The sequence below is a fragment of the Ursus americanus genome, chromosome 33, assembly GCF_024610735.1.
Source record: "Ursus americanus isolate L20-20 chromosome 33, mUrsAme1.1.p, whole genome shotgun sequence".
Taxonomy (NCBI): Eukaryota; Metazoa; Chordata; class Mammalia; order Carnivora; family Ursidae; genus Ursus; species Ursus americanus.
Genome location: NC_142159.1, coordinates 24,296,523 through 24,365,463, shown reverse-complemented (window position 1 = coordinate 24,365,463; position 68,941 = coordinate 24,296,523). Strand labels below are relative to the sequence as shown.

The 68,941-nt window shown below is 53.6% G+C and overlaps 2 protein-coding genes and 2 long non-coding RNA genes across 10 annotated transcripts; 1 reads left to right on the top strand and 3 right to left on the bottom strand.

Moving 5' to 3' along the window:
* Window positions 1–10,916: 10,916 nt before the first annotated feature.
* On the bottom strand, window positions 10,917–29,791 carry LOC123796180 (solute carrier family 2, facilitated glucose transporter member 5). The gene is made up of 12 exons (XM_045803594.2): window positions 29,658–29,791; window positions 23,190–23,288; window positions 22,449–22,609; window positions 20,226–20,350; window positions 16,230–16,382; window positions 13,768–13,893; window positions 13,480–13,667; window positions 13,261–13,371; window positions 12,787–12,888; window positions 12,365–12,440; window positions 11,763–11,890; window positions 10,917–11,669 (listed from the first exon to the last, which is right to left on the bottom strand). Exons 1-12 carry the CDS (start codon window positions 29,688–29,690, stop codon window positions 11,466–11,468), a joined length of 1,506 nt encoding a protein of 501 aa, XP_045659550.1. The 5' UTR covers window positions 29,691–29,791; the 3' UTR covers window positions 10,917–11,465.
* Window positions 29,719–36,149, top strand: LOC123796181 (uncharacterized). Of its 2 annotated transcripts, XR_015722792.1 has the most exons (4): window positions 29,721–29,857; window positions 30,544–30,684; window positions 33,870–34,074; window positions 35,296–36,149. It is a non-coding gene; the product is annotated as an uncharacterized LOC123796181 (long non-coding RNA). The 2 variants fall into 2 exon arrangements; XR_006780690.2 differs by lacking the exons at window positions 30,544–30,684; window positions 33,870–34,074 and having other exon boundaries at window positions 29,719–29,857.
* LOC148107245 (uncharacterized) lies at window positions 34,167–38,794 on the bottom strand. Of its 2 annotated transcripts, XR_015722791.1 has the most exons (3): window positions 37,889–38,794; window positions 37,048–37,243; window positions 34,167–35,555 (listed from the first exon to the last, which is right to left on the bottom strand). It is a non-coding gene; the product is annotated as an uncharacterized LOC148107245 (long non-coding RNA). The 2 variants fall into 2 exon arrangements; XR_015722790.1 differs by having other exon boundaries at window positions 37,048–38,794.
* Window positions 38,795–39,418: 624 nt separating this feature from the next.
* GPR157 (G protein-coupled receptor 157) lies at window positions 39,419–64,162 on the bottom strand. 5 transcript variants are annotated; one of them, XR_015722789.1, is made up of 6 exons: window positions 63,609–64,159; window positions 51,695–51,908; window positions 48,486–48,680; window positions 47,752–48,011; window positions 41,538–42,748; window positions 39,419–39,611 (listed from the first exon to the last, which is right to left on the bottom strand). XR_015722789.1 is itself a non-coding variant. In XM_045803596.2 (5 exons), the coding sequence occupies exons 1-4, from the start codon at window positions 63,989–63,991 to the stop codon at window positions 47,799–47,801; spliced, it is 1,005 nt and encodes a 334-aa protein (XP_045659552.1). In that variant the 5' UTR covers window positions 63,992–64,159; the 3' UTR covers window positions 39,447–39,611; window positions 47,752–47,798. The 5 variants fall into 5 exon arrangements, 4 of the variants coding, with proteins under 4 accessions (XP_045659552.1, XP_087714708.1, XP_045659553.1 ...); XM_045803596.2 differs by lacking the exon at window positions 41,538–42,748 and having other exon boundaries at window positions 39,447–39,611; XM_087858582.1 differs by lacking the exon at window positions 39,419–39,611 and having other exon boundaries at window positions 40,914–42,748.
* Between the last annotated feature and the right edge of the window lie 4,779 nt (window positions 64,163–68,941).

Sequence of the window (68,941 nt, the reverse complement as noted above, 5' to 3'; positions counted from 1 at the left end):
AGAACAGCTCAGTCACTCTTGGTGAAGCTGAGAACAGCACAGTCCGAATTACAAAGAAGCCTGGGTTATGGAGTCGTTACAATACGCTGCGTGTTTTCTTCATTCGAGTGAACCACATAGAGCGGATTGTTAATCAAGTACTTAGAAGAAGAGGTTCTATGGTCCTGCTTTAACAGAGAATTAATTTTCAATTGGCAATGCTTTCTTTTATGTGTGAAAATTGAATAACTATGGTTTTTTAAATGTTAGTTTTCTTTAGAGGGCTTTCCACTCCCTCCTACTAATTGCCAACCTTGGTGCATCAAGTCCAGGTGTAATTGTGAACTTCAAAGAGTGGGATCTGGAGGTGCTTGGCTGCCTCCGTCGGTAGAGTCTATGATCTTGATCTTGCGGTTGTGGGTTCGAGCCCCACACTGGGTATAGAGATTACTTAAAAAGAAAATACTGAAAAAGCAAAAACAAAGAGTGGAATCTGGCCAAAGGGAATGCCATGGTGCCTCCCCTGAGATCTGGGCTCACGCCCGTCCTTCCAGGAACCTTGACCGAGGCACCCTTCCCTATCTGCAGAGTCGCGTCCTTGCGGCTCCTGGGCTTAGGCATGGAGATCACCTTGTTAACCAAGCAAAGTACAAACAGCTAATCTCGATTCTCACACGAGGCACGAGACTGGGGCATGTGCGGTGACTCAGCCTGAACCCCAAACCTCACAACAACAATGCCGTGAGGCCGCCCAGGGAGGGGCTGCGGCTGTTACAGCTTGGAGCCCCGGGTCACCTGGCTGGGAATTAAACCCAGTCAACAAGCACTTATTGAGCACCTGCTGGAAGCACTGGCCAGGCACAGGCCACGTGCCGTCAAGCACTCTGCTCTCCAGGGCTGTGCCGCCTGCATGGGGTGGCTGATGGAGGGAATGCTGTTCTGTGCGGTGGACACGGGAAGAAATCCCGAGAAATTCAGGGGCTTGCTTCCAGGACAAGGCGTCTGTGGCCAAGTGGGGACTAGACTTCGGGCCTCTTGATTTCCAAGATCACAGCAACTCCCCACCACAGGCACAATCGTTTAGAGACACGTGGTTTCAGTGAGGGCAGCACGCCTCTTTATCTGCTGCACCTGTCAACCAGCAGGCCCACCGTCAGCGACCCCAGCGAGCCACCCAGAGGAAACATGCGCAGAGTGCAAGACCACGGGAGCAGCGTGAGGTTCTTGTCCACGAATGTTCTGTGTCTCTCCAAGTAGGTTTTATAATGAAACCTCGTAATGACGTTAAGACCTGGAAAGCATTGCTCCAGCTGCAGCCAAGAACCTGGGCATCTCACGAGACATGACGATGTAACGTTCCCAGCTGCCCCTTGCCATTGTCCTGAAGGGTGTTTCTGCCATTACCCCTAGGACACAATGGATTCTCTGCTGTTACATGAGAGTAAAAAAAGCCTACTGTAGTGTGGGGTGAGATAAGGAACCAGACTGCACAAAACATTGCTAAAAAGTCACTGTTGGGGGGGCGCCTGGGTGGCACAGTCGTTAAGCGTCTGCCTTCAGCTCAGGGCGTGATCCCAGCGTTATGGGATCGAGACCCACATCAGGCTCCTCCGCTATGAGCCTGCCTCTTCCTCTCCCACTCCCCCTGCTTGTGTTCCCTCTCTCGCTGGCTGTCTCTATCTCTGTCAAATAAATAAATAAAATTTAAAAAAAAAGTCACTGTTTGGGACGTCTAGGTGGCTCAGTCGGTTGAGTGTCCGACTCTTGTTTTTGGCTCAGGTCGTGATCTCAGGGTTATGAGATTGAGCCCCACATCGGGCTCCACACTCATTGGGAAGTCTGCTTGGGATTCTCGCTCTCCCTCTCCTCCTACCCTCCCCCCCCTTTTAATAAAATCTTAAAAAAAAAAAAAGAAATCATGCTTCAAAAAAAAAAAGAAATATTGTCACTAATTGTGTGATTTGGGGCAAGTGATCCGACCTCTATGAGCCTTAGTTTCCTCATCGGTTATAGAGACAATCTATATTTGATGGAGAATCCGCGAGCGTGCCGTGTGATACGGTGATGGCACCTTCATGACCGAGGAAAGATCGTTGTAGGGCTATTAACACACGTCATGAGCAACTAATGCAGTGCCTGCTATAAAACAGTCGTGAGTACAATACAGCTACAAACGAATGACATCATAAAAATACGGCAGAACTCATAACCCACATGAATGGCGGTAGACCGTGGGTCCTGTCCTAGCTCTCTCTGGGACTTTCCCCTGCAGTTGTCCCCTGTGTGTCCTGCCTCGCTGCTCCCTCCTTTTTATTGCCCCCTCCCTCTCAGCACGCAAACAAGACTGCCGCCCTATAAAACCTGACGTGACTCCCTCGTCCCCCTTCACTGAGCTTCGTCTTTTGCTCCCTCGTGCAATAAAACTCCTGCAAATAGCTGCCTGTCCTTGCTGTCTGTCCTCCAGCCCACCCACTGTCCCTTGAACCCACTCCAGTCAAGCTTTTGCCTCCGGCTCTCACCACAGCTGCTCTCGTCAAGGTCGTGCATGCCCTCCACGAGGTCAAAGCCATGGTCAGTTCTTGGTCCTCATCTTGACTTATCAGCAGGGGCTGTCCCTCCCTCCTGACTCATATGTCTTACTAGGCCTTGGGGACACTCTGCCCTCGGGATCTTCTCCACCCAACAAGGACCCTCTTTCCTTTTCCTTTGCTCCCCCTCACCCCAGTCCCAATCTCTAGATGCTCTCTGGTTCAGGGAGGAGCCTGAAACTCCACGGTCAGTCCTTGACCCCATTCTCTTTGCTGTCTGTAAGTGGCTTTCCCAGGGGAAGGGCAGTGGCATGAAGTCTCAAGGCCACAAGCAGGGAACTCAGGTCTACTTCTCCCCCACCTCACTGTCCCAATATGCCTGGAAAGGATGACGCTCCGGGGAGAAACAACTCTAATCATCCCCTGGTCTCCAGAGGTGGGCATCCAGCGGACCACCAGGGGAGGAAAGATAGCAGCAGCCTCCCACCTGCCCTGTGCCCGCCTTGTTGGGCGTCTTGACCATGGTGATGTTGGAACTATCCTGGAAGGCCAAGCCAAAGGCTGTGCTCAGGGTCACCAGCACCAGCATGGGCTGGAGCCTCTGCAGGAGACAGGGCTACGGTCAGGGACTCTGGGGGGTTGCTCTTGGCCCCTGGAAATGGGGAGCAGGGGAGCCCAGGCTGAGCCCAGCTGGAGGCGGCAGATGGCTGGGGGGTGGGGATAGCTGCCCACACACTCGTTCCCTCCTGGAAGACCTGTCTATGCGTCTCCTGTGTGTCTGGCCCTGGACCAAGTGGGGGCTGCTTCAAGGACAAAGGTCCAGCAGCGTGCTGCCCCCTTGGAGATTCCATTCTAGTAAGGGGACCCCCCAAATTGCACACATATGAGAAATCCAAATAACAATAATGTCATGAGGACAATAAGACCGGGTAATGGGCTGGGAACCAGTGGGGGCTGAGCAGCCAGGTTCGGTAGGGTGGACAGGGACTGTGCCTCTGAGGAGGAGCCTTTGGGCTGAGAGCTGAATGGACGAGATGAAGCAGACTGTGAGCTTCTGGGGAAAGAACGTTCTGGAAGGAGGGAGCGACAAACCAAGGCCCTGAAGGACACACTCGACCTGTCTTTTACTGCAGGATAGGCCTTCAGGAAAACCGAGGCGATCATACTTTCCTGCTGGCCACAACACCCAGGACTGCTCACGGGGGCTGGCCCAGGGCCAGGGTCTTAGGCAGGGGTGGCTGAATTGGGGCAGGGGCTGTGGCTGCCTCCCACTGCTCCAAAAAAGCAGCTGGTCTGGAGCCACAGCCCTTGGACCATCCCCCAGCCCTCTGCTTGCCTAACGGCGCCCCTGAGCCCCCACCGTCCCCATCAGCTATCTTCCTGCCACATCCGGGAGCCAGCCCGGCAGCCAAGGGCAAGATGAGGCGCCTTCAGGGGTCGGGGTGGAGGTGTGGGGGAGAACAGCACCGGGCAGGGGCAGGGGCTGGAGGGAAGGTGGCATCTCTGATGTGCCCCAGCCTCCCACACTTCACTAGCTCTGGACTCAACCCCCCCGTCCTGTGTCTGAGCTGGGACGTGAGGGGAAGCTGCTTCCCCCCACTGCTCTCCCGGGGCTGGCCACCCCCCCCCCCAGGCAATGCAGGAGCAGTGCTGGCCTCTCCTTGCTAGAAGCATTCCAGTGCCTTCCCCTTCCCCCGTGGGTCCCCTCTTCCCATGGGACAGTAACAGTGACAGTAGTCTCAGCACTTACCCCTCCTTGGTGGAGTGGACGGAGAAGTGCCTGTGTCTTTTCTCTCCATCCCCGTTCAGGTGAGAAACAGGTGCGCTCTGCTTCCGAAGCGACAGCTGGGTCCTGCCCGGCGCCGAGAGCTTGTAGGAGCAGCCGTTTCTCCCCTGGGCCCGTGTGGCTTTATTACCCTCTGGCCTCTGGACGCTGCTAGGGGAGCACATTTTCCTTGGACCTGTTGACTGATAAGACTCCTACACAGCATGAATTTTGTCTTGGCCTCTGCCAAGCCCCGAACCAGAAGCTCCCCGGTGCACCAAGGAGGACAAAGGCACCCTGCACCCTTGTCCCTGGAAAGAGGAGTCCTGGAAACCAAGGCGGGCCTGAGTGCCTGGGTGTATTACGCTTCTCCTGCGTTATTTCTCTGTCTGTGCTTCTTCTTACGGATCTGGACTAATTGTCCATTTGGAGGAAAGAACAAAGTAAATATATTCTTTTAAAACACAGCCTATTTATATCTAATGACGCTTAGCAATATTAAATAAGCCATTAAAATATTGAACAAAGGTTCATGTCAGAATTACTCTATTAGCTAAAAAAAGAGCAGGGAGGGTGCCTGGCTGGCTCGGGGGTGGGGGGGGGGTGCCTGGCTGGCTCAGTCGATAGAGTGTGCAAACTCTTGGTCTCCGGATTGTGAATTCCAGCCCCACGTGGGGTGTAGAGATGACTTAAAAACAAAATCTTTAAAAAAAGAAGAAAAAAGGAAGCATGATTGAATAAACCATGACCAATCACCTGACCGGAAGGCCAGGCTGCTGTTTCCAAGGAGAATTGTGAACACGTTGTAGACATTATGCGAAGTGACCCAACAGGACACAGCGGTGTGTGCAGGTCAGGTGCGCTGAGGACGCACCCCGGGGAAGAGGGGGCCTGAGTCCTTATGTCCCCTGATGGTCTGCTCACGACAGTTTGGGTGTTCTCTAAAGGGCTGTGTGTTCTCTGCTACGCCTCTCATTGCTTCTGAGTCCTGGAGTCATTAACTGTTAGGAAAGGCACAATCTTTGGCCCCTGCTAGCTCGGCTGCCTAAGGGTGGGCCCTGAGCCCTGGACACCTCCTTGCCAGGACATCCAGGGGCCTGTGGCCTGTGCCGGCTTACCTCGCTGCAGGGGAATAGCTTTCCGTGTTTCAGGCTCCGCGTGGGCTCCTGTGTTCTGCCGGCAGCGGACGTGGCCCCGGCCCCAGCCTGCAGACGTGCCCAGCTTCCTGTATTTAAGAGCATGGTGGTGGTGGGGGGGGAGGACACATGGCAAGGGCTGCCTCTCGTGGCTCTCCGCCCCCTTTCTTGCTGAAAGGAGCCTCTATACCACTCTGGCCCGGGGGTCTGTTCTCGGTGACCTTGAATCATGCTGGTCTCTCCCTTGGGGGGCACTTACCTGCCTTTTCCCGTTGGCTGCACCGCCTGGCTCCCCAGGGAACAAGGAAATATTCACATTCGGATTTCTACCAACAGCTTGATCAAGGCAGTCTGGGCTTTTTCTGTCATGCTTCTCGGAGGTCTCCCAGCCTCTTCCCATTTCTATATTCTGTATCAGCTTCCTGTGGCTGCCTGAGCAAACCATCGCAGACTTTGGGGCTTAAAATAAGACAGATATATCACCTTACCATTGTGGGGGGTCAGAAGTCCGAGCTGGGTCTCCGCTAACATCAAGGTGTCAGCGGGGCTGCACTCCTTTCTGGACTTGCCTTTCCAGCTTCTAGAAGCCACCCGCATTCCCCTGCTCATGGCCCCTTCTGCCATCTTCAAAGCCAACGAGATGGGACTGAGCTCAGGCTGCCATCTCTCCGGTTCTGCCTCTTCCCAGTGAACACGCCGGGCCTGCTGGGACAGCTGAGGTCTCCCACCTCAGGGGCGTCTGGTTAGCAGTCTTCATTCTGCCTGCTGTTTTAATCCTCCTTTGCCGTATAAAAAACCATAGTGACAATTTCTGGGGATTCGGACGGGGACACAGGTGCGGGGGCATTATTCTGCTAACCACACTTACCTTTCAGTTTGTTCCTGAAGACTCCTGAGTGCAAACCTCCCAGGTTTCACAGCTGTATCAGCTGAATTCTCCTGGCGTGTTTCTGTCTGGCTAGTCACAACGCTCGTGGTCTAATCACATTGGTTCATCTCCGTGAGCCTTCCCTGACGTTCTCTGAGTCAACCACCACCACCACGTCAAGCTGATGACAAAACCAAGCTCTTTCCTGCTGTTCCTTCCGCTTGAAACCTTCCTCCTCCAGATCGTGGGACAGATGTCCCCTCCTGGGGACGTCTTCTCTGGGACCACCCTCTCTACAGTAACCCCCAGCCCTCCCCTGGCACTCTCTGAACACTTTGAGTACCATTTGCAATAACCTTAAGTGTCTGTTTACTTGTATTTTTGACCATTGGATCCGTTCTATCCGATGCCTGACACATAGTAGGTGCTCAACAAATACTTGTTGACTGGGTGTCCTTGATTGACATGTTCACATCGCTCCCTCCTCCCCTGCCCTTCCGAACACCTCGTCCTCCACTCCTGTACTGATCTCACCCATTCTTAAAGGCTCGGCCCACCGTTTACCTTCTCCTCAAAGACTGTTCCTGTTCTCATTCATTCATCCAGCATTTGTGAAGTGCCAGCAAGGGCCGAGCCCCCTGCCAGGCGGTGGAGCTGCTCGGATGATGTTGACCACTCAGAGCAGACTCGGAACGACAATCAGTGGCCTCCCATTCTATCCTCTCGTTGCCCCCCCCCCCCAGGGCAACGTGGTTTTCATCTTCCCGGCTTGACTGTAAATTCCTAGCAGACAAGAGATGCCCTCGGTCGCAGCGCTGAGCTGAATGTGGGGGGTGGGAGTGGCCGTGCACGGGCGCTGTCAGCGGGCTGAGGAGTGGCAGGAGGGGGGACCGAGAGGAAGGGTTCATGGGTGAGAGAGCCGAACCTCACGGGTTCTCACGACACAGCGCCTGCGGATGAGGGCATCAGAACGGCAGCTACCTGTCTCCTCATTCTTCCTCCGGGGACCGGGGAACCAGCCCTGGAGGGGGCAGATTTTGGATGGCAAGACCCTGTCCCACTCCCCTTCCAGAGCGAGACTTCAGACTCCCTCCAGAAGCCCTTTGGTAACAAGAACGGCCAATGTCTCTGCCCTCCCTGTCCCGAAGCCTGTCTCCCAGTGGAGACAAGGCAGTGTAATGATGCTTCCACGAAGAAACCCCCACTCGGTTGAAAGGACTGAAGTTTATTCTGTGAGCATATCTTTCCTATATAGTAAAATTGTGCCCTTTCTTACAAAGGGTCTCTTTCTCATTATCATGGTAGTCCGGAGTTTCTCCTTCTTCTTCTTCTTCTTCTTCTTCTTCCTCTTCCTCTTCCTCTTCCTCTTCCTCTTCCTCTTCCTCTTCCTCTTCCTCTCCTCCTCCTCCTCCTCCTCCTCCTCCTCCTCCTCCTCCTCCTCCTCCTTCTTCTTCTTCTTCATGTCTTTGCTTGCCAGGAAAGGGGGGGCGGTGAGTAGGAGCCCAACGTAGTCCACTGAATTTTGTTTTTAAAGATTTTATTTTATTTTTTTCAGAAGTGTCTATTTTTTTTAAAGATTTTATTTATTTATTCAACAGAGAGAGCACGCACAAGCAGGGGGAGCAGCAGACAGAGGGAGAGGGAGAAGCAGTCTCCCCACTGAGCAGAGAGCCTGACGTGGGGCTCAATCCCAGGACCCTGAGATCTTGACCTGAGCCGAAGGCAGATGCTTAACCGACTGAGCCACCCAGGTGCCCCCAACGATTTTATCATTAAGTAATCTCTACACCCAACGTGGGACTTGAACTCACGACCCCGAGATCAAGAGTCACATGCTCTACCGACTGAGCCGGGCAGGCACCCCTAGCCTGCTAAATTTTCGCCTGTGAAATCCAGAAGCGTGGAACCTGCTGGTAAAAGCCACCTGCCACCTGCCTGATGGGGTCATGAATGCGTTCGTCGCCCAGGGGCTGGCGACCTCTGCTCAGGTATGCTTTTTCCCGCAGCAGCTCCGCCTCACTCTGCTCTGCCTTCACCACCTGAACTCCTCCCAGCGAGACTCAGCCCTGCAGAAAACACTCCGTGAGCGCCCGCTGTGTGCTGGCCCCTGTGCTCGGCACTGTGCACGCAGCCGCAAGCGTGAGCAGGGTCCGGGGCCCTCCTCACCTTCATCTCTCTCACTTGCCAACTGCCCTGACCTTGACTGACCTTGGTCAGCATCCAAAGAACCTCCAACCTCCTGACACTTTCCAATTCTCCCAAAGTGCCCTTTCTTCTCTGTCTTTGCTTCTCTTTGTGGCCAGCTTGGCCCCCCGTGGTCTCCGAACCTTTTCCATAGCCCTGTTTCCTCAGTAAGGACGTTCCAGTGTATGTGTATTCATGGTTTATAAGTTCCGTACATGTACGTGTCACATGATAAAACAGGCACTCAAACAGGCGTTGTGAAGGGAGGAAGCAAGACATACAGTAGTCCCCCCGATCCATGGGGGATCTCCTCCCAGACCCCCATGAAACTGTGGATAGCACCGAACCTGGGTACACTCCGTTTTCTCCTATACATACATACCTGTGATCAAGTTTAATTTAGAAATTAGGCCCAGTAAGAAATCAATAATAAAAGACAACAATTATACCAATACACTATAATAATGATGTGAATGTGGTCTCTCTCTCCCAAGCTCCAGAGCCACGTGACTCGTGTCCTTCTAGACATTTCTTACATATTTCATGAGCCCCTCCATCTCCACATGTCCAAAAATGTTACTGTCTTCTCCCCAAACCTGCTGCTCCACCCCCCACACCCTCCACCCCCCACCCGTCAGAAACCGGGCAGGGTGGCAAGTGCCTCACCTGTGAGGGCCGAGGGGTCCCTAAATCCTACGGGTCTCTGAATTCTCTCATGTCCCAGCCCAACCACTGCTGGCTCTGCAGGGCCCCCCTTATTTCTTACCAACTGGTCCCCCTACCCATGCCCCCCCCCAAGTCCTTATTACTCAGGGATCACCCAATGCCCGGGTTGTGCTGAGCACCCAGTTCAGACTCAGTTTGGCTCACAAGGACCCACACCTTTCCAGCTTCGCCGCAGACCAACCCGCAGTTCCCCTGCACACCTCCGTGTGCCGCTCTCACCTGGAATGTCCATCCTTCCCTTTCCTACTGCTTCTCCCGCATAGCAGAGATCCTGTGGTCTTCCCCGATCCCACACCTTCCTTCCCGTGCAACCAGCGCCAGGCCCATGCCACCCTCTTGTGTTTCCCAACCATGGAAACACGCATGTCTGCAAGTGTTTCTCTTTTTGGGGGAGGAGGGGAGAGAGAGAGACTCTTAAGCAGGCTCCACGACGCGGGACTCGATCTCACAACTCTGAGATCATGACCTGAGCCCAATCAAGAGTCAGATGCTTCACTGCCTGAGCCCCCAGGCGCCCCAGTACTTCTGTAGGTAGCCATCTGTGTTTATATTAAATGGAACGTGAGCTCATGCCCGTATCTCCGGCGCTTATCTAGGACACGCGGATCGTCCTAGGCTCCCCGTCTTGGCTTATCTGCACCGCGGAGATGGCTCCCACCACCTGCCGTCCATTTACTTAATTGCTTAATCCCAGTTATACATGGATAGTGGTCTCTCGCTGCATTTTTACCTGTGGGTTTATTTGTCCTCAAGATCAATGATCATTCTCAAGCTCTTAAAAATAACTGAGTCCGTAATACATGCCAGCCGCTGATCTAAACACAATAAACAGACTCTTTCACCCTCGTAACCATGTGAGACACTTGTTATTAGCTCTGTTTAACAGAAGAGGAAACTAACATACAGGAAAGCCGAGCGAAGAGCTCCTGTCGCACCATCACGAAGCGGCGGGACCAAGGACTTGAGCTCCAGCTTCCTGGATTCTGACATCCTGGCTGGACCGCTCCTCCGCGCTAAGAGCTCACACCATGTGCGGCTGGGTCCGGTGCCCCCTTCCGCACGGCAGGTCCCTGCGGCTGGAGGTCAAGGGTGGTCCAACCCCAGCAGGATCCTATTCACTTCTGGACCCTCACCCCTCTGGTGAGTTATTTCATTCATCACCTGTGGGAGCCCCATTCCGCCCCTACCAAAGCTGCTCCTAATCCCACCTCTGTCCACCCCCAGCCCTGGCCCCTGGCTCTGCCTCCCTCACTCCGGGGAGCAGATCTCGCATCCTGTCTCTCTCTCTCTCTCTCTCTCTCTCTCTCTCTCTCTCTCACACACACACACACACACACACACACACACACACGTCTCTAAGAAAAGCCTCCAGCTCTGCTGTATGTGCCGGGGGTGGGGGGCATTCCTCCTTCTCCCGGCCCCTGGCCCCAGGCTCACTTTCGGGGCCCCCTCAGTGTCCACTGTGCACCTGAAGACATGCAGAGGAGCCCCAATCTTAAATTTTAAAAAATCACAACTCTGTGACCACCTCATCTCTCGCTCCTCCTCTTCTTCCAGCAAATACTGTCTCAGTGCCTCCTTCACGCCAGGCCCTGTTCTAGGCAGGGGGGTTCCCGGATGAGCAAACCTGGCGGAACCTGCACCCTGGAGCGCAGACTGCGTGAAGGAGCAGGGAGCCCCCCTCCCCCACGCCTTCTCCCGGCTCACAGGAAAGAAGCTTGTGTCAGTGGGACGTGATCATACGTGTTTTATTGAGCATACAGAGGTAACGCCATTGTCCTCCAGCAATACAATTCACGATTAATAATCTCTGACTCTGTTAACGTCTCCACAGGGACCTGCCCCAGCCTCTTAGACATCATTACTTGGGACATCACACTTTCCAGGGCCGGTATTTCCGGAGATGGATCTTGCAAGAGGAGAAACGCCTCTGGTCCGGAGCAGACCCGTGGGATTGCAGAAGAGTTCGTTTCTCTGGCCAGATGGGGTTCCTTCCATCCGGCCACCATAGTGATGATATTTGTCGTAAGAGCTGGTGTTACAGGAGCCACCCAACGGCGAACCCGCACGGAGAGGGGCGCCTGCGCACTGCGAGGCAGGGTGGGAGGTGGGTCAGTCTGGAGAGAGACAGCACAGAAGCCCGTGGACAGTCCCAGCGGGGCCTGCGCTCCACCCCGGGCTGGTCCTAGTTGCGGATGTTCCCAGACACCTGTCAGTCAGGAAGAAAGCCCAGGAGGGAAACTCCGCGCAGACCCACTTCGCAGGCTCCCCTTCTCGAGTTACTGCCCCGAAGCAGACAGTGGAAAGTCCTTCAGTTCCTCCTTCTCCGGGTGCACCTCTGACACCTTGTTCATCTTGGTGAAAATCTGATTGATCTCTATGAATGTCTTGGCCTTGGTCTCGGGGACAACCAGGAAGATGTAGATGGTGGTGAGGAGACATATCACAGCAAAAATGATGAAGCTGTACGGTCCGAGGCCCGCCTGTGCGAAGGGATCGGGGTTCACTTTCTCGAAAAGGTTCTCCCCCTATCGCTTGAGGATTTGCGCGTGTGGGGCCCCCCGGGGCGCACTTACTTGGATGAAGGGGAAGATCAAGCCCACGGTGAAGTTGGACAGCCAGTGCACGCTTCCCCCCACCATGAAGGCAGACGGCCGGGAGGATTGCAGGAAGATCTCGGTGATGAGCAGCGCGGGGATGGGACCTGGGGGAGGGGCAGGGTGGGAGAGGAGGAACAGCTGCCCCCTCTGGAAGCGGCTAAGCCCCCGAAGGGTCCCGGAGCCCCTGCCGTATCGGGGGGCCCGAGGCATCAGGCCCAAGGGGCATTGTGTCTCCGGGACTCCAGGGCTGGTGGAGAAGCAGAGCGAGAAGGCCAACAGCAAGAATGGGGCACTACAGGTGACACCCTGTGATGTCCCTACAATGGGTCTGTGACCACCCGCAAGGATCTCTACACCAACCACACGGCCCATTTCAACCCACACAGTCGAGGTTGCCTTACTGCCTTCACTGTAATTACGCTCTGTCCAAACCCCTTAGCGACAGGAAGGTAGGGGAGAAGCTGTTTGGGGGCTGCACCCAGCCCTCCAAGGAGCCGCTCCGGGGAAGAGAGGTTTCTGGGCCTGATGGTGCAGGAGAGGAGACCAGGAAAGGACGGAGTCCGCGCTGGGGTACGTACTGGGCCCAAGGGCGTGTCCTATGACGTAGGCGATGACGCAGGCAATGCTGACGTAAGGCATCCAGGATATTGTGTCCTGTGGGGAGACAACAGGGTGGGACCACTGCCAGCAAAGCAGGGACAACCAGGGATGGGGAACGTCGGGAACCTCGGTCCCGGGACAGCCAGGCGCGCTGACAGGGCTGGGGAAGGAGGGCTCCTGGCTCCTCCAACGGGCAGCACCAACCGGATGCCCCCGGAAAATCAGCCGTTCGCGGGGCAGCGGGCTGCTTCGGGATGGGGGTGACAGGGCGCTGCAGATGGTCCTGGCATCTGAGTCAGCGTGGCTGCTAAAAGATCATTCTGGTCTTCTTGCTTGTAATTTTGCTTGTAATGCCAGCGAGGGCGCCGGGGTGGACGGAACACAAGCCCCCCTTCCTCACCTGCAGGGCCAGCGCGGCCGTCAGCACGCAGCAGGCCGTGAAGCAGACGGAGAAACCCAGGAGCAGCAGGACCCTCCGGCCCAAGAGCTCCACCACGAACACCTGTGGGGGGCAAAGGTCGAGCAGGGAGGGTCAGGAGCCCCGCCAGACAGGAGGCCGTACCCATGCCTAAAGCTGCCTTCACAGGAAGCCCCCATGGCCCCCAGCTCCCCCCACCCTGCCCAGGCCAGGGGTCCCATGTGCTCCTGGCACAGGTAGCAACCCCAATGTCACACGCTGGGGAAGAGCCACTTCACACAGTGGAAGCTTCCAGAGTCAGGGGCAGGGGTCCCCATCTGGGGGGGGTTGCATAGGCTGCCCCTCGTGAGAGACAGGCTGTCTGTCATCCAACAAAAGCCAGAGGCTGGAGATGGGACCCCCCCCACCTCCCCGCCTTAAGATGCCCTCCGTCCGTGGCGGCTGTCGGAGACTCACGGCACAGACGGTCATCAGCACGTTGACTGCCCCGGTGCCCGCTGTCACATACTGGACGTCGTGATCGTTCACCCCCGCGCTCAGGTAGATCTGGTCTGCGTAGTAGTAGATCTGGAAGGTACCCCAGAGGCTGGTGGGGCCCTCGGGGCAGCGCCTGCGGCACCGCCACCCCCGCGGGGACACCGCCCACCCGCTGCCCCGGCCCCACCGCCCCCATACCGCGTTCACTCCCGACAGCTGCTGGCCACCCATGAGGACGATGATGGAGATGACCTGCCACCGCAGGGACCTCATGCCGAACAGCTTCAGCACGGAGATGAAGCCAGCGGCCCTCTCCGCCTCGTCCTCCTGCCGGATCTCCTCTATCTCCGCGCCCACGTCGTCCCAGCCGCGCAGCCTCTTCAGCGCTAAGGGAGGGGAGCAAGGGGTCGGCTCAGGGGTCCCCAACTTCCCGGCGCCTAGACGCCGCGGCCTCTGTCCCCTGCCCCCCGCACAGTAGAGCCTTACCGTTTCTGGCAGCTGCTTCGTCTTTCTTTTGAATCAGCAGGTACCGGGGGCTCTCGGGGAAGAAGGGCAGGAAGAGCAGCTGCAGAGCCGCCGGGATCCCGGTCAGCCCGAGGAGGACGGGCCAGCCTGCGGGGAAGCCAGCGCCCACGTGAGAGCTGGCCCCAGCCCCTCCAGCCACCGCTCCGCCCTGGACTGGTGTCCTTAAGGGCTGGACACAGAGCTGGTGACACTGGACCCCCTCCCACGCTCAGGACTCTGCCAGGGCCACCGGAACACCTGAACAGGACTGGTCTGAGCCGCGGTGGCCACGGAAATGAAAACCACAAACAAGGTAAATGTCCACGATGGCAGAATGGATACACGAAGCATGGTGCATTCACAAAACAGCATCCTATATTGCACTGAAATGGAAGCCAACCACGACGGGGGCCAGTCGCAGAAACCCGATGCTGGGGGCAGCAGCCCACACCATGTGGTCCAACGGGGTGAAGGCCAGAAACAGCACATGAACTCGATCTTTGCAAAATGTGGTAAACTATAGAGAGACGCGAGGCTGGGATGATAAATGTTGGTATGGTGGGGGTGGGCAGGCCACGGCTGGGGGCACGCAGAAAGCCGCGGGGAGCACGGGCATGGCTCTAGTTTGGACCTGCATCCAGACCAAACACTGGCGTTTGATTTCGGGTGGAGCGAATGTACATACGTTTATGTTTTATGCGCTCTTCCTTCTGCGTGTTCTTTTGCATAACAATGGTCCAGTGAGTGATGAGTAGTTTAGGCTCCTTCTAGGAGCTGTTAATGCCCTGCCTCTTCCCCCTTCTCCCAGGGCTGGCAGTCAGTGATGACGGCGGATGCCCGTGTGCCAGGCACTGCTCTAACCGCTCTTCGTGTATTAACTCACTTCCCCGCCAGCCACATCGTGAGGCAAGTGCCAGGACCAAGCCCACCGCACACCTGCAAATGCAGGCTTCCCTTGGTCCTGAATCCATCACCCTGCACAGCCAACAGCAGGTGTGGACCTATCTCCGACTTGGGCCACTGCTGTCTGGCTCCACCCCCCCCCCATGGAAACTCTTCTTGGAGACCCCGAACTGCCAAATCCAGAGACCCTGCTGCAATCTTTCTAAGAAGATTGTCAGACTTCTTCACATCCTCTGCACCATGGCTGCCTGCCTGCTGCCCTCTCTTCTGGGCTTCCTCCCTTCCTTGTTCTCGAGCACCTGTCACATGCCAGGACTTGTGCTGGAGATTCAGAGATGCCTAAGGCCAAAGCCCTGCCCTCCACACACTGCCCAGAGGAAGGGCACCAGGAGTGAAATAGTCTCAAAAAAGGATGGAAAATGCAGTCCACACAACATTTGTGGACACACAACTTCTGCGTTTCTGGCTCCCTGTGCGTGTCTGGAACGCTGGTCTGCTCCCCACCCCTGTCCAGGTCCTCGGCCCTCTCGGAGGCCTCCCTCACTGGGCAGAACCAGTCACTCCCTTCTGCATGCCAGCAAGCACGTCATGGACATCAGGGCTCTGTAGATTGCCCTGCATCCTGCCGGTCATTTAGGGGCCTTCCCTGGGACACAGGAACTCAGCCCCTTAACCCCTGGTCCTTGCTCCTTCCGAGGGTGATTGAAAGGGGGACAGTAGTTGCTTAACATGGATCTTGGTTCAAGCCACCTGGATGTGTGCCCTAATGAAACCTTGGACGTGTTATCCAACCTCTATATGCTTTAGGTTCCACATCTGTAAAATGGGTATAATAAACAGTATCTGCTTTTGAGGGTTGTTGGGAGGATTGAATGGAATTAATATAAAGACTTGGTGCCTGGACCATAATCAGCACGTTCTGGCTCGTGTGACTATTAATGGTGATTTCCCTTTCAGAGGTTTGAGACCAGAGACTGGGCTGGGGGTCATGCAGAGGCAGGGGCTGTTACCAGTTACTGTGCACCTAGTATGTGCCAGGCTAGGGCTCTCCAGGAGGGCGGTGCAGCTCCAGAGTCAGGCTCACCACCTGACCCCCAGGGGGCCCCCCTTTCCTGGCCTATGGAATGGGACGATCACAGAGCCCGCCTCCTATCAACCAGCAGTGTTGCTGGGAGGCTCAATTGAGGAGGTGGCGGGAAGCCTCAAGCACGGAGCCTGGCGCACTGGTGGCCGTCATTGGCACGCCCCGGGCCCCTATGTGGACAGCCAGCGAGCAAGCCAAGAGAAGATCAGGCAACAGCTCTTCCCACTCACTCGCTCTAAAGCCCCTTCATCCGTGTCCTCGGAGGGACCGGAAAATGTCAGCTACACGGTCCCCGCCAACTAATTCAGGGCCCATTGTGTGCAAATGCTGAGCGAGCACCGAGGGGCCAGGGCAGCGTGGCGAGGCCGGCCAGCCGACTGGAGAGCAAAGACCAGCTCACAGAAACATCCAGTCGGAGCCGCGGGAGGGCTGGGGTCTGGACGCGGCCGGGGCTTACCTTCTTTGTTTGCGAGGAGGCTCCGAAGACCGAAGATCTGAGCCACGAGGATGCCGACGGTGATGAAGACCTGAGGGACCACCCCGAGGGCCCCCCTCAGGTTCTTGGGGGCCAGCTCCCCCAGGTACATGGGGACAACATTGGAAGACAGACCTGGCAGGGGATTGAAGTAAAAACACCATCAGGAAACATGAGTCTGGCAGGGACAAACTGTGTCTTCAAACACACTCATTTTTATTCAGCAATCACATCCGCTGGGCTGAAACTTTTGTCTCAAAACGGCGAACACCTCTTTTAATTATTTATCCTTTAAATTGTAAGGAAAGAAAGAATAGTCCGAGCCAAGGAAGTTCATAGACAAGCAGCCTGGCTTTTCAACTGGTGTTGCCAGGGGCAAGGGACACACGCAGCCTGACCCCTGGGCTGCCCTCCTAACCGGCTTGGTGTCAGGGAAGAAAAGCCCCGGTGTGGTCTGGCACCTTCTCCTCTCTGGCTCCTTGGGAGAAGCTGTTCATACGGGGCCAAGGACCGCTGTCCAACAGCTTCACCTGAGAAGGCGTATTACGTAACCAACACGCACGGATGTCCACACAGACACGGACGCACGAGATCCATTTCCCAGTGAGCATTACAAGCGTAAACAAGCACCGTGGAATAACTGCCACTTCCGATTCCCCACTATTTAAACTTTTCAGTTTTCTCGTCTTACTGGAGCAAGGAAGAGTCGGTGGAACTTGATTTTAGAGGCTCCGAAGTATTTTCACATAGATCATCCCATGTAATTCTCCCCAACGCCCAGTAAGAGGCTGAGAATCCTGGACGGGGTCAGGAGGGTCATCACTAGGCCGAGTATCGAACTTGCAGTCAGGAGTCAGGCTGGGGCTCAGGGACACGTGGTCTGAGGGGAGGCCCCGGCCGCAGGGAGGCCGAGGGGAACAGTGTGGGGCACATGGAGGCTGGAGCTGCTGGCAGCGGGTGGGTATTAGATGGGGTCCAGATGGGAGGGAACCTTCTGAGAGCCAAGGGTTCAAGCTAGGTGATTCTGCCCAAGGATATCTGCTTAGTGTTTTAAGAGAGGCTCACTGTTCATTCACACCAGTTCTTCCCAGTTGTCAGAGCAAAGAGGGCCAGGCTTTGCAGCAGCCCAGAGAAGTCTGGTGGGGTGTCGGGGGGGACCCCACAGGCCTAGTGCCCAGAGGGCTGGGAGGAAGCAGGGGCCCTCGAGGGGCAGGCTCCGTGGTCACCACTCAGCAGCAAGGACTTGATTTGATTAGGGACAAAAATCGAAGAGGCAAACATCAGGAGGTTTGGGAAGAGATGGGGGGACCTTCGTGCTGGTGGGAAGCAATCTCTGTTCTGATTTAAAAGCGACTCCACTGGGCTATCCCCAGCTGGCCTGTTCAGACAGAGTCGGAGAAAGTGGCTTCTACCTTGGAAATCCCTTCGGTGAAAGAGCTTGGTGTTCTTACCACACGCGTTGACTATCGGTGAGCCAGTGAACTGAACATCTCAAGTCCCGCTATCTGTCCCTGCACCCGCTTTGTCTCCGTAGCCCCTTCGGCAGAGCAGCTGTTCCCTTCCTTTTGGGGATGTCTGAGCCGCATACTGCTGGCTCTCCCACCTTCCTGACTTTTTCGGGAGCCGTGTGAAAGAATTAACTGCAAACGCATTATGACCTCGGGTCCAAATGGGATCTGCAGACCTGGGGAACTCCTGACGCCTGTTCAGGGGGCCTGTGAGATCAAAAGCATTTTCCAACAATCCCGAGACAGCTCCTGTTTGTTCTCTCGTGAGCACAGAGTGGAGCGTTCCAGAGGCTACATGCCACGTGCTACCGCAGCCAGCGGAACGCAGAAGCACGGCTGAGAAGCCAGCCATCTTCTCTGAAGCCAGACAGTAAGGAGATTTGCAAAAATGTAAAGCAATGTTACTCTTCTAAGTTGTATTTGTTTTAGAATATACAGCTTTTTTCATAAAGACATGTAATGGGCTTTTTTTTTTTTTTGAAGATTTTATTTATTTATTTGACAGAGATAGAGACAGCCAGCGAGAGAGGGAACACAAGCAGGGGGAGTGGGAGAGGAAGAAGCAGGCTCCCAGCAGAGTAGCCTGATGTGGGGCTCGATCCCAGGACCCCGGGATCACGCCCTGAGCCGAAGGCAGCTTAACGACTGAGCCACCCAGGCGCCCCATGTAATGGGCTTCTTGTCGCCATTTAAATGAATTAAATGAACATTACTTGGTTGCAATTTCTTTTTTTTTTCTTTTTTGCTAGATTTTTATTTATTTATTTGTGAGAGAGAGCATGAGCAGGCAGGGAAGAGCAGAGGGAAAGGGAGAAGCAGGCTCCCTGCTGAGCAGGGACCCCCCCCCCCCCGCCCATGCAGGGCTTGATCCCAGGACGCTGGAATCATGACCTCAGCCAAAGGCAGATGCTTAACCAGGTGAGCCTCCCAGGCGCCCCTTGGCTGCAATTTCTAGATGGTAAATATTGACCGATACAATCCACATGAGCCGAAAGCTCTCTGGAGCCCTCAATAATTTTAAGAGTGTAACAAGGGCCTGAGGCCAAAACGTTTGACGACCTGAAAGTCATGCCTATTTAAGAGTAAAGGTTGGGGGTTTGTGATTTGTTATCTATTGCAGCCTAATATTTTCCTGTTGGAACCAACCCTGAAGTGTTGGATGGTCAGCAGAAAATTGCCTGCTTGCACCTGCCCATGGCTGGCACCTTCCAGAATCATCCCTGTTTCATTAGCCCAGCCCTGCTGCAGGGGGAGGGGGTCCAGGTCCCCTTGGGGCTCAGGGGCGGAGGCAGAGGCCCGTCCAGCACTCTCAGGGAAAGCAGTACGAGGGAAGCTTATCACGGGGCCCGGCACTCCCTCCTTGACAGGACCTCTTCTCTCTTCAGAGGTCTTAATTTCCTCCTCTTCTCTCGGCCCCGCAATTCCTCGCCATTTCCCCTCACACCAGGCTCCTTGCTGTGCCCCCCTTGCTGACATCCAGCCGGGTCATCGGCTCATCCCTAGCCCCGTGACTAGAAGGAGAAAATGAGAGCTGCTGGCACGGCCACGGCCGGGAGCAGGGCTCCTGGCAAGGCACCCAGGATGCAGGATTTGGGGGGCGCTCACCCTGGGTGCCCACCCAGAAGGTGCATGGCCCCGAGAGTGGGTGCCCCGCTCGCCCCCACCAGCCCTGTACAGTTTACAGAAGAAGGCCGAGTCGGGGGAAGGTGGCGAGCACGGCTTTAATCCCATCTCTTCGGTCTGAAGCGATTATGGGGGAGCTTCCGACAACCACCAAAGCGTGGCCCCTGAGAACAGCTTTGGAGGGTTTGCAAAGCAGCACTGGGGCTTATGAGGCGAGAGACCCCAGCCAGGCCTTTCTCTGTGCAGCAGGTGGGCCACGGAGGAGGAAGTGAAAGAGGACCCCTGAAAAGCCCTTTGCACACTTCACGTTCCCTATAGAAGCTGAGAGGCCGCGCTCGTGACGCGGGATTCGTCCGTTAGATTGTTTGTCACGCTTTTCAGCCGCGACCCACGGTAAAAAATACAGAAACACCTTTTACACGGCAACCTGATTTTCATACACGTATAAACAACCGAAGCAAAAGTTCCAGAAGACGACCCTTATCGTCACCGCACACGACACTGTCTACTCCGTCTAGGTAAAGAAAACGCAGCTCACAGCGCGCGCACCGGCCGCCCGCGGTCGACAGAACATGGAGATGCAGGACCAGCCGGAGGCGCGTCTCTGCACGGGACTGTGTTTCTGTCTTTCACACATGGTTCTCTTTGCGGAGCAGCACAGAGACGTCCGCCCCCGAACACCCCTGAGACTAATGCGTGGGCGCCAGGGTCTAGCTCAGGGCCGAGGCAGGGCAGCCTCCGCGAGATTGCGTGCTGCAGCGGCCCCAGAATGGTCCAGACCCCGCGCCTGCCCCTCCTCCCCGATTACCCTAAATTACAGAGCGGAAGCACAGCGTAGCCCACGTACCTGCACAGATGCCCACCAAAAGTCTGGACACAATGATCATCTCAAAAGACCGGGCGACCTCGCTGCACCCCATCAGGATGGCGGGTACAATGGAGAAGATGTTGTTGAACAGCAAAGTTCCTTTCCTGCAGAGGACGAAATGTCCGTTAGTCTGGGCAAGGGATTCGCTCGTTCACTGAACAGATGTTCACCAAGTGTCCGGCCAGTTACAGCAGCGGGCTTTGCTGCTGCTTCCACTGTCTGTGGTCAAGGCTGATATAGGTCAAGTGCACAGCCTGGGGGGGCACGTTCTCTGTGGAAGCTGATGGAAATGACCGCAGTGCAGAGCGCCTCGGCGGTGGGGAGCAGAGGGAAAGAGCCACACACTACGATACACTCCAGCGTTTTTGAAATCGCCAACTCACATGATGTTAGTGTAATCTTGAAACCAGATTATGTTAAGGACACGAGAAGAAATGTATAGGGCCAACCTCACTGATCCACATAGATGGAAAAATCGTACATGAAATATTAGCAACTTGAATTCAACAGCATATAGAAAAGTCTTTCCATGTTAAAACACCCTACAACATAAAATGACCAGACCTGTCTGGGGAAAACAAAACTGTAACATTATTTTTTAAATTATAGAAGATTACCCTTGAGACTCCAGGTAGGTAGGGAAGGCTGTCTTCAGACACAAAAAGCAAAAACCATAAATGAGAGTTAAGTCTGACCACTTGAACATGTAAACATCTTGCATGAAAAAGATACTATGTGTGTGTGATTAAGCAATAAAGCAACAGATCGAGAAGATACTCGCCTGATGCAACAGTGTTGCTTGGACAGGCTCAGAGATGGAATTTCCTCCCAGCTGTATAATCTTGGCTAAGTGACAGCAACTCTCTATGCTTTGTTTTCCCATTTTGAAAAAGGGGATGGGGCTGTTGTATGGATTGGAGGAATTAAAAACCCTAAAAAAACCTAAAAACCCAAGCTCAGGATAGAGCCTGGCACATAGGAACCCATCAATAAATTGTTCGTTGCTACTGTTATATAAGGAACAGATCCTTAAGAAAACCACAAACAATGGAATAGCATTTATCACATTCTCAGGCAGACAGCTGGACAAGCAACTGTCTCCTCCACCTGTGGGCCAAATGGACCAACGTGGACCGAAGTCCTTCACTCAAGGAGACCTGGCCTGCAGATCCGTGACTTGAATGATGTTCTGTCGGGCAGGGAAAACTGCTGAGTTCAACACCGACCTCCCAGGAAGACCTCAGGATCTTAGGTCCCAAAGCTGAGGTTGTAGGTTTCTAATCTCAGACTCTTTTTGAAAAATACTGCAGAAGGGGCTGGGTTCTGGCCTTGACTCTGGAGCTAACGAGATCTGTGGCCGAGAAGATGATTTGACTTTACCTCGCCTCCGTGTGCTCGTTCGACAACGAAGGGGCTGGTGGGGAGGAGCTCTTGAATACTGCTCATAACAAGGCCGCTCTCTCACGCCCAAGGAATTTACACGAGGGAGTGTGAGTCTTAATGACCTTTTTTGGAATCAAATACATAATCTCTAGAATTAGGGGCAAAGATAGAAGCCCTGCCCTTGGCGTTCACAACACACCCATAGCGAGAGTCACCCCGCAGCCACGCGGCTTCACGCTGGAGTGCCTGACATTGATCTCAGCCATTTCAGAGTTTTACAGTCATTTAATTTGGGCTGAATTTTGCATATTACTTGATCCCAAGGGGAAAGAACAGAGCAGTGAGTTTGTGTTTGTTTGGGAGGCAGAGTTCAAGAACACGGTGCTGTGATCTACATTGGGCCTGACATCGTGGCCGTGTTATCTGGTGTTTGACTCTTAAAGGCAAAAAAAAAAAAAAAAAAAAAAAAAAGAGGAAAGAACTTGTTTTGATTTTGGTAAGGAATATACCTGAAAGGCAAGAGAACAGAGAGAGGGAGCGAGTCCTGACCTGTGAAGTACTCTCTGCTCTTTCTGGATCTGCCCCCAGAGCCTGAGACCCACCACACCCGCCTCTAGGCCTGAGATCCTGCTTCCGTCCCTGGACACTTGGTCAACATCTGGTCTTCTTAAGACCGTATTAGAAAACAGAAATCATCGCAGTGGTTATTACCTAGTTTTACCAACAACAGCAACAACAAAAAAGACTTCAGCTTTAAGCCTAGTTTTGAAATGGTCGGAGTCTAGAAGTTTCAGGAACCGGAAATTCCTCTCGCCTTACCTGCCAAATTTATTCACCAAGGGGCCGACCAAGAGGGATCCAATGAAGCCTCCGAAGGGGAACATGGACACGGTAACAGACCATAGCAACGTCAAGGAAAACTCATTGATGTAGTGATCGTTGCGTTCATAGTAGGTCTCGTTATAAAATGCTTTCATGAGCTGGAGGACAAAGCGGAAGACAGCACCAAAATAACTTGACCTGGTTTTGCAGGAAGAACAGCGTGAGCTGTTAGGCCCCCTGATGGAAGACCTGGGCACACGCAGCAACAAGGGAGAAGGGGCGAAGTGGTATGGACAGCAGCTAGCAAGGACCCCCACTCCGGAACTGCCAGGCCTCCGACAGGCACCCTGCCCATGACGTTGCTAACTCCAGTCCTCCAGGCCTTTAGATGACCCCTGACCCTCCAGGCTCCTCTAGAGAGTGCAAGGCTTTGGAAAACAGAGCCCCCACCCCCACCCCCGAGGCCAGCCCCAGTGTGCGCGGCCAGGCCTGGCTCTCCATGAGCAGCTGAGGCTGGGGGACTGGGTTCACCCCCATAACCCTGTGCCCGCAAGTCACTCCCTTGAGCCTGTGCCCCTGTGTGTCTCGTGGCTATTTCCCTCTCCCGTGACCGGAGGACCCACTGTGCGCTCCAGTACGCACGTACCGCCACCCTGGGGGCCACATCCAACACAGGCTGCTCCAACCCCCCTCCGTTTGCGGGGCGGGGTCTGCGTCTCACTCACCCCAGAGACCTACCTCGGCTGGGGAGTTAACGGCGGACACGTTGTACCCATACTGGAAGGATGACCCGAAGGCGGCTATCAGCGTCGCCAGTAAAAGTACGAGTGTCAGCCTCTGCAAGGGGAAAATCCTGGCTTAGGTCATAGGAAGCAACTGGGGTTCAAGGAACTCCTGATTTATCCCGAAGTCCTATAGAAGGACGCAAGAAAATCGGAAGATCCGTCCTCTTTCAACTGCTCCCTATCTTGAAACCTTCCTCTCCTCACTTAACCTGATAGAACAGGGTCCCTGGACCTCAGCACATAGGGCGGGGGAATTCTTTGCTCTGGGGGGCTGTCCTGGATGCCGGTAGGGCCCACCCGTCCCTACCTGTGACAACCCAGGTGTCTCCAGACATTGCTAAATGTCCCCCTGGATGGGGGAGGCAGCCGTCCCTGAGAACTGCTGGGTCAGAAAGACACGGAAGGCTCCCCTACTCCAACACTCTACCTAATGTCTGAAATGCTTCTCTAACATTCCCACTGTGTGGCTGTATTTGCTGACAGTGGCAAACACACTCAGGTCCTGCCTCAAACACCAACTCCCCTAAAAATCAAAGAGGAGAAAATGGGAACAATTGTCATTGTTTATTTAGGGCCACTGATTAACTTCCTTCAGCCGCTGGACTTTTGCTGTAAAAGGCGTGGCGAGAAAATATTTAAATACAGGTTTCTGGGAACGCAAACACGTGTGTTCTGTGATCATATGAGGAAATCAAACACTCATTTAACAAGAGGGAAGTCCATTAGTAAAGTCATGGAAAACGAGAAAAATAAAAGTGGAAAAAGTTTTTCTCTTAGAAGCTACAGATTTCTTTCTTTCTTTCTTTCTTTCTTGTTTTTTTTTGAGATTTCATTTATTTATTTATTTGACAGAGAGAGCGAGCGAGCACAAGCAGGGGAAGCAGCAGAGGGAGAAGCAGGCTCCCCACTGAACAGGGAGCCTGACGCGGGACTCGATCCCGGGACCCTGGGATCACGACCTAAGCCGAAGGCAGAGGCTCAACCGACTGAGCCACCCAGGGGCCCAGAGCCTACAGATTTCATCTTGCACTTGCCCACTGCCACTTTCTAGCTTGATTGCTAGAATCTTCATTTTCCCGATCTTCAAAAGGAGGGTCATCACCCTCCCTCAGAGCTGCTGCAAGGTTGAATTATGAAAGCGTCGAGCCACGGAGGTGAATCACTGACCAGGGCCTGGACAAGCTGCCCCAGAGCACCCTCATCCTTGTGCTCCCACGGAGGCTCCATCCAGGGGTCATGGGCTCCCCCGGGGCAGCTGAGCCCTCAGGTCTCCTCTGGGCCACGCCTCTGCGGAGAGCTAAGTGAGGAGCCGGGCAGGCAGAGGAGCCACGGCCATCCTGCCCCGTCCCGGTGCCCCGGAGAGCACGCGCTGGTTAACCCCCAGGCGGCAGGGGCAAGACCTGCAAGGAGCCCCCTTAAACGAAACCTCGCCCTTCTCCTCCCTCCACCTCAGGAATTAACAAATGGTTAGTTCAGCAGGATGTTTCTGGCAAGGAAGGTAAGCACCATGGGCTCAGACCCCACCATCCCCTGGGGCCAGCGAGGGGCGCAGGTGACCAAAGTGGGGGGCGATGGTGCCCAGGAGAGAAAGTGGGTTCTGGAGCTGCTGCCGTGCTACCCTGTGACTTCTAAAGGTGGGGGGGGGGAGCAAGTAGGCACATGCAGTCACACACCCCATCCCAGATGCAGGACAGGGCTGCCCGAGCTCCCACCCGGAGTGCTCTGGGCATTCACTCGCTCACTCACTCACTCACTCACTCCAGCACACGGAGCGCCCACCGTGAGCCCGGCATTGTTCTAAGTGCTGGGGATACAGGGGAGAACATAACAAAGTCCCTTCGCTATGGCTGTTGTATTGCTTGATTTTGTGGAAGGAAGGAAGGAAGGAAGGAAGGAAGGAAGGAAGGAAGGAAGGAAGGAGAAAACTGATAAGGAGTTTTCCTCCTCTAATTCTCTTCCAGGTAAATGGTTAACTAGAAACACAACAGGCTTCACTCATACCGCCAAGTGCAACTCCTGACCACTTTCTCCTTTGGTGAGTCCTCTGGTTTGAAGTCCTTAGCAGCGCTCCGCTGGGGAGCTGGCCTGTGCCCCAGAACGCGGGATGCCGCGAGGCACACGGACAGCCCGCAACCGGACTGCTTTTACAAGATCCCAGTGAACGCTACCGGGAAGAACTCAGGCTGCAGAGTCTCTAAGCATAGAGCGTACAACTTAACATCTATGCTTTGTCTTCCTCTTGAATTCGAGCCACAGGCACATGCTACGGACCCATAGGAGTCAGGGGTTACCTTCTGTCAAAACAGTAAAGACATTCTGGGTAGGCTCTCCCTGACCATGCTGGTCCAAATGCCTTCATTCATTAAACAAATAGTGGTTGCGAGCTGACTCTAGTCCCAACACCACGCTACAGTCTGGTGAGCACATCAGCCGCCCTCAACATCATGGTCCAATGGGGAAGGCGGCCATTTAAAAAAAAATACGTAATAGGGGCGCCTGGGTGGCACAGAGGTTAAGCGTCTGCCTTCGGCTCAGGGCGTGATCCCGGCATTATGGGATCGAGCCCCACATCAGACTCCTCCGCTGGGAGCCTGCTTCTTCCTCTCCCACTCCCCCTGCTTGTGTTCCCTGTCTCGCTGGCTATGTCTGTTAAATAAATAAATAAAATCTTTAAAAAAAAATACGTAATAATCTAATAGCTTAGCTATAACTGGAGTGAGCTCTACAAAGAAAAAAACACAGAAGTGGTTTAAAAGAGGAGTCAGAAGTGACAGAGAACAGGGGCCCGGGCTCGGGGCAAGGCTGAGGCGGGGGCAAGGCTCTGAGGACCACTGAGGGAGTACAGTAGAAGGACCTGGAATCCCATCAGGAAAATGCACATCCGCACTACAGTGAGACACTGCTTCTCACTCACGGGGACGGCTAAAATCAGTAAGACAGTAAAAAGTGTCAGCAAGGAGAAAACTGGAACCCTCTCCTGTCACTGGCAGGAATATAGGGTGATGCGGTCCCTTTGGAAATCTGTCTGGCAGTTCCCCACAAAGTTCAACAGAGTCACCGTATGACCCAGTGATTCCACACAGAGGGGTCCACCCAAGAGAAACAAAAACGCATGCACGCAAAAACGTAAATGTTCACGGCAGCAGCATTCAAATCAGCCCCAAGGGGGAAGCCATCCAAAAGGCCATTAACCGACGAACGTATCAACAGGGGCTGAGCATCCAGACAGTGGGAGATGATCTGACACCTGCTACACGGAGCCTGGACCCTGAAGACATGCTATGTGAAAGCAGTCAGTCCCAGAGGAGCACTCGCCCACCTTCATCTTGGCGAAAGGTCCAGAAGTGCAAATCCGTGGAGACAGATGGGAGATGGGTGGTTGCCGGGGCTGGGGAGAGATGTGGACCACTGCCAGGGGACACAGGCCTCTTTTGGGGTGATGAGAACGGTCTAAACTTCATCGTGCTGATGGTCGCACAACTGTGAATGTACGTTTGTGTATTTTATCCAGATTGCATACTTTTCTTGGGTAAATTGCATGGTCCGGGAGTTATGCTCTCAGGAAACGTACTATATTTAAAAAGGCATGTAAGAGAAAGCCATACTTTAAGCTTTCTTCTTCCTTTTTTTTTTTTTTTTAAGTCTTTCCAGGAGGGAAAAGAGAAAGATCAAGTACTGGGCTGGACTAGGGTATGAGGGAGCAGGGGCCCAGGTCTCCCAGCAGCTTGTAAAAATGCCAAGTGGCCTTCAGACGTGAAGGGGGTGGGGTGTCTCCTCAGAGGCCAAGGGGAGCCGTGACTCAGCTATGCTTTTGGGAGAAACCACACGTCCCTCATGCCCACAGTAAACTGGCTTCCTGTTTCATAACGCCGAGCACATTCTGAGACTTAGTTAAAGAGCTGCCTTCAGGGCCCGTCTTCCAGCTGGATGGGATTCAAGGCTGCTGGGAAGGGAGCCCTGCCCCAAACGGCTCCCTTCGGGAATCTGCTTCCTAAATCCACTCCCGCTGTCCGGAATCTCCCAGGAGAACGCAAACATCTCTAAAAAAGTTAGTTCTTATGAATTATTAACTCTGAGTCGCTTTCTCACACTATCAATCCCAAAGTTCATAAACAGAAAGGGAGGCCTAGGTGCTGCTGAGGGACAGGACAGTGCCTTGTCTTGTGGCCGTGGTGGTGACGAGCACGGCGCGAGGGGTGAGGGGCAGCCCAAGAGCCTGGGATGGGACCTGCACTCCTGCTGCTGGCTGTGTGGCCTCGGGCCAGTTACGGAACTTCTCTGTGTCTCAGCACCTACACCTGTAAAACGGGACGATACTCCCTCCCTCGCAGGACTGAGGTGAAGAACGAAGTTCGTTTGTGAAACCCCGTTAGAGCCACACCCGGCTTATTGTAGGTGCTCCCCACAGGCTTGCTCTCATCATCAACAGCGACCACACCAGAAGGGAAGTTCCTTATCCCATGCTGCTGGGTGTGTTGTTGGTGAAGGCACCCCCCAAAATTACGTTTTCATTTTCTAAAAACACTTGGCTCGTTTTCACACCCCTCCAGGCCAAGAGTCCTCTCTCTCGGCAGAAAAATCCTTGGTGCGCATTGGTCAGATTCTGGTCATTTCTCTTTACATGTAAGGAATCCAGAGACCAGTGAGGCCACGGTCACACAGGCAATGGGGGGCGGGGAGAGGGGCCCCTGCACCAGCCCACACAGCCCCAGCTCTCTGCAGTCTTCCCAGGCCCCTCCACTTTTCCTCTGCTCCTCAATCCCCCCCGCCCCGGGCTTTACTCGGTCACCTGTAGATTCTTACAGGCGGCCCCCATGGCAATCATTTTGTTTTCATGTATCCCAGGAAGCCCAGCACGTGTCCTGGCTTTTGTCCAAAGGGGCAGGTCTGGCCTCAGGCAGCCAGGAAGGGGAAAGCTCCATCCCACCTGCCACTGGAGGACGGGCTTCCTTCCTTGGAGAATCCAGGGCGCAGGGAGCCAGGGTCAGCCCATCCTGCTGCATGTGAGCAATTTAACCACACCCTCTCAACGTGTATTGCTTCTTTTCGGGACCACCACGCGGGGGCATTTCTGTTTTCCTGCCGCCTCACCCGGGGAGGGGGGGGCACAGACCCGATGAGGGTCTCTCCTGACCCTCAAGCCCCTAAGTTCTTGTCACCTCACAGCCCCTTTTCTATAAAATAGAGGGGTTAACACTGAGTGGTCTCACACTTTCTTGGTTGTCGCGAGAGTCCGACAAGATCCATGTGAGGCTGCTCAGTAACCTTGAAAATCCTAATTCTCACGGGACGAGAACGCCTCGAATGAGTAGGGACCAGGGATGCTGCTAGACACCCTACAACACTCAGGCCAGCCCCCCAAAGCCAAGAATCATCTGGTCCCTGCTCTAAAGGGTGAGCAAAAGTGGTAACATTCACGGGGGACCCACTACGGGCCAGGTAATTCATATGCATCGTCTCATTTAATTGGTATGGTTATCATTCCCATTTTACAGGTGAGAAAGCTGAGGCACGAACACTTAAATAACATGCCCCAGTTCCCACAGCTAGAACAGGATGGAGCAGGAACGGAACCAGGTCCTTCTACCTCCCAAACCTGCTCTTAACCCAGGAGCCATAGGGCATGCCCTCGACCTGACCTGTCTGCGGTAATGGCCTCACAGGCGTGCCCGAGTCAGTCATCATCTCCACACGTATGTCCCTCTGCCTCCACAAATATCAGCAAATGCAGTCGTGACGCGTGAAATGCGAATTCCTTAAAAGTGTTCGTAATACATTCGTATGCTCTGTCATTATGCATTTTCCTCAATCAAGAGACTCTCAAAGTACAGCTGAAAGTCTGTGAGTGAGGGGACTGGGGTAGGAGGGAAGAGGTCCAGAAAAATCTGTCGCGAAAACAAGGGAACCTCTCATCTGAAAGGCGGGGAATGTCTGCTACAGATGTGACTTAGATGCGAGCCTTGCATGGTCTTTTCTGCGTGCACCTTCTTTCCACGCCGGCCTAGCCGTGTGACTTGCCGAAAAACCTAATGAAAATGTTCCGAAGCCAAAATCGACACGCGTCAAGGAGCCTCTCGCCAGCAGCGTGGAGGGGTTTTGTGGCTGGCTGCAGAGGCCCTTCTCAAGCTTTTCTGGGGAAGGCACTTGGGACAACTTAACCCTTTGCGACTCGTCCAGTTGGTTGCAGGTACTTCTCGAGTCTGTTCCGGTAGGGTGATCCCTGACCGGTCTCTAAAATCTAACTGTCCCTAAATCTGTCCTCTAGTCCCTGTCCAAGTGAACTCTGAGGTTCCCTCCCACGGCGCTCCCCTGCACAGAGCTCCCAGGGACGGGCCCCCCACCTCTCCCACCCCGGCAACGCTGAGCAGGCCCTGGCAGCAGGCCACTCCATGCTCCTTCCTGCCCTGGGAGGCCCACTCACCCCTTCCTTCTTGTTCGGATTCTGTTGCTCCATCTTTGGTCTGCAAGAGCCGAGCGCTGCCGACTTCCTTTCAGCCAAAATAACAAACGCGCTGAATGGAGAGAGAAGACATTCGGGCTGAACTTTGGCCGCGCCAAGTAACAGCCAATAGCCTTTTTACAGCCAGCCCCAGACGGAATAACCCTTTCAGGAGTCCAGAGGTACGTCTTCTTTCACTTCTTTTAAATTCCAAGTCGGGTTTGGTTCAGCCAGCGGGCGCCCCCCCGCTCCCCCGGGGCTGCAGGCACGGTGCCTGCCTGATCGGACAGTCCGCGGTATCCGCTCCCCACGAGAGCCTCCACTGGTCGGGCTCGTGATGAGTGACTGGAGGAGTTATTTCTGTCCCAAACACACGGAACGCCACTGGCCCCACAGCATACCAGGTAACACAAGGCCAAGAGTTGGGGTCACTAGAGGTTTCTCAGAAGTGGTCCCTGCCAGGAAGCCTGCAGCCAATCGGAGAGTCTGCTTTTGCTCACACACCCATGCCACTCTTGCTCAGACAGTTTATTTTCCTTTGTAAGGAACTGAGTGGGCTGAAGAGGCGACTTTAGGCATCATCATCACTACTGTCAAGGCAGTAAATGGTTCACATGCCTTTATCTCCAGGGCAGGGAAAGTGAGTCATGGCTGTTGGCCTGGGTCCGCCATGCATGAACAGGCCACGGCCCGCCTCCAGTGCTCAGCACGTGTCCAGCCACCACGGGCCACACCAGGTCAAGGGGCCAAAATCCAGAGCAGAGTCCCGCAAGGCCCACAGGCTTTCATCTTTACAGGACATACTGCTGTGGCACAAATCCAACTAATTCAGCCATTCTTCCCCCTCCTTCCCAATTTTTTTTTAAAGATTTTGTCAGAGAGAGAGAGAGAGCACAGGCAGGGGGAGCAGCAAAGACAGAGGGAGAAGCAGGCTCCCTGCTGAGCAAGGAGCGGACCCTGGGATCATGACCTGAGCCGAAGGCAATGCTTCACCGACTGAGCCACCCAGGTGACCCCCTCCTTTTCCCAAATAAACCATCAACTGGGAGCCCACTATGTGCTGGGCGCCATTCCTCCATCAGTAGCAAGCTTGGGAATTGTGACCAGGCTCCTGTACGCAGGAGACTGTGAGGAGGGTGATGAAGAGGGGGGATTGGCCATTTCCCCCCACTAGCTCATTCCCTGTCCCTTCCTTCTGTGTCACAGCATAATGCCCAGTGCAGGTTTGGCAAGACCAGAAGTTCCCAATTCTTTCAAAGAGTTTTGAAGAATTCTCCAAAGAAAATGTACTTTAGTTGGGGTGGGGGGGTGGGGGTGAAAGGAAAGACACAGATTGTGCAAACAAAAAGAACTGGCCTCAGTTGGCAGTCCTGAGTCATGCTCTGCCCCCCGCCCCGCCCTCTCCGTGCTGGGGGTGGGGTAGGGTGGGGAAGACTCCCAGCCCAGCGCCTGACCTCCCCAGCCCGAGTGAGGCCTGACCTAGCTCCTGTGGCATAGCGGGCATGGCCGTGTGTCACCAGTCCCCCAGCATGGCCAGCCAAGGGGGTGCAGACCTGCCAAGGGCCCAGTGGCTCCAGCCCTTCGCCTGGGCACCTGCTGCTGGGAGCACTAGGGAACGGGCCCAAGGGCTCGGGACTGCACCCCCTGTAGGTGGTGTGGCCCTGCTCGGTCCCTCCCAACCCCAAGGACCAGGCCCAGTAGCCTGGGGTCTCTGGCGGCCATTGGGCCCGTGGGGGGGCCCTTGGGCTTGGGGGATCTGGGCATTCAGATGGGGAAACAGCCCTCCAGTGGGAGGCAAACCCCTGGCAGGCTGACTTGGGGTGTGTCGCCTGCACCCCTTCCCTGTAAGTAGTCTCTGAGGTTGGGGGGTGTCTCAGACTCCGGCCTCTGCGTCTCACCCTCCCTGCCCAGCCCCGGTCCGGACTAGGAAAAGAAACTGCCAACTGAAGCCTATTTTCGCCTTGTGGTTTAAAATGACACTGATGAAAACACTGATGGACCCGAGGGCAGGCTGAGGTGTGTCCCAGGATCACGTACAAGTATTTCCAAGAAACTGCGTGTGTTTTGAAACTGCCTCTACCGAGAGCCAAGGAATCCCTTTTAAAGGGAAAGTGGACAGTTGCAGAGCCATAGTCGGTCCTGGCAGGGCCCTCCCGACGCTCTTCCCCACCTTCCACACAGTTTGGGTCATCACATGGAAACTATATTAGGATTTTATCATTGAGGGAGAGAAGGACCCAAAGAGGGCCATGTATTAGGTCCTCTCACGACGCAGAAAGTCTGGCCGGGGACTCTGGCATGAGCATTTGGGCCCCACCTCTCAATTCCCACAGGGTTACTACCAACATTAAATGTAAATATGTCAGCACACAATGTCAGAAGACGTATCAGAATCCGACAACAGTGGTTATTCTGGGATGTGAGATCACAGATGATTTTGACCCTAGCTTATATTTACATTTATATTTTATTTTCTTGTTTTTTAAAAGATTTATTTTAGAGAGAGAGAGAGCGGGAGGAGGGGCTGAGGGAGAGAGAGAACCTCAAGCAGACTCCCCACTGAGTACAGAGCCTGACGAGCGGCTCCATCTCACAATCCCGAGACCACGACCTGAGCCGGGTCGGATGCCTAACTGACTGAGCCACCCAGGCGCCCCTGCATTTGTATTTACCGAGCCTACTGTTGTCTGAGAGGGGGGAGTGCCACAGGGTTCAAATATAAAAACTGCCTTCTGCCTCAGGCAGCTTGGACCCTAGCTGAGGACACGGTGCGGTCAAACACATCGATGAATTTGGCGAATTTGTAACCATACAAGAGCTCTAAAGAGGGGGTGGGGCGCTGGTCAGGGAAATCGCTCCTCAAAATGTGAGCTCGAGCCGAGAGGGGAAGGAAGGAGGGAAAGAGCTGACCCAGGCAAAGGGGGTGGGTGGGGAGGGGGTGGTGGAGAGAGCCTGCCAGACAGGAACAGAATGTGCCAAGGCCTGTGGCCGGAGCGTGATGCTATCGAGAAACTGCAAGGTCAGTGCGGCTGAGGGGCCCAAAGGGGACAGGCAGAGTGCAGGGAGGAGGCTGGTGGGGCAGGCCGGGCCAGACTACGTTGAGTACTTGTAGATCACGTCCGGTAAGGAGCTCGATTTTTGTCCTAGGAGCAGAGGGAAGGCATTAAGACTTTCGGAAAGTGATCAGATTCGTGTTTTTCCAAGTTCACGGGGGCGACCTCGAGGAGAACTGCGGAGGGAACAAGAGATTCATGGATTTGAGGAAGGGGAGAGGGAGCTGTTCCTTTGCTGTAGGACCCACGGAGGGTGGCGGAAGAGATTAGAGAAGTCCATGCATCCGGGAAATACTTAGGCTGTAAAACTGACAAAACGTGGTGACTGACAGGATGAGGGGAGGGGAAATAAGAGGACTTCCATATTACTCTGGTGATAAGGAGTCAAAATGATCTTTCTGAAAATGAAGCTTTTCAGAATGACAAGTTCATACAGGAAAATTGAACAAAAATGTTAAAATGTGGAATTAGCACCAGAAGGCCGGCTGGCAAATCCCTGGGCTGTTTTGAGACCATGATATCGGGACTTTGGGTCCCTGCTGGTCTCACCTCTGCTAGGAATGTTCTGGAACCTTTCGAACAGACTGTTGTAGCTCCCCCAACCCATCCCCAAATCAATTTGCTCAGTCCTTCTTCAACAGTAATAGAATTTGCGGAAGGACCTCTGGCTGCCCAAAATAAAGACCGTGTTTCCCTATGGTCCTTGCAGTTGGCGTGAACATAGGCGAAAGCTCTGTATAATGTAAAGGTAACACGACGTGGTAGCTTCCAGGAACCTTGCTCTCTTCTCTGTCTGCTTCTCTATACTGCTGCCTGGAATACAGATGCCACCAGCTTAGATCCTGAGATCGAGGCCACACAGGACAAAGCCACAAGATGGAAGGAGCTTGGGCCCCTTCTCCTGTGGGCTGCTTCTCCAGCCCCAGGATGACTACCTGGACTTCACGTGTTAAGAAAAATACATGCAAGAAAATGGGGAGGGACTCTAACACATTTAGAATGCTGTGAAGACCTTTTCATCCATATATATATACACACACACACACACACACATGTATTTTTTTTAATTGACAATAGCCAAAGTCAGATTTTATTTTATTTTATTTTATTTTTTTAAAGATTTTATTTATTTATTTGACAGAGATAGAGACAGCCAGCGAGAGAGGGAACACAGCAGGGGGAGTGGGAGAGGAAGAAGCAGGCTCCCAGTGGAGGAGCCCGATGTGGGGCTGGATCCCAGAACGCCAGGACCACGCCCTGAGCCGAAGGCAGACGCTTTAACAACTGCGCTACCCAGGCGCCCCCAAAGTCAGATTTTAAATTGATGAAACAGCTCTCTCCCGGAAGTAAGTGCCCTCAGGACCTTCGTCGTAAGGAAGAAACTGAACCCCTGTAATGCTGGGCTCAAATGTCAGTAGAGATTTACCCAGGCTGCTGCTTTTTTTTTTTTTAAGATTTTATTTATTTATTTGATAGCACAAGGAGGGGGAGCAGCAGGCAGAGGGAGAAGCAGACACCCCACCGAGCAAGGAGCCCAATGCGGGACTCGATCCCAGGATCCTGGGACATGACCTGAGCTGAAGGCAGACGCCTAACCAACTGAGCCACCCAGGCGTCCCAGGCTGAGGACTGGATTTTGGTTTTGTGTTTAGGTTAAAAAAATTGCATGGGATTTGAGTGCGTCTGCCCCAACCCTTTTCTTCCCGGAAGCCCTGTTATTTTTATGTGCCACACAGTAGAATGTGGGGTTCCCCAGGAACACGTGCATGGTGCTACAGCAGAAACGCCTGCGTGTGCCTCAGGGGCACGGAATGCGGCTGCCTACCCAGGTGCAGTGTGCATGCAGGACTGCTTGGTTAGAGGGAGGGGCGGGAAGAGAATGGGTCACCTCCATTCCAGGTTTAGATAAGGAAGCAGTAATTAACAGGTCCAAGCGTGCATGCAGCTATCCAGGTGTGCCTTGGGCACTGGCTTTGCAGGGGCAGGGCTCCTGGTGCAGTGAGGGGACCTGGAGGGGGTCCGGTCTGTTGACACAAAACGTTTCAAGCCTAGTGCTCCGTGGGGCCAACCACACGCCATCTAGGCTGGCCATCTGGCCATCGGAACTCAACTCAGCAGAGAACACGTACCGGGTCCAAGTTAACTTTCTTGCACCTTAGGCCAATTAGGAGTTCGGACATTGAATCTGGCCCGAGATGCTATCAGGCGTCCCCAGGGCAGGGAGGCTGCCCATCACGCTCTGACACGCCTGGGGAGTAACCTTCGGAGACTTTACAAGGTTCCCCTGTTCTTACCAGGAGCAGAATTTGACCTTGCTTATCAGAGTGCACATGGACAAACAGGTGTGTACCCCAAGAACCATGGACAGAAAGCGTGAAAGCCAGAGGGGTCACGAGGCTCTTCGGGGACCCAAGTGGCCTCCCTTGGTTACACATTAGGTAGACAGCTTGGTTTTGAACTCTCATAAAAAAACCAACAAAGTTTCCTATTTTTAGTATACAGTTCACTAGTGATAAGGATATCCACGTTGTTGTGCAAGTGATCTCCTGAGCTTTCTCACTTTGCAGGACTAAGGCGCTACGCCTGCTACACGGCAACTCCCCATTTCTCCCCCCCGCCCAGCTCTGGCAACCTCCACTCGCCTTTTTGTGCTGATGAACCGCCTACTTCAGTTACTTCATAAACGTGGAATCATACAGTATCTTTTCGCAACTGGCTCGCTGCCCTCAGCAGCGAGTCCTCGAGCTCCATTCGCGCTGCAGGCAAGGCTGCGGAGAAGCTGGACCGCTCGGAACACTGCCGGTGGGGATGCAACATGGTGCAGCTGCTGTGCAAAGCAGAAAAAAAAGTTAAAACACAGAATTATGACTTGGCGATTCGACGCCTAGATAGATACCCAAAAGAATTAAAAGCAGGCACTCAAGCAAATGTACGTATACACACGTTCATAGCAACACTACTCACGAGAGCCAGAAGGTGGGATCAGCCCCAATGTCCATCAATGGATGAATGGATAAGCAAACAGGGACATATACACACAATGAATTATGCAGCTATAAAAGGAATGAAGTATTGCTACATGGGACGTGAGCCTCCAAAACACCATGCTAAGTGAAAGAAGCCAGGCACGAAAAGGCACATATTGCACGATTCCATTTATACGAGAAATCCCACATAGGTAAATCCGTAGAGACAGAAAGCAGATTGGTGGTTGCCAGGGGCCGGGGGGAGAGGGAAGTGCAGAGGGACTGCTTAATGGGTGTCGGATTTCCTTTGGGGGGGATGGAAATGTTTCAGAACTAGATAGAGTTGTGGTTACCCAACACTGTGAATGTACTAAATGCCGCTGAATTGTACACTTTGCAAAGGTTAATTTTGTGTTCTGTGAATTTCACTTTAATAAAGGGAATATTGAAACGTCTGTAACGACCTAACAGCTACGGCACATCTTTCTGGGTCTAGTGACATGTTAATAAAGTTCAAGCATACTTCCCCCCCTAAAATTATGACTCTTGTACAAATAAAAAAGCACGTATTAAAGATTTTAACTCATCTTGGAGGGATCCAGGCAGCTGTTACAACTGGTGGCAAAGAGTCCGGAGAGCAGACCCATTTATAGATCAGGAATGTTGAAAGGAATTTGCAAACGGATCTAAAGTGGCTTCTAGGGACGGAGGGCGGGCAGTCAGGGAACCTCCCCTGATAGCATTTGTTTAGTGTCTAAATTATTTTCTGCTAGCATCGTTATCTACAACTTGCAGAACTGTAAACTCCAATATAAGGCCGAGTCCTGTGGAATCAGGAAGTGTGCCGTGCTGATGCGTGGTTTTTCCACCCAGGCCCATTTCCCTACACCGTTTGCAATTGACCTCGGTGGGAGCATGACCGTTATCAGCAAAGGCTATAAATCAACATACACCCCCAGGCCAGTCCACGCCTTTCTTGAACATTTAAGCACCCCCACGGGATTAGTACATATGACACCCCAGGGCCAGACAAGGCATCTCCAACCTGGGATCCTGAGGAACAGGTGATTCAAACCAGCAGCCCTACAGGGGCTGCCGGCCCCACCAGTTCCCCTCGAAGCCCCGGGAAGCACAGTTCCTCCAGGCCTCGCTGGTTTATGGGCAGGGACAGCCACAGCACCTGGAGCTTGCCAGAAATGCGGACTCCCAGGCTCCACCCCAGCCCTGCTCAGAATCTGCATTTGAACCAGAACCCCAGGTAGGTCCAGCTCTCCCGACCGTCTGAGAAGACCCGCTGTGTGGACGCCCAGCCCCGAGGCTTCCAGAATCTGTGCCCCACCAGAGCCGACTTACCCTCAGGCCTTACACCGAGTCCTGGGCTCTTCCTTAGGGTTGGTGGTTGGCCAACTTCAGACAGCGCTGGCTCCCCCTCCTGCTTGGCCTCCAGGGCTGGTGGGGCGAGAAGCAGGAGACCAGCACGGGCTGCAGGGAGGTCACCTTTTCCTCCTCCCCAGTGCCTTCGGCCCAGGTAAACCCAGGAATTTGCAGGCTGCCAGGAAGAAGAAAAGCAACAGAAGGGTTAGCAGAAGGGAGGGTCTCCTCCTTCCTACCTCTGGCGAAACAGTCATGAGGAATTCCTCAAATGCTTGATAAATGGGGGCTGCCCAAGATTCTACCCTCCCAGGGCTACTGGCACTACTGGGCCCAGCACCTTGAAAAGATGGACCGGGCTGTGTCGGGCGGGGCCAGGAGGAGAATCTTGGCTGTCACTTAGAGAACACAACAAAGGCTAACAGTAAACACGATGACTGAGCATCGGGTCTCCTGTTGGGGCCACTGGTCCCACGTTAGATGAAACTGAGGTCAAGGGAGGGCAGCACCGTGTTGACCCAGTTTCTCCCCTTTCAGAGCCTCAGCATCCGCAAGCCTGGTCATTGGGCTCACCTGCTTCTCCCGGAGCCTTTCCTCGGCCCTCGGCCCATCTGCCCACACACGGCTTGACGAAGCTGACACGGCACCTCCATCAGCATCCCTCCCCTCTTCCCGCGAGACTCTGGCCCAGAAAGATGGACGCTGCAAGTAACTTTATTGCTCCCTATAAGAACTTCCCAGAAACCCTCGTCAGCTCTGTAACGGAAAGCCTGCAGCGACATTTACACCCAAAACTCTTTAAACTCAACTTCTGAATTTTTACCTCAGTTGCCCACTAATCCGAAACTGTGATACCATGATCCTGGTGCCTGGCGGGCTCAGGTGGGAGAGCATGTGACTCTTGATCTCAGGGTCGTGAGTTCAAGCCCCACCGTGGGCACACAGACTGCTTTAAAAAAATTGATAAAAAAAAAATATATATATATACGATGGGGTTTTGGGATATAGATAGGTGAGGTTCGGTGGGGTGGAGTCCAGAGCCGACAATGAAGAATGAATGAATTCTTGAAATGTCTTTGGTGCAAAAGGTTGGTTTTATTAATGCACGGGGACAGAACCCATAGGCAAAATGACCTGCTGACTAGGGTCTCTAGGAGCAGTGATTATATACTTGGGAGTTGGGGGCAGTAAGGAAAAGGGAGGTTTCAAAAAGAACTTTCAGGCTAAAAAGGACCGATCTACAAGATACCTACAAGATACCGTTGTCAAGTTAAGGTTAATTTCCCCTCTAGCAAGGTATTAACATTAAGATAGTTGGGAGATTCCTGGACGACTGTCACACATGTCCACCCAGGAATGGGGGGTGGGGGGAGGCTGCAGGGTGTCAGCTAATGCTTTGTCTTCAGCCAGCCTTCTGCTCCCTCATCTTAGATAGACAGATAGATAGATAGATAGATAGATGACAGATAGATAGATAGAATGTGATATCTTGATCCTTGCCCAACGGAAGTACATTGAAAGACCCACGCTAAACCACATTTCAGCAACATCACCTAATATCCCGGTGTGGCCCGCTCCCGCTCTGAGATGCAGTTAAGGCCCTGTCTGTCCCAAGACTGTTTTTCCTTACCTGGGCCTGCAACCGTGTAGTTAATGGAGGATAGTTGGAAGAAAGGCAGGCAGGGACAAGCCAAGCCCCCCACCCCAACCCCCAACCCCTAGTCCTAAGAGGAAACTACCCTTAAAAGGAAAAAGATCTCATCCTGTTATTCTAGGCTTTACTCAGTGCCCCACTTGAAGTTCTTCCTGGGAGGACTTACAACTTGTATGTGACAGAAAGGAAGGGAATGACTTTGGGTGTCCCAACCCCGGGCCTGGGGGCCAGCTCAACCCCCAGTGGGATATCTAAACGGAGCTTGACCTTAGGGCAGTGGTGGCTGCCGCCCTCTTGGCCCTCTTGTTCCCCGAGGCTACGAACCACCCCGAGGGAGCCCTCCCCCTTTCCTACCTGAGGGGTAGACGACCACGTGGACAAACACCTGTTTGGGTGACAGGTGCAGGGAGGCTTAATCAGATTAAAACAGCCCAAACCAAAAAGCCCATAAAAAACCCTCGATTTAAATGCCAAATCAGCAACCCTCTTGGGTCCCTCCCTCCTTGGGAGCTTTGTACTATCGTTCAATAAACTTTGTTTCGCTGCCCACCACCCTTCATCTGGTCTGCCTCTTCATTCTTCGAAGTGGCGTGACCAAGAACCGCGGACGCCAAAGGAAAAGAAATTCTGCAATATAGTCATCTGCCCCCCCTGCCCCCCCACCGAGAAGCGCTCCCTCATTTAGCCCCGAACATAGTAATGAGGTGGAGAACGAAGGCAAAATAAAACGTGTCCACTTTCCTCATGACTGGATTGGATGACGCACTCGGGGACGCCCATATGCCCAGACAAATCTCCCACTTGCCTGTGTCTGGATATTGTCAAGGGTAGACCTCCAAGAGGGCTTCTTGATGGTTTTATCCCTTAGCCGTACTTGTCCTAGGAGCCACCTCTATGAACGTAAAATCACAAACAGAGACTTTAGCCATGTTTACAGCAGCCACCTTTAACCAGACCCAACTCGTAGTCACCCACCAATTCAAAAGATGGCCTTCCGAAACCGAATGGCCCTTGATATCCTGACCGCAGTGCAAAAAGGCCCAGAATTAGGTGGCTGGCTCCTGATGGGACCCAATGGTAACAGAGGCTTCAGCCATGCTTCCAATAGCCACCTTTAACCAGACCCACCTCTCACTTGTGGCCATGGCTTCCCCCAGGCTGGATAGGCCACTGTCCTCTGGGTTTGCCTGGATGCACGGACGCAGTATGAAAACCATTACCAATCCAGCCAACCTTCCAAATTTAAAACAATGGTGGACACGTTCTGTGTTTCATTGGTGTGACCAGCATCCATCTTTATTCCCTCTTTAGGACTGGAGGATGTTGTTTGGCACATGGAAACTCTGAATAAGTACACAGCCGAAGCCCTAGGTGACACTCAAGATAGCATGTCCCTGTTAAATACTGAAGTAACACCAATGCATAAGGCAGTTTTACAAAATAGAACGGCGTTAGATGTTTTCAGTGCTGCACAAAGTGCGACGTGTCTTATCACAAAAACAATATGCTGTGTATACGTTCCACATTACCACAAACATAGTTCCGGGCTCCCAACTGACGTGAATGCTCACCTTGGTGGCTTACACGAGCCCTCTCTGTCCTTTAATGGTCGCTTAGACGTCTGAACTGGAAGATGATTTTTGTCAACTATCAAAGGACTCTTATTTGGGCTCCTTTTGCTTTCTGTTATTCTGATCAGGTTTTGCTGTGTTCTCCCCTGTCTCTCCAGCCGGTGCCCAGACTCCTTCACTGCCAGAACTTCGAGCTGACAGATGATCCTTTCTATTGGGGAAAATCCATACCTGTGGTGTCCCTTGGATTCACCCGCCTCTGCCTTTCGTAACTCCTCTGTGTACCAGCCCCAACTGACCAACGTAGACCCATAGGGAGGGGCGTCTCTATGCCCCTCTTCAGTAGGAAGAAGTTACAGAAGAGAAGACCTTCCTCTCTCAGCAACCTTAAAGACTTAAGGGTCAAAATTACTCAGGGGGTAGGGGGCGCCTGGGTGGCTCAGTCGTTAAGCGTCTGTCTGCCTTCGGCTCAGGGTGTGATCCCGGAGTTCTGGGATCGAGCCCTGCATCAGGCTCCTCCGCTGGGAGCCTGCTTCCTCCTCTCCCACTTCCCCTGCCTGTGTTCCCTCTCTCGCTGGCTGTCTCTATCTCTGTGTCAAATAAATAAAATCTTTAAAAAAAAATTTAGGGGGGAAAGATGTGGCGAACAGAGGCAAAAGAAATGTATATCAAATTCAATCTTCTTAAGACTTAGACTCACAGCCCATTGACAAGCACTTGGGACAGGCAGTGACCTTCCTCAAGGAGCTCAGCCAAGTCCACGGTAATACTTCAGTAGAGACAAAAGGCAACTTCATCTTAACATTAACCCGACCTCCAGGATCCTACAAGTCTCCTTTAACATATGAAAATCCTTCTGGAAACTTCCTTTGTCTTTACTTCTCCCTCCATGCCAAAGTCTATAATTAGCCTTGCCTCACAACTCTGGGGCAGCTCTTTCTGCCCCCGGGGTCCTGTTTCAGTGCCTTAATAAAACCACCCTTTCTGCCCCAAAAACATCTCAAGAATTCATTCTTGGCCATTGCCTCAGAGATCCCATTTGAAACCACATCAGTAAGACCTCAGGAAACTCTACCTATAGCTGGTAAGAATGTCCTGACCTCTTAACAGTAGGCACCCTTGCTTCCTGGAGCCTGGATTCTGGAGTCTGCTTCAATAAGTGATTCGGAGGTTTTTTGTTTGTTGGTTTGTTTGGACCCACGTGCTTCATTCAGAAAGCAGTTCACCTCTTCCCCCAATTTCCTCACCTGCCGGGTGCATGCTGGGCTGGCCCAGATAGAGGCTTGCTGTGTGCCAGGAACCGGGCAGGCTCTGGGGGAACAGGCTGGAAGAGTTGTCTCTGCAGACACTGTGGCATCCCAGAGGCCTACTTAGAAGGCCGTGGACCAGAGGGAGGTGCCCTTCAGGGTGTCAGCTGGTTACCGGCAGAAGTGAAAGGCCAGGCAAGAACGGGGAAAAAAGGGCTTTCCAGGGAGAGCCAACAGCATGGGACAGCTCTGTGATAATCGTAATTTAATAAGGAATAGATATCTGGTCTTAGTTCAAGTCCTGGCATATAGATCCTGAAGTCCTTGGAATTTCCTAAGTGTTGAGAGTGGTAAAGGCACCTTTACGTCCACGTGGTGACTTTTGGAAAAGCCCCTAGGTAACCGAGACATGGGCAATCATGTGCCTGTAATGAAGCCTCCGCAAAAACGCAGAGGACAGGGTCTGAAGGGCTTCCGAGCCGGTGAACACGCAGAGGTTCGGGGAGAGCGGTACCCTTCCCCCACGCCTTGCCCCATGCACCTCCTCCGTCTGGCTGTTCCTGAGTTGCAGCCTGGTGGATTTTATAATCCACCAGTAATCAAGTAAGTAAAATGTTTCTCTGAGTTCTGTGAACCGCTCTAGCAAATTCATCAAACCCAGGGATGGGGTCGTTGGAACCTCTCATCATGGCCGGTTGGTCAGAAGCACAGGTGACTTGAGATTGGCATCTGAGGGGGATGGCGGGGGGCAGTCCTGAGGGATGGAGCCCTTCACCGGCAGGAGCTGATGCTGTCTCCGGGGAGACAATTCAGAATTGAATTGTCAGACTCCCCGCTGGTGTCGGGGACTTGCTTGTTGGCCTTGAGAAGAAACCCGCACATCGCAAGCAGGGACCAGCCTGCTGTTTGCAGGGTGAGGAGGGGGGCGGGAGACAGGGACAGGTCCCAGAGCACGCTGCGGTTCAGTCTGGAATTGTCCGGCCGGACTGTGCTTTGCGGGGTACGCAGGACCTCCCTGAGCAGGACGAGGGGTTGGGCGGGAACGTCAGGGAAGAGGTGACAAAGGATGACAGAGGGGAGACAGGACAGACAGGGAGAGGTACATGGCACCTCCTGGGGAGTGCAGGGTCCCGGGAAGTTTCCTCAGCGTGGGCGGGAGACAGGCGTCTTCCATTCTCTCACAGGTAAGCATGGCACATCTAGTTCAGAGACTTGGAGGAAAATGCAAAGGAGAGAGTAGCTAAAAAACCCAAAACCCACAAAACACCCCATCACAGTGGTCTCCTCGAAGAGGCAGGGCAAGGCACTGCTCTTTCAGGCTTGTTGCGTCTTAATAGTAAGATTAATATAAAAAGGATACAAGCCATTTCTAGGGGCTAGTCAATGTATTTTCAATTAGTTAATCTTATTAGGACTGGTTTTTAGAATGATTTGTTCACAGCGCAAGTGAGGGGAAAGTACCGAGGTTTCCCGTCTACCCCGCCCTCCACGCACACATGGCCTTCATTACCAACACTCTCCACCGAGTGCTGTCTGCGACCTTGGGTGAACCTGCTTTGGTACACCATCACCCAGAGTCTGTAGGAGCACATTAGGGTCCCCTCTTGGTGTTGGACATTGTGTGAGTTTGGATAGATGTATATTTTTTAAATAAAGATTTTTATTTGTTTGAGAGAGAGAGAGGGAGAGCACAACCGGGGGGTGGGGGTGTAGGGGCAGAGAGAGAAGCAGACTCCCCACTGAGCAGGGAGCCCGACGCAAGGCTTGATCACAGGACCCTGGGATCATGACCTGAGCCAAAGGCAGACACTTCACTGACTGAGCCACCCAGGCGCCCCTGGACAAAGGTGTATTAGCAAGTAGCCATCATGGCAGTGTCATACGGAGTGGTTTCAGTGCCCTAAAATTCCCCTGTGTTCTGCCTATTCATCCCTCCCTCTCCCCCAGCCCCTGATCTTTTCACCGTCTCCACGGTTTTGCCTTTTCCAGAATGTCCGATAGTTGGATCATACAGTATACAGAGACTTTTCAGATTGGCTTTTCACAGAAATGCACATCATCCATGTCTTTTCATGGCTTTTTAGTTCTGAATAATCCACTGTCTGGAGGGACCACACTTTATCAGCTCACCTACGGAAGGATATCTTGGGTGCTTCCAAGTAGTGGCCATTACGAATACAGCCACTATCAACATCCGTGGGAAGGTCTTTGTGGAGATGTAAGTGTTCAACTTAAGGTAAATGTCGAGTGTCATTGTTGGACCATATGGCAGGAGTATGTTCCGTTTTATAAGTGCCTTCCACACCGGCATTACCACGATGCAGTCCACCAGCGACGAGTGAGAGTTCCTGGGGCTGCACACCCTCCCGACATCTGCAGGTGTCAGGACTTGGGTAGGTGTGCGGTGGGATCTCGCTGTTGCACTTTGCATCACCCTGATGACACGTGGCGCCAAGCGTCTTTTCACCTGCTCCTCTGCCACAGGTCCATCTCCTTTGGCCAGGTGTCTGTCCAAGTCTTTGGCCCGTTTCTTACTTGTTTTCTTATTGTTGAGTGTGAAGAGTTCCTTGCATATTTTGGATAACGGTTCCTTATCAGATGTATCTTCTTTTTTCCAGTGTTATTGAGAAATAAATACATCCCAATATGCTGAAGGCACACAGCATGGTGGTTTGGTTTACGGTGCTGTGAAACGATCACAAGAGGTTTGGGGAACACCTGTCATCTCATGGAGATACACTGCTGTGTCTTCTGAAAATATTTGGTCAGTCTGTGGCTTATCTTCTCATTCTCTTCACAGTTAATGTATCTTTAACTTCACACAACCCAGAAAGGAGAACAAAGAAACAAGCAGCACTTTGGGGAAGAAAGTTCCAGAAGATGTAGCAGTTAAAGAAAGCCCATTCCCTGAAGGCAGGGCCGCCTGGGCTGTACGAGGCAGCCAGCTCCAGTGGCCATTTTTGGATGGCTGTTCCCTTCAGAGAAGAGCCCTAGTGTCCCAGCAGTCCCAGCCACGGGGCAGCCTGTAGCTGCCATCGCTGTGGGTCATGGTGTGGGGTGACAGAATGCAGGAAAGGTGACAGGGTCAGGGGCTTGGTGCTGGAGTTTCTGGTTAATGGCAGCTCAGCTTCAAGCCGTGGGTCCTTGGAACCTGGACCTGCTGATCCTCATACGGGACAAGGCCCAGGAATCTGCATTCTCAAGTACCCATTCCACTGCCCCTCATATCCCTGAGACCCTATCAGGTAAACTCAGGAGAAGCTGGCCGTGCCAGTGGGGTGCCCCCTCCCTGATATTTGCCTACAGAGAAGGGCCCAGATGTTTCCAGGTCCCAACCGTATAGAAGGCTCTGGAGCCATCCCACAGCACAGGCCAGTCTGTGCCCACCCCCCCAACCCCATCACGGGCGATCAGTTTACCAAACACGCGAAAGAAAAATAATTATTTTATTTAATTTAAAATAGCAAGACTTTGGCTTCGACCCAAGACGGTCAGGGTTTCGATACAGTTTTGCACGCGCCCAGAAGACTTCAGACTGTGGCTATCCCACAGCAGGAAGTTTGTAAAAACGTTTCTTGTACAATGTTTCTTCTTGTCGTGTATATAAGAAGAACTCTGTGTGCACCCTTAACCCCAGGCCAAATAATACTCTTTATTAAAAGACAAAACAGGGGCGCCTGGGTGGCACAGCGGTTAAGCGTCTGCCTTCGGCTCAGGGCGTGATCTCAGCGTTATGGGATCGAGCCCCACATCAGGCTCCTCTGCTATGAGCCTGCTTCTTCCTCTCCCACTCCCCCTGCTTGTGTTCCCTCTCTCGCTGGCTGTCTCTATCTCTGTCAAATAAAAAAAAAAAAAAAAAGACAAAACAAACAAACATAAAGAACTCAGAAGCACAGAGAGGCAGAAAGTGCCTGGTAAGCCTGACTCCAAGACCAAGGTTCAGAAAGTGCCTGAGAGGAGAGGGCTCTGGGCTGAGGACACCGGGATGAGGCTTAGCACCTGTCCTGGCTGAGTCACACGTGTCTGTTACAGAGGACGCAGCTGGAGGAACACGAGAAAGGCTGATGGAAGAGAAAGAAATCCGCTGGGGGCCCAAGCCAAGTGCAAGAGAGAGCAGCTTCTCTGGCTCTGATCAGAAGCAGGAGCCCCTCCTGGGCTCCTAAGATGCGACTTCGTCCCCACCGTTCTAAGATGCGACTTCGTCCCCACCACCTTCCAGGTCTGACCCCCACAGAGATTCAGCCGCTGCCACACCGGCCTCAGGCCTAGACCCTGGGACACACCCCTCCCCTGCCCACATGGTCTCGGCCAATCACAGTAACACGTCTGCCCTCTGCAGAGTGGGGGCGGGGAGCAGAGGAAGCAGAAACAGAAATACCCACAGGAAACTTTTGGGTGGCTTTTATCAAAGCAGACGGCATAGCAGAGGCATCAAACCAGTGGAATGAGAACTTGAGGGGAGCCCCAGGCGCCCAGAGAGTCTCCTGAGCCCCTACTCCCTCTGCCGGCCCTTCCTGACCGCGGCCTGCCTGGGGACGCCCGGGGCTCGCCAGTCCTGTGGAAGCCACACCGACGGGCAGGCAGCCAGCACTGCAGTCTGAGCCCAGGACTCTGGGGCCCCCTTCCGAGCAGGCTTCAGCCTCACCTCAGTCCTCTGTGGCCCACGGGCTAACTCAGCTCTGAACCATTGTCTTTCTTGCAGCAAGCAACTTCCTGAAAGTCTGCTCCCTTCTAGAAGCTAATGTGAAGGTCTTTACCAACTATGTGCCCATGATCTGCTGTACCGTCTCTAGGGGATCCCTGGATTCCCCTTATATTGGCCATTTCTGTAAGGAGATCGCCCTACAGACAAGGAGCTTTCGTAGGGCAGCCCAGAGCTTACGGCGAGTCCTAAGGGGACGATCACCACTTGCTGATTTTCATAAAGAAAACTTAAAAAAAAAAAAAAAGAAACCGAAAACGAGCATTTTAGATCTGGTTCTATCGATGGCTCTCTCTTTCAGATTCTCTTCCTGTGACAGATTTTGCTTTTGAGAGTAAAACGGGAATCAACAGTGTGGTGAGGCTTTGGTTTTCATCCAGAACCGTCTTACAGGTTCAGAAGATCATTTCAGTTTTGCAGAGTTCTGCCCGAACCCGAGGGAGGGACGCCGATGGGCTAAGTTGTACTCTTCCTCCCCAAGCCACCTGCCACCTTAGCCTGCGGCTTCTGCGACCGAACAGAGAAACTGTTTTCTGAACCAACAGGAAAATGTTGGTGGAAGAGCCAGGACCATAGAGATACAGATGCTTATTTTCAATCCTGTTCCTTTCCATGTAAATAATCACCCCATGATGCATGTGTCACTTCCCCAACCAACTCCCTAGAGCCTCACCTTCAGGGAGGAATCTGTATTTGGATCATTTACCAACTCTCTGGTCACCTTTCCTATAAAACACTGAGCCGGGAAGTGAAGCAGCCGGGTCCCCCACCAGCTCTCCCTGGTCCAGTCTTCAGGAGAACAGATCGGAGAGGCGGCGTGGCATGTACTGGGATTCCCTGCAACGCCTCTGCTCGTCCCCACTCCGGCTTTTGCGCGGGCGGAGGCAGGAAGGAGTCTGGCTTCTGGCTGGGCTTGCAATTCAAGCACAGTCTGCATTGAGGGTCGGCAACCCGTAGAGAGAATCTGGGAGGTCCCGAGGAGACCAGCTGCCCGGAAACCTCACGGGAACCTTCAACCTGGTTAAAGGGAGTCGGCTCTTTTGCTGACCAGCAAAGCTATCCAAGAAAAGCTGGGCTCTCCAGGAAATCTCAATGCCCTGACAAACCAAAAAATCAGCTTCATGACATCTAAGTGGGGGACGCATATCTGGTAACCCCTGACACCTTATTTAGGACGGGTGCATGGTATACATATCTCTTTGTGCTTTTCCCACAGGTGTGGGTCCGCGAATTGTAAACAGTGCTGTGTGGTCACGAGGCCGATGACCCGTGGACCAGAAGGCAACCTGACAGTGATCACGTACCGATCTCACTGCTGACCCTCACGCAGCCAAGTGCCCCCGAGGGCAGCAGGGCACAGGTGTGAGTGGGGGTGTGCCACCTGAGGGTCTAGAGGTAGAAGAAGCTGAGTTTGTGGCTGCTCCCCCGCCCCCCCGGGGGTCAAGAGCTTCAAAAGCGGAAGGCTTAAAGTGCCAGCGACGCCCACCCCCACTCCCTGCAGCAGAAACTCACTGTCCCCAGGTAGGCAGCGCCTGTGCACAGAACTAGGAAGGGAAAGCTCAGGTGCTTGGACGTTCAACTGGGGCGCGTCTGGATCCCTGAGATTCTCCTGTCTTGGAGGGTGCAGGAGGCCTGGGAGGGCCAGCCGGGCTCTCAGCAGAGGGCTGGGAGCAGCAGCAGCAGCAGACGGAGAAGAGCCGAGTTCGGACGGCCTGGGTGCAGAGGACGAACATGATGCAATTAGCACCGCCCTGAAATGTGTTCCCAATACCCTGTTAGGGAGAAAAGGAGAGGCGTGAGTGCCAGGGCCGGAGGGGGTCTTACATGCACGCGTGCGCGCACACACACACACACACACACCACACACACACACACACACACACACACACACACACACACAGGAAGACTGGGAAGTGCTGTGGACTGCAGAACCCTGTCCTCCCCCACTGAGGCTGGTCTGCAACCCCCTGTCTGCAGGCCTTCTGGGCTGGGAAGGACAGGCTCAGTCAGCTCTCCTGGGGCCACTCCCAGGCCACCGGAGAGCCCCTTAATGTCCCTGGGCTGCTCTACAGCCTCGCTGCCCTTCCCCCTTCTGTCACCAAGGCTCCCCGGCTCAGGCAGGGAACTGGGATCCCTGCGTTCCCTGCCAGCCCCGGGGTGGCGGGGGCGCTGGGATGCACCCACTCTTCCGGGGGGTGGGGGGGAAGGCATCTGACCAGGAGGGCAGGGAGGGCAGGCCTACTTACGTGCAGAACGACCAGCACTGGCGACCGCACGGCCGGGGAGCCACAGAGGGTCAGGACGAATCGCACGGTGCTCCAGACCCGGAGGCAGATGAAGATGAGAGGGATGAGGATAAGCTTCTTGTCGGCCACGGAGGCGTGGCGCTGAAGCCGGTGCGCCTCGGAGAGGATGGGCCGGTACTCCGAGAGCGCCTCGTGCTGTGCAGGGGGCACGGAGACCAGGTGTGAGCAAGGCGGGCTGCCCTGCCACCCTCAGCCCGCTGCGAGCCGCGCCTCTCCACGCGGGTGTCCACCACACGGCTGACATCTCTCGTGTCAGGAAGGTCACGCCGGATCCCGACCCCCACGCCTGGCACGCACTTCCCCACCTCGGCTAAGGAACCGGCATCCTTCCAGGGGCCCGGGCCAGAAACCCTCCCATGTCCCCTCCATGGGCAAGTCCTGCGGGCTCCACCTCCAAAGGAGATCCAGAAGCCGGATGCTCCGCCCACTGCCACTGCCACCAGCCTGGTCCAAGCGCCGTCACCGCTCCTCTGGGCAGCTGCAACTCTGTCTTACCTGTCTCCCTCCCTCGCCCTCACCACCCAAACTCCTCCCCGCTGCAGACTTATTCTTGGCCGGCAAGCAGCGCCGTTCCTTGAAAACCTGTCAGGTTCAGCATGGGTTCCACTCACGGGTGTCGGACTCCAGCGTAGCTCTGACCTCATGCTTACTGCCGTCGCCAGACTTACTCCAGCCACACAGGCCTCCTTAACTCCCCAAACATATTCCCCCAGGCACACCCTACCTCAGGGCCTTTGCACAAGCTGTTCCCTCCGTCTGGAGGGTTGTTTCCCATCTGTCCTGGAGGCTCACTCTCACTCTCTTCATGACTTTGCTCAATGTCGCCCCCTGGAGGAGGCCTATCCTGACAACCCCTTTACAAGTGCACAGGATTGCCCAGGTAGTCCTATCCCCAGATTCAGCTTGCTACTTTTGCCTGTTTTTTTTTTTTTTTTTTTGTAGCTCTTACCATCCTCCCTCCTAGATGTCATTCATCCTTACTTATCAGGCCTGTTACTCATTATCATCCTGCCCTCCCTCTCCAGAATGCAAGCTCCCCCAGGGCAAAGACCTGTGAAGGAGGGGCTCCATCCAAAGCTGGGACAGAAAGAAAAGGTGAGCAGGCCCCGGCTTTGGGCTTCCCTGCTCCTGGGAACACCCTTCAGTGAGAGGAAGGGGGAAACTCCATTTCCAGATCACAACCGAATTTGTAAAAATAGATGCAGGGGCGCCTGGGGGGCTCAGCCGATTAAGCATTTGCCCTTTGGTTCAGGGCATGATCCTGGGGTCCCGGGATCGAGTCCTGCATCAGGAGCCTGCTTCTCTCTCTCCTCCCTGCTCTTGCTATCTCTGTCTCTCTCTCTCAAAAAAATAAATAAAATCTTAAAAAAAAAAAAAAAAAAACAGGTGCAACTACTCGTAACAAAGATGTCTTTGAGCCCGGTCCTGTGTCCAGGACACTGAAAGCCCAAGTGAGGGGAGAAGCCACACACCCTGGTTGAGCACCCAGGCCGTTGCCCTTCACCTGCTCAGAGCACCTGCTCCTCCCTTCCTCCCTTGGGGCCTAGAGCAGCCTGCGGGGATGGGGTGGGGGTGGGGGAGGCAGGGCAGCTGCTCTTCTTTGCAAAGTTCGCTCCAGCTCACTTATTTTTTCTTTAAGATTTTATTTTTATTTATTTTAGAGTGAGAGGGTGCATGAGCAGGGGCGGGGAGGAGGGGGAGGAGCAGAGGGGAAGGGGGAGAGAATCTGAAGTAGACTCTGCTCAGCACTGAGCCTGACTTGGGGCTCGATCCCATAACCCCACCCCCACCCCTGAGATCATGACCTGAGCCGAAAACAAGAGTCCAACACTTAACCGACTGAGCCGCCCAGGTGCCCCCGGCTGACTTATTTACAGCTCTCCTTCCTAGCTAGAGGTGGGGAACAACCCCTACACCTCCCTCCCCACTAGTCTTCCCGTTTTCTGGAAAACGCCTGCAGAGTTGTTAGAGAGGACCCGCTGGGTTGGCCTCCCAGGCGAGGCCCCAGGTTCCCCACGGAGGGCAAGGAGGAAGAGAAGCACACAGAAGGGCAGCTGCAAAGGGGCAGCCCGGGAGCTTCATCAAGGAGTCCAGAACCTTCCCAGGGTAAAAAAGGAGTCAAGAAGGGTGCCCCCAGCCCAGTCAGGAGACCCGAAAGAAGATGGATTTCAGACCAATCAGTAAGCCCCGCGGTAGCGGAAGAGGGCGGCAGGCAGGTGGGGAGGCAGTGGAACTTCTGAGTGAACAGAGAACCCGAAGTCTAGATTCAGAAGCCACAGGCGGGAGCACAGACACGTGGCGAGGACCCTACAAATTCGGAAACAGCTACCATGTCACAGTACGCCCCAAAAGACCAAAGAGGGGGACACGTGCCCCTGTAGTTTCAGCCCCTGAGAAACGGGGCAAAGAGAAAGGCTCTGAACAGAACAGCTGCAGCACCCCTGGGCCTGGGCTCCGACGGACACCCCCCTCGGTGCTCCCGCCCCGTCCCCGGGCAGCACCCCCCACCACGACTGGCCAGCCACGCAGAGCCTGTGCGGAGCCTCGGCCTGCAGAGCCAGCTGTTAAGGACAAGGGAACGATTTGGCCCCATCATCAGAGGAAAACCTTTCTTGCCTGAATTTCCAGCCAGCCCAGCTCTTGCTCTCTGAGCTCCCGAGACCCTGAAGAGTCTACATGTATGACACACGTTCGATGACCACAGGTAACGCAGTGACACATCCGTGTCGCCGACTACAAAATCCCACGCCCTGTCTCCCAGGGGCATCGCAGTTCCATTACTTGGACGCTGCTTCCGGGATGCTGCACTCCCCTCGAGGAGGAGCAAACCCGGAGGCCTGCCAGGAGGGGGCAGTAGAGGCCTATGCCCAGAACACAGGCTGGGCACTCCACTCCCACACTCCACACACAGTGGCTGGGCCTCAGGGGCTGGGTGAGTCTGGGGAGCCCCTTAGCCTCTGCCAGCCCCTATTTCCTTGTCCACAATGGAGGAGTAACAGGACCCACTCCCGCCAGGGCCGCATCATTCGCAAACCCGACGGTCCGTGAGTGGTCCCTGAGTGGCTGAGCCCAGCGCCCGGCTGCAGGGGCACAGGGGCCACACGGAGCTGTGGTCTGGGGTCTGGGGAGGGGGCGGCGCAGGTACCTACCGCCCTGTTTATGTGCTTCCGGATGAGGAAGTAGAGCACGGGCAGCGAGACGTAGGCCAGCATCTCCCAGAGCTTCCCGGTCAGCAGCATCCACAGGACGCGGTCCTCCGCCTCCAGATCGATCCAGCACCAGCCGACTGACACGTCCGAGGCGTCATAGCCGATCTTCTTTAGAGCGACAGCTGCCACGGTGATGACCAGCGGCACCCCCCAGCTGAGGAACAACGGGCAGACGAGACAGCCAAGGTCAGGCCCCGCTCCCAGCAAAGCCAGAAGGGGCAAAGCCACGGGTCGCTCCGTGGACAGAACGGAGCTCCCAAACCCTGGACCACAGAATATCCCTGGAGAAATGGGGCAGGAGTCCTTAACACCCCAACCCAGCCCCGCTCTGCCCCAGCCCTGCCAGGCTGACCCTACTGTTGCAGAGCCTGGGGAAGAGGACACAGAGATGTCCTGGCCTCCTGCCTGGTCCGATGCACCCCCAGCCCCTCAGAGGCCGGGTTCTAATTCAGAATTGCTGGGCTCCTTGGAGATGGGCGCGAGAACGCTGCAGCATGGGGGGGCGGCAGCTCCTTCCTGCCCCCAGAGCGGCCTGCACGCCAGCACGCAGACACCAGCTCACGTGCCCATGCCTTGCCCACACAGTGCCCTTGGCCGCCTGGGTCTAGGGGTGCACACACTGGCAGCTCGGGGTTGCTGGAGCAGGGAATTCTGGGGTCTTGTGCACCTGCGGCAGGACCTAGAAGGGGGATGAAGGGCTTGGGTAGACACATCTCCGCCTTCCTGAGGCCTCCTTGCTCTATGGGAAGGGGGTATTCCCAGCAAAGGACAAAGGGGGGCCCCTAAAGCATCAAGCCTGGGGTGGGGGCCCCCTCTTAGGGCAGTGCCAAGCTGACTTTTTGAGAGCTCCCCCTGATGGCAACACAGCCCCAAGGTGCTTCCCAGTGTCCCCGCACCAGTCTGCGTGCAAAGCATTTTACACGGGCCAGGGGGACACGTGGAGGCTTTGTGGTGGCACCGTGGGGGGTTCGGAGCTTGGGCTTCCAGGCAAGCAGAGGGTCCAAGTTGGCCCTGCCCCCACTCGGCCTCAACACGCCAGTGTTTTTCCCCACAAAGTGGGGACGGGAACGGTGCCTAGAACAGAGTAGGTCATCATGGGAATAAACCAAGTGGCGTTATGTCTGGCGCACAGGACTGGGTAAGCGTGTCAGCTTACTTATAAGTAAGTCGTGTCATAAGTCGTGTCTGATGCCCCAGGATTCCGGCCTGTAGGGCAGGTGCCAGGAAAGAGTGAGGCCCATGCGGTCTCTGCCCCTGGGAGAGCGCGTACGGGCCTGTGGCCCAGGTCGGTTGCTGGAGGACGAGCAGTGTGTAAACGGGACCCTGTCATCAGTAAAACACTCAGCTCAGAAATCAGTTACATGTTGAGAGCTCTGTGTAAGCAACAGTGGCTCCTTTTTTTTCAGTTTATTTTTATTTCTTTACTTAAGGAATCTCTACACCGAACACGGGGCTCAAACTCACAACCCCAAGATCAAGAGTTGCACGCCCTTCCGACTGAGCCAGCCAGGAGCAGCTTTTTGAAAGAAAGTTCCAGAACAATGATGAGACCACAGCTGCATGTTAGTCTTGCCAAAATGAGGAGTGCTGTGTTCTGTTAGGTTCTCCAAATGCTTCGGGGCTGTGAGGGACGAAGAAAGCCAACACCCCGGGCCTGGGAAGGACTCTGCGTTGGGCACTTTCAGAACAGAGGTGCCTGTTCGACCCACCCCCTCTTCCCACACTGGCCTCTGGGGGCCCAGACAGAAGCATGAGGGCAGAGCCACCTGCACCCTCAGCATCTGCTCTCCCCACAGCGGGGAGGGGAGGGCAGGGGAGGGGAGGGGAGGGAAGGGGGGAAGCAGCACGTCCTCCCTGAGGTCACAAAGGCACAGAAGGGACAAAAACCCCACAGAAGTTAGGGGGTTACGAGAAAGGGACCAAGTTACCCCCAGGAGTCTGTCCATTTTACATGCTTGTTCTATCTATTACTTATTTGTGAAACTGATACAGACCAGGGTCAATCTGTTTTGTCATAATATAGGGCTATCTTTTACAAACTCATGCCGTCCTGGCATCTGGAGACAACATGTCACAGCTATGAGCTCTGGGCGGGCAGGTGCCTTGGGCTTTCCAGCGTCTAGAACAGCGCCTGAAGCCTGGTAGGGGCAAAACAAGAACCTGCTGGATGAATGAATGAGTGAATGAAGTTTGAGGCAAGTGAGGGAGACAGCCTTCCCCAATTTACTTCTTAACTGTTCACTGCAACGACATCATTGTCATTGAAAAGGAAGTAAAAGGCTTCCCGAGCACTAGAACGGCAATCCTGAAGTTAGCTGTGCTGTTGCTCACCACTTCATGGTCTACAGGGCTCCTCCGGGGAACCCTGTGACCGGAAAACGCCTGGTGTGTAGGGTGCATCACCCTGCAGGAGGCTGGGCAGGAGCGCAGGGTGCCCTCGGGGCCGGAAGGGGGCGCACAGGGCAGGCGTGCGGGAGGAAGGAGCCCACGCACAGGCAGGTGACTCCTTCCTGAGCATCCTGATGGCCCTCGCAGGAGACCTGCCACCCCCACGGAGACAGACCCCATCCGGTGACTTTAGGCTCCTTGTCAGAAAGCTATAAAGTGATGTATTTCCTCCGCCTGACTGGGGTCCGCCTGGAGCTAAGTCTATGTTGGGAAATAGCCAGAGAGGAGACCCACCCGGCAGAGGGCTTTCAAGGGTTAAGAATGTGGGCTGATCAATCAGAGTCACTGTTTGAATCTAAGCCCAGATGGCCAGAAGCTGCTCGGGGAGGTATTTAAATGGGAGGTCGTAAGAAGAAGTAGTATCGGGGAGGGGTGGGAATGGAGTGGGAGGGAGGGAGGGTCTAACGACCCAGCAAAGCAGGCTCCACCAGACTGGTGATTTATGGGTACGGCCGCGCTCTGTCGGTAACGTCTAACAGCTGGCTCTGCACACAAAAGTACTTGTATGCGTGCGCGTGTGTACGTGGGTATGCTTGCACACATACATTTATTGTTAATTTAACTGATGGGAAAGACGCGAGGCAGCCAATCTGCAAGTAATAACACAACACACTACGATCCTTGTGGCGAATTCCATATAGCCCACTGAGCCTCACAGAATGTGCCGGAACACGCTATGCCTGCAGGGGGCAAATGAAAGTAGTTTCGGGACGTGACGTTGGTTGTGTGTTCATTTCCCTTCACACGTAAGAACGTGAAAAAAGCAAGACCTAGGGACAAGACAAATAAATGGTGACCAGGAAGCGACTTCCTTGTGGGAGCAAATATTTATTTCCTAACCTTGGAAGAGTCTTTCTTTCTTTTTTTTTTTCCTGCTCCATGATACTGCTTCTTCTCACCCCCTTAAGTTCCCCGCTTCCCGTCTGCCCCAGTGTGGGTAGAAGTTCACACGTGGACCACTTTTAAACATAATCTTTCCTATTGACATTTCCTCCATCACCTTAAGCCTAGATAAAGGGTCCCGCAAACTATGGCCCTCCCTCAGGTCAAATCTGGCTGGAGGTCTGCTTTTTTAAATAAAGTTTTATTGCAACACGGCCTTGTTGACACTCACTCCTTTACATATTGTTGAGCTGCTTTCGGGCTACAAGGCCAAAAGTCGAACAGTTGCGATTGAGATCAGATGGCCTGTAAAGCTAAAAAAACCCTACAATCTGGTCCTTTACAGGGAAAGTTTGCTGACCTCAGGTCTACACAATCAACAAAACAACAGAGCTAGCCCTGATCTGTAGTGTCAGCCATTTTCCACGGGGAAAATATTCCCACTATCAGTCATTTCAAGCCATCAACACATGTGGTTGGGGACTGACGTGCAGTATTTCTGACAGTATTTCCATCCCGCAGGTACAATAGTTGTAAATAACCCCAAGTGCACAGACAATAGTAAAATAATTCAGATGTAGTTTTTAGGGGGGCACCTGGGTGGCTCAGTCTCTTCAGCATCTGACTTCAGCTCAGGTCATGATCTCGGGGTCCTGGGATCAAGCCCTGCATCCCGTTCCACGCTCAGCGGGAAGTCTGCTTGTTCCTCTCCCTCTGCCCTTCCCCCCTGCTCGTGCTCTCATGCTCTCTCTCTCTCAAATAAATAAAATCTTTTAAAAAAAGATGTAGTTTTTAGTATTTTTATTATATATTTTTTAAGATTTTTATTTATTTGACAGAGACAGAGCCAGTAAGAGAGTACAAGCAGGGGGAGTGGGAGAGGGAGAAGCAGGCTTCCCGCTGAGCAGGGAGCCCCATGTGGGGCTCGATCCCAGGACCCTGAGATCATGACCTGAGCTGAAGGCAGGCGCTTAACGACTGAGCCAGCCAGGCGCCCCTTTGTTACTCTTTTTAATACAATTTATTGTAAGTTTATATAATTTAGTTTTTATTAATGATTCTATTTAATAATCAGCTCACAAAATGCCCTCAAATTTAATAATTGGGTCTCCCCAGCTGGCTCCAGGACGCCACTGGACAGAGGATGAAAAAAAAGTAATTTGCTGAAGATGCCCCAGGTTCTCGACCTGCAGAGTGAGGAGAAAGTCAGTGTTTTTGATAACCTCAGATAAGCCAAGCCATTCTCAGGCCAGGTGGCCAGCCTGAGCTGCAGGCGTCGTGAATCTAGAAGGCACTCCACAAAGACATGCGTGGCATGATCCCTGCTTTCCAGAAACATATACTTCCAATTCATCACGTACCATGTAATAGTTTTCCCCCCTCCCCAAACAGAAGCCAGCAACCAAAAAATTAACAAAATCTGAACCAGGAAAATATCACTGAATAACAGCATATGAAAAAGACCAAGGACTTTAGTTGATTACGACCTAGACACTCATGTGGTTGGAAGGATCGCCCTGATGCCTGGATGTGGGCAGATCAGACCTGCCAGGGAGCTGTCCTGCCTCCGTGTGGACATTTGTGACCCATATTCTAATAAGATTGTTAAGCTGTCATCAGAGCCAGGCGCATTAGGAGATGCTGGGCCTTGAGCTATCCTCAAATGTTTGGAGACTCTTGATGAGGTCGGGCTAGGGGAGATGGGGTTAGACGGCTGGGGGAAAGGGTGTCCTACGTAATACCAAACCGAGGGCTGCACTGGCAGCTTCCCTGAGGGAAGCCACGGGACCACATGCAGGGCATGCTATGAAAGGTGTTTGGTCCCCTTCTCTCCAACCCTGCGACTCAGGCTGAGCAGAAGCAGGGTGGGGTCACCTGGATGGACAGAGACTGAAGGCCACACTCAGCACAATCCCCCACTTGGAGGGGCACCAAGAGCTTCTCTGAGAGGTGCCCACGCCCCCTCCCTTGGGTTCACCCGGAAACCGAGGCCAAACTCCAAGCTGGCTTCGTCCTCCCGCGGCGGCTGTTAAGAGCTGAGTGGTGTACCGCCCACCCCCCCACAAATCCATATGTTAAACCCTAACCCCTAGCACCTCAGGATCTGACTGTAGGTGGAGATGCGGGTCTTTAAGGAGATGATTCTGTTAGAATGGTCTGGAAGGTGTGCACTAATCCAGCATGACTTCCCTTCTTGTATGAAGAGACGAGGACACAGACGCACACAGAGGGAAGACCGAGTGAAGACACAGGGTGTGGACAGCCACCTACAAGCCAAGGAGCCAGGCCTCAGAGGAAACCAGCCCTGCCAACCTTGATCTCCGACTTCAGCCTCCGGGACTGTGAGAAAATGGATTTCTCTTGTTTAAGCCATTCGGTTGTGGTACATTGTTAGGACAGCCCCAGCAGACGAAGAGAGAGGCTTCTACGAACTACGGGAGAGACACATGTGCCTGGTTCCCGGGGATCCCACCACAGCCGGGCTGACAGAGCTGGTGGGGTCCCTCAGGAAGCTTAAGGGAGGGGTAAACTGACAAAAAGGCACTCAGATCTCTCATGAGCTGAGCTCTTCTCTGGAACTTGTCATCCTTTTGCTTTTATTTTTAGTTACTTATTTTTTTTAAAGGAGGCTCCATGCCCAACATGGGGCTTGAACTCATGACCCCGAGATTGAGGGTCGCACGCTCTACTGACTGAACCGGCCAGGCGCCCCAGCACCCTTCTGTTTTTGAATCTCCCAGAGGCGCAGACCCGGAAGTACCGCAGGATGAGCCAGGCGGTGAGGAAGCCAGCCCCGATCCCTGAATTCTCTGGACGGTGATGCTCAGGGTCTCCCTTGGAGTTCCCAGCTCTGCCCAAATGGGGATGTTCTGTTACATGGACTCTGGAACATCTCCCCCCAGAGTCACGGTGGGGGACACCTGCGATGACAGAGACAGTTCCACTTCACACACAGATGGGAATACCCTTCCTCCCGCTGCACAAGGGGGTTGGCCTGCAAGGTCTGCTCACTCACTTGCCCCCACCGTTAGAGTCTCGCACTTTCCCCTCACCCCAAATCTCACTCTTCCTACAGATCCTTCCACAAGGGGGTGGGCACCTGCTTGGAAAGAAACACAAAGAGTCTTCTCCCCCAAATAGCATGGCCTGGTCTCTGTGCTGTGTGGCCTACAGAAAGCCTTGAATGTCGACTCAAAAAAAAAAATTGCTTTGATAACAAAACTATCGGGCAACAATGCACCAATTTAGAGAGTTCTTGGGAGCAAGACAGAGCTGGGCCCAGAGGGAAGCGCGGCTGCAGTGAGCCAGGCCTGGTGCACGGAATCACAAGGCCCGTGGCTGCCTGGAGGTTTCTCCCCGGAACAAAGGGCACCTATTGTTCAGTGTGAGGCGGAGGGGTGGGTCGTGGGAGAAGTTCAGGGAGCCGGCCAGCCACTGGCCAGGCCACCACGAGGTCACTCCGTGGCACTGGCCGCAGAAGGAAGTGGGGTGTGCAAAGGATCTGTTAAGCACACCACCCCAGCAGCCTGGTGCTGGTGGGCATCGTGAAGCCACCTGCCCCGCTCAGAGACACGGCTCAGGTCCCCGCTGACAGGACGCCGGGCAAGGATGGGCAGAGGCTGACTTTGCCCTGGTCGGAAGGTCAAGGGCAGCCTCTGCTCTCTCACAGCCTCTGGGGCTGCAGCCAGCTTCCCGTGAACACAAAACACTGTGCAGGCCTCACAAGACGGCAGTGCCCTCTGAAAACTTCTCAGGGAGAAAAAGCAAAGCCAGTTCAACCCTTGTTATTTTGGGGAGCACTGACCACATGGGGTGCTGTTCCTGCAGCTGCTACGTGCCTCCTTCCTTCGGACACACCTGCTTGGGGCCTTGTCACCGGGCCCCACAGTAAGGTAGTTTCCCATCAAAGAGCTTAGAGCACCTTCCCCTTCCTGGCCCCGTTTCCCCTTTTGTCTACGTTAGAACTTCCCACTCCCCACAGCAGGGGTCTTGATGGCGAACTTGGGAACCACAGACTCTTCCTCCAGAGCCCCAAGCAACCTCCAGAGCGTGGGTGGGCCCACGGGCCCGCCGTCATGCCCACACCCGCTCTCACCTTGTGCCCCGAGAAACCTACGACTGCCTCACATGTCTAGCTTGGCCAGGACCCTTCCTTCTGACTTGGGGCAATGAGGTTCGCCCCAGCCCAGCCTTCCTCCCCTGCTCACAGGACACCCCATGACACCCGGCACGGGGACGCCTGAGCATACAGGCGCAGAGACGGCTCACGGACCCTGCTGGAAGGAGCCCAGCGCCCTGCGGGGGGACAGGAGCTGACAGCTCACCTTCAGCAGGGGGACGGGGATGGTTTCTGACCAACCTGGTTTATGCGACCAGAGAAAAACGGACGGCACCCACAGCAGCTCTGGGCCTGAGCCCCTGGGCACCTTCTCCAGTGAACATTGTCAATGTTCCCAGACGCACATGCACGTGATGTGAAACAGGGGGTGTCTGTATCAGGCTGCCTCAACGTCTCACGGACAGTGGAGCGGGAGGGACTTCTCAAGCCAGGGCTTTCCCTCAGCCCAGGGCTGAGTATTCTCACACGACCTTACAAAGGCAACGAAAAAACCAGGAAAGTCACTCTCAGAATACTGTCAGATTCGATGTGTGCTAAACTTGCGGGTAAAGTCTAAGGAGTCGATCCTTATCCCCATGAGGTATTTATTAGTTACCCAAGGGGAGGACAGTAACCGCCCTGCAAAACTGGCAGGCAACACCTTCACCAGGCGATCAGAATTCCTATCACCAGAGGCGGGAGGAGTCCAAGTCCCCGGGGAGGGAGCAAGGGGAAGATTCTTCTGCGGGATTCCACCCCCAGGACAGAACCTGAAACCACTCACGGGGAAGCACCGGAGAGCCCAGCAGAGGGACCTTTGGCAAAACCACAGACCTGTGCCTTTCGAAAAAGCCAGTGTCCTGAAACACCGAGAAAGAAGAACCATTACGGATCACAGGACAACAGAAAGACCGGACAACTAAGCCAAACACAAGCCGAGGGTATCCCTTTGCTATGGGGGACACTGACAGGAGACCGACAACATCCCTGTAAAGTCCGCCCTCAGATAACAGCAGAGTTCTGGGCGATACCCTTGCCCTGCTTCTGGAAGGTGTACGTGGTTACCTAAGAGACGGTCCCTTTCTTTTGGAAATACACACTAAAGGATTTGGGGGTTCTGGGGCCATCAGTCTAGACTCTTCAATGGGTCCAGAAAAATAAATGCAGAAGACAAAAGCCAACATGATACCATGTTTGTAACGGCGGAAATCTGGAAAGTTAAAAATAAATTGTGTAATGATATCTCACCCTTAAGAATTATCGTCAGGCCAAGAGACAAGATGGGATCGTAAATGGAGGACCAACCCTTGGAGGTCTAACCCCGAGCCTCCCAATTATGGCTACGTGAGCTCGGGCAAGTCTCGTGAGCTGAGACTGGAGGGTGACCATCCCGTCCAGCCCCAGGGCTACCGGTGGCCAACGAGCTAAGGAACAGACCAGCACTTTGCAAGACCTCAGGAGCCAGACGCAACTTGTGATAAAATACCGTTTGCTTGAGGATAAAGTCTAAGCTGCCCTCCTTCCCCACTGGGCAAAGAAAAAAGTCCTTCTGTAAAGGGAATCTGCTCCGGTATTACAAGGGGGCCCTGGGGGGTCCTGCAGGCGCTTTCTGGGAAGTGCTGTGGGTGCAGGATTTTATCTGGTGTTCTGCTTTACGTGGTTCAGTTTTAGAGATGACTGGTTTTTTTTCATTTAACGTTGTATCATACTATTTTAAAAACACGGCTTTATAGAGTTCACAGCCACTATTTGATGGCTATTTAATGTTTCCGGTTGGCTGTAGTTTGTAATCTTCTGTTCCCCTATATTTTGGACGTTCGGTTGCTTCCAAATTCCTGCATAAACTCCTTTGTACCTACAGCTTTGAATGTATGTTGGATTCTCTCCTTCGACTAGGTCCCTAATAAACAGGATTAGTGGATCAAGGGGTATGAACCAAATACTTTCTATGCAGATTATTCCAGTTTTCCATTGCCAATAATAATGCAGGAAAATAAAATACCAGTTTTACCAGCATTTATCACATTGGTATTCTGGTTTACAATTTTTTTCTAATGTAATGAGAAAATGGTGCCTCACTGTTATAATTTGTATTGTTTTGACTATTAATGGGAGAAACTTTTCCCCACATACATTTATGAACCATTTTGACTCTTTTGTCTCAATGTCTCCCTTGGCCATTTATCAGGATATATATATATATATATATTTTTAAATCATTTCAGGGGCGCCTGGCTGGCTCAGTCAGGACAGCATGTGACTCTTGATCTCAGAGTTGTGGGTTTGAGCCCCACGTTGGGTGTAGAGATTATTTAAAAGTAAAATCTTTTAAAAAAATCATTTCATAAAAACTCAAATAGACATTCTCAACCTCTGCGTTGTCACATTTTAAAATACTCTTCCAAACTGAAGGTTGGATGAGGACTGATCTTTAGTAGTCTGAAATGGTTAAAAAGTGGATGACTGTGTTAGCCTCTGTCTGAAGACGAGATTTCTCATGCCAACAGGCCTTTAACAATTATAAACTCATACTCCAAAGCAAGCCTCGGGAGAGCCCTTAGCAAGGTCATTAGCCTGGGAGGATCTAGGTCAATAAATGAACCTGTCAGACAGGTTTTCTACCAATTCTCTTAGACCAGCAAGGTGCTGAGAGCTAACTTCTGAAAGGGAACTCCAGAGAACAAATTGTCGGACTCCCTTTGTAGCTTGGATACAGGTTGGTTTGTTTGTTTTATTAAAGCAGGCTCCATGTCAAGTGTGGATCCCAATGCGGGGCTCAAACTCACAACCCTGAGATCAAGACCTGAGCTGAGATCAGAGTCCGAGGCTTAACCAACTGAGCCACCCAGGCGCCCTGGTGATTTTCTTTTGAGAAGCTGATGGATCACATTCAACGGACAAGATGAACAACTCCCTTCTTTTTCGTGGCCAGCACAGAGGACCCACGGGCTCTCTTAGGAGGCCTCTCCTCAGCATCACAGAAAACACCCCTAGGAGTGAATGGAAGAAACTCCCAACTCGGGTTCATTAGGAAATGCATCTTTTCTATACGAGCTGTACCATCACCTAAAAAATATATTGTTTTCAATATTCTTCTTTTAAGAGGGGAAAAAAAGAGGAGAGATTCTCAGCAGAGAAAGGTCCAGTCTTAGGCTCCTTCCAAGTACATGTGAACTCTGGTGTACACGCTGCCCACGCCCAATCAGACTGCCAAGGACTGGGTCTCTGAAATAGGCAGAGGTGGGGGGGAGGGGAATGCTGCAAGGAGAGGAAAGGCAGTCCCTGTGGGTCTCTGCAGCATCTGAGGTATGTTCTGGCTCCTTACAAAACTTTTGACATGAACAGCTGAGAAGCGGGCCACTTAGTTTCCCAGGGACCAGCTGGCCTTCATCCAGCAGTTCTGAGACCCAGAGATCAAGTGACTCTTGCAGGCTTGTGATCTCACTGTTGTGACACCCAGGTGACCTGTCTGTCTCTCCCAAAGTGCTGACTGTCCTCAGTCCCATGGAGAGCACTCAAGCATTTAACAGAGAGGTCCTATAATTAGGGCAGTATTTGGTGCTCTTATCTGGGAGAGGGACAAGGGGAAACAAGCCCTATAAGATTCCTGCCTCGAGTGAAATGCAGGACACCATCAGATGTTCGAATCTTGAAATTACACCAGGAAGGGGTCAACCTTCCACAGGTGAGGTTACCTAATGAGGTTCTTTAATGCTAGTGCCGGGCAAAGTCCTCGGCTGACTCTACTGTCATAGACGCCAAGCAGCTGGGGGCCCTCTTCCAGACCAGCCCCTGCCACTGACCTCATTCTCGGAGATGCCGAACCCTAGAAAGTCAAGATCTTCTGAGTCTAGAGATGAGCAAAGACAAAATTATGAAGACTGTGTACTCTGTAAATTTCACAGCTGAAACACCACATTTGGCCTTGGGCAGCTAGCCTGGGAGGGGCTGAATGCGTCACACCTACTGTGGCACAGGGTGGGACTGGGAACAGCTGCCCTCTCCAGCCGGCACAGCAGCTAACTCATCTCAGCCTGGGAACGAGGAGCTTCTCCCCATGGGCAGCAGAGATGGCCATAACACAGGGAAACAGGAGGCAAAAAGCATGAAGTGTCCTCGCCATCTCTCCAGATGCTTCCAAGTTATGAGGGCCGAGCTCTGGCCCCCTTTCTGGGAGGTTCGGGCTGGGGCAGGCACAAAGGGATGCCCTCTGCACTGATGCTGGGGGCAGGTCCACCCCTCCGCCCGCATCTTCCCGCTGGCCCCTGACGGCCTCGGAACATGAGCAGAGATGACTCTCCGGACCCCCGGCCAGGGGTCCGACCAAGACGCGGGCACCAGAAGGGCGCGAGGGCCACGGGGGTAGCAGGCAGGGCCCAGGTGGGGGTCAGGGACTCGAGGGAAAGCGGCGCGGCTGCCACGCACCTGACGACGTGGAAGGCCCAGAGCAGGCGGCCGGTCTGAGGCTCGCGCGCCGCGCGGACGATGCTGAGGTACAGGTAGAGGGCGATGGCCACGGTCCAGAAGAAGGAGCTGGTGTTGGCAAAGGTGGAGAGCGCGCCTTGCAGCACGCAGTCCCACGAGGTGCCCGCGAAGTCCTGCAGCACCCCGTAGAAGTAGGAGGCAGCCGAGAGCAGGTCCGCCAGCGACAGGAAGAGCAGCAGGCGCCGTGCTCGGCTGCGCAGGTCGGGCCACAGGGCGTGCGTGGCCACCAGCAGGCCGGAGCCGAGCGCGGAGAGCGCGCACGACAGCAGCACCACGGCGCGCTCCGACGGCACCAGCTCGGTGGGCGGCGCGGGCGACGACATGGCTGGCCGGGCAGGGGGCAGGCGGCGGGGCCGCGGCGCCGCGGGGACAGAGGCCGGGACGCGCGTGCGGCAGCCGCCGCCGCCGCCGTCTGGGCACAGACGCGCCCACCGCTAGCGTCCCGGCCCCTCCCGGTCCCTCCGGCCCGCGGCCTCGCGGCCCGCCCCTTCCACGCCCCGCCCCGCGCCCCGCCCCAGCCTCCGCGCTCCACCCCCGCACGCTCCGCGCCCCGCCCTCGGCCACCGCCCCCGGCCCCTGCGCCCTCCGCGTCCCGCCCCCCGCGCTCCGCCCCTGACCCCGGCACCCTTCGCCTCGGCCCCGGCCCCATGTGCACCGGCCCCGGCCCCATGTGCCCCGCCCCCGCCCCCCTCCGCCCCGCGCCCTCCACCGCCTCGGGTCCCGGGCCGGCCCGCGCGCCCCCCACTGCCCACCCCTTGGCCCTAGCGCGCGGTCCGTGACGGGGCTCCTGGACCCCGAGCCTCCCCACCCTGAGCCACGCCCCCGCGCCCTCTAGGCTCCACCCTGTGGCTCCCAAGTCCCCACCCGCGGCCCCGCGCGCCGCCCGGGCATCTTGCTCCCAGCCTGCCGCGCCAGGGCCACCCCTGCTCTAGCCAAACGGCTAGGACGTCCCGTTCTGGAGAGGGAAGGACTGTCATTTTTAGGGCTAGTGTTACCTTCCGTTCAGCCAGCTGGTGTGCGGTGTGTGTGTTGGGTGAGGGACGGAGACGGAGGCATTCTTTACACTAGTAACAAAACAACCTTGGAGTGCGATCGTCCTTCCTTATCCAGCGGTACCCGCACTGTTCACAGGGTCGTGATGGTTGCTTTGGGAAGGGAGTGTTTTCTTTTTTCCTTACAATGAGCGCGCGATTTGGTAAAGTCAAGCTTATTAGGTTTTATTTTGTAATGAAATACTAATTCCCGATTTGTTGGTTTTTACTTTTTTGAAAATTTTGTATCTTTTTTATTGAGATATCATTCATATACCATAAAATTGGACCTTTTCAATGTACAATTCCATAGTTTATAGAATATTCACAAGTCTGTGCAACTGTTACAAGTCTGTGCAACCGTCATTATCTAATTCCCCAAGGGTTTCATCACCTGGAAAAGGAACTGTTCGTAGTCACCTTCCGTTTACTCCCTCCCCTCAGCCCCAGGCGGTCCCTAGCCCTCGTTCCGTGCCTGTGGGTTTGCCTATTCCGAGCGTTCGCATTCGTGGAATCAGATAGTAAGTCCTCATTTGACTGATTTCTTTCACTTGCCATGGTTTCAAGGTTCATCCACATTGCGGCTTGTATCAATACTTCATTTATTTTTATGGCCAGGCAATATTCCATTGGATACACCACATTTGTTATTTTTATATGTTGATAGCCCACTTTTTGGCTATTATGAATAATGCTGTTATAAACCTCTGTGTACAAGTTTTTGTGTGGACACATGTTTTCAATTCTTTGGGTATGTACCTAGGAATAGAATTGCTGGTCATATGGTAACTCTGTGTTTAACTTTTTGAGGAACTGCCAGACTGTTTTTCAAACTGGCTGCAACTTTCTATATTCCTACAGCAATGCAGGGTGCCGATTTCTCTCCATTTTCCTAACGCTTTTTCTCATCTGTCTTTTTGATTCTAGCCATCCTAGAGTGTGAAGTGGTCTCTCATTGCGGCTTTGATTTGCATTTCTCTAGTTAGTCGTGATGTGGTTCCACATCTTTCCATGTGTTGGTTGATCTTTCGAACATCCTTGCTGGAGAAGTGCTGGTCTATTCCGTTCCCCTGCCTCTTCTTTTGTTTGTTTGTTTGTTTGTTTGTTTGTTTGTTTTTTGTATGGAGGGGTAGGAGTTCTTTGTATTTCTGGATACCCGACTCTCATCAGAAATATGACTTACAAAAATGTTCTCCCCTTCTCTGTGTTGTCTTTTCACTTTCTTGATGATTTCCTTTGAAGTACAAAAGTTTTTATTTTGACAGTGTCCAATGGACCTATTTTTTCCCCTTTGGTTGCTGTGCTTTTGGTGTCCTATCCAAGTACCCACTGCCTGTCCCAGCTCATGAAGATTGACACCTGTATTTCCTTCCTTCCCAGTACAACAGTGTTTGGTTACTGTAGCTTTGCAGTAAGTTTCCAAATGGGGAAGTGTGAGTCCTCCAATGTTGGTTTTCTTTTTCAATATTATTGTGGCTGTTTAGGGTCCCTTGCAATGCTGTATCAATTTGAGGGTCAGTGTTTCTATTTCTTTAAAAAGAAAAAAAGAAAAAGCCAGCTGGGATTTTGATAGGGATTTCTTTGTATATAAATCGGGGGGATAATGCTATTGTAATAATATTAAATCCTCTTATCCATGTACATGGGATGTCTTTCCATTTATCTAGGTTGTCCTTAATTTCCTTCAGTGATGTTTTGTAGTTTTCAGTGTACATTAGATTTGCTTTTACATTTGATTCATAAAAGGCAAAGATTATCCTAGACATAGGCCTTTTTGGATCTAACTTTTAAAAACACTGTATTCTGAGATATGCATACTGAAAATTACCTAAAATACAAAGTACAATCTGATATTATACAACAAAAACCCGCCCAGAGCAAGAAATATAACATTTCCAGCAACCGGAAACCTCCCCCAAACCTTTCTACCTCTTCAGTCACTTCCTTGCTTTTTACGAAACCACGCGTGTATGCATCCCTAAACAAAAGGGCATAGTTTGCCTGTTTTGAACCTTCCATCAGTGGAATCACGCTCTATCTTCCCTTTGTGTCTTCTATTTTTCTGCTCGACATTCTCACACAAGCTCATGTATTTGATCACTACATATAGTATTCCTTTTAATCACTGTATGGTATTCTGTTGTATGGCTAATATATGTATCCATCCTACCGCTTTTGGACATGTGGGTTGCTGCCAGGTTTGGGCCGTTACTAGCAATGCTGGAATGAGCATATATTCTTTTTTAACCAGAAAAGCAATTTACTAAAAACAATTCTCAGAAGCTTGAGCAAGCATATTCATGGTCTTTGCAGAGCAGAAGAGCAGCTGTGTTCCTTCTGATTCACTTCAGAAGTCCCTGGCCTCCTCCCGAGAGGACCCCAGATAATGAACAGACTCTAGCAGAGAGGGCGGTCAATGAAGCCTCGCAGCTTTTTACGGATATGAAGTTTTAGGCTTGGGTTATGCAACCAGCCCTGGGCTTTGGCACATGGCCGGGCAAGAGCCTGGAATGGACTGCCCCTGTCTCCCACCAAGGTCAGAGTCATTTAATCTTTTGGGTATTTGGGGGACAAGAGGGGTTAGGAGAGGTCTGGCAAGCTACTGTGTCACAGACCAAGCCTGACTATATCTTTCCTGCTTTATTGAGGTGAAGGCCCTTTGCCCACCTTCCCAGGTGAGTGGCTGGCTATTTCATAGGCAAGTTTGATCAGGAGATCGCTTGGTTTTCTTCACACTGGGAAACAACATTCAAAGAACCATTCAGACTACCCACTGTAGGGACAAATGGGGGGGGGGGGGGAAGACATGCAATGATATAGCTTCAGATCACTTCCAATTAAGCCTGTAGCTAATTTTCCATAGCCTGAGCTCCCTGAAGTTGCCCCGTGGGTCCGGACATTAAGCAGGAAGTGAGACTTATGACTGCCAAGTTGCTGGGTGATTTTAAGCCACTGAGTGTGGTCTCCACCAAAGGGAGCCAGTGACTCCTGGCTCCCCACCTCTCCACAGAACTCCTGGGCTCTGCTTCTCCTATCCCAGGGGCTGTTGGTCCCCCAGGGAGGCCTGACCCACAGTGGACCCAGAGAAACCTCAGGCTCCGGGCCGTCACCGACGTCCCATCCCGCAGGGAATGTGATGTCCTAATAGCCACATTTTCTACTTCTGGTCTCCCAATCCTCCCTCCCCCCCCCCTTGGGGAATTGGTAAGAAACTCGGATGGAGTCTTCTTTTGACCCCAAGTTGTCTCTCCAGAGTTTGCGCCAAGTGAGCTGGCGGTTGTCTGCTGTTGCACGTCCAAGGCCCTGGCTCATGGTGACAGCCTTCCCTGCACTAAAATATCCTGACTGCAGAATGAGGGGCCCAGACGTGGAGAGGCCCCGTAACCATGGCCAGTGGCGCCAGAGGCAGACTGGCTTTGGTTTGCTTCTCTCCGCTCCTCCCACCCCAGTCCTCCTCGGACAACTGCAAAAGGGGTGACAATCTGACATCTCTAAATCAGAGGAGCCCTGAGCAATTTTCCGAGCCTAACGCCTACCTGAGTAACAAGCTGTGTACGTGATTAAATATCGCTTTATTTTTAGAGAGAGAGTGGGGGTGGAGGGGCAGAGAAAGAGGGAGAGAGAATCCTCCAGCGGACTCCTCGATGAGCATGGAGCCCGACACCGGGCTCTTGCAGGACCCTGAGATCATGACCTGAGCCGAAATCAATAGCCGGATGCTTAACCGACTGAGCCACCCAGGCGCCCCTTCGTGTATGTGATTTTAAAAACTAGAACAGGGGCACCTGGGTGGCGCAGTCGTTGGGCATCTGCCTTCGGCTCAGGGCGTGATCCCGGCATTCTGGGATGGAGCCCCACATCAGGCTTCTCCGCTGGGAGCCTGCTTCTTCCTCTCCCACTCCTCCTGCTTGTGTTCCCTCTCTCGCTGGCTGTCTCTGTTAAATGAATAAAATCTTAAAAAAAAATAAAATAAAAACTAGAACAGAAGAGGGACTTTTCCTTATGTTGCTGGTAGAAATGTGGGCTGGCCACCTTTCTCATTTCCCTGTTTGGAGGTGAATATGGCCCATCTTGCCCCTTCCTGCCCCAGTACCACAGTGAGGAATGGCTGTGGAAGAGGAACCTGGCCCATGCGGGGCCCTTTCTGTACTCCCCCACCCCCAAAGGAGGTTGTGCAACCACTGACATGCTCACAAGGCCGTTGGGCCACACAGTTGAAAGACCAGGACAAGCCTGACCAGC

Excerpts from the sequence above, each read along its gene's own strand:
- LOC123796180 (XM_045803594.2), bottom strand. The coding sequence starts at position 29,690 with ATGGAGCAACAGAATCCGAACAAGAAGGAAGGG. Across the intron at positions 23,289-29,657 it reads ATCCGAACAAGAAGGAAGGG|AGGCTGACACTCGTACTTTT; the intron begins GTGAGTGGGCCT and ends TTCCCCTTGCAG. Across the intron at positions 13,372-13,479 it reads AGCTGTCGGGAGTGAACGCG|ATCTACTACTACGCAGACCA; the intron begins GTATGGGGGCGG and ends GGTACCTTCCAG.
- GPR157 (XM_045803596.2), bottom strand. The coding sequence starts at position 63,991 with ATGTCGTCGCCCGCGCCGCCCACCGAGCTGGTGCCGTCGGAGCGCGCC. Across the intron at positions 48,681-51,694 it reads GGAAGCACATAAACAGGGCG|CACGAGGCGCTCTCGGAGTA; the intron begins GTAGGTACCTGC and ends CCCCCTGCACAG. Across the intron at positions 48,012-48,485 it reads CAGTGCTGGTCGTTCTGCAC|GGTATTGGGAACACATTTCA; the intron begins GTAAGTAGGCCT and ends TCTCCCTAACAG.